The sequence below is a fragment of the Pinus tabuliformis genome, chromosome 1_1 (assembly GCF_031772625.1).
Source record: "Pinus tabuliformis cultivar Carrire ecotype Pingquan chromosome 1_1, CPIR1, whole genome shotgun sequence".
Classification (NCBI taxonomy): domain Eukaryota; kingdom Viridiplantae; phylum Streptophyta; class Pinopsida; order Pinales; family Pinaceae; genus Pinus; species Pinus tabuliformis.
In genome coordinates this window covers 715,217,387-715,289,475 of record NC_142297.1, presented here as the reverse complement: position 1 = coordinate 715,289,475, position 72,089 = coordinate 715,217,387, and the positions used below count along the sequence as shown (strand labels likewise).

Here is a 72,089-nt window from a genome sequence, read left to right as displayed (position 1 = left end):
TTCCAACCTTATGATGCATTAACGTAATATTCTATCTCCATAGCTTTTAAAAACCTATATAAAGTTATTTAGCAGCAAATTTTCCCGCAACTATAATTAATACTATTTGATGATATTTGGTACAGTATGTAGGCTTATTGTAATGTAATTGGTTATCCAAGATGGTTAGTAAAGGGACTGAAAATAAGGGATTTAGCAAATGTGCCCTTTTTTTACATAGTGTTTGTCATGACAATGGTATTAATAATTGATCTAGACAAGCTCCATTCTCAAAAATGTCATCACTTGTTGAATCATCTAATTTAATGATTTTAGCAAACATAACTATGTTGAAGAATGTAATAGCCAATGGAGATGGTAAGTGTATTCATGTGCATCAATTATAAATTTATTTATGGGAAAGAAATAATAATTTTATTATAGTTTATATAGATGGAAGTCCACCATCTTACCATTTACACCGAGGGTACGGATCAAGACCACCCAACTAGATTTTTTTATGGAGGTAAATAATTTATCCTGTTTCTTTTATATGTATTCCTTTTCCAAAGTTTTCCTTATCAATTTAATATTGATATTCTGTGTTATGGTGGCTTCTTTTTTTAATAATTGTTTATGTTGTTCATGAACTACATATTATCTTATTACATCCATCTATGTAGTTCCCATCCCATAGAAGCAGCGAATGAAATGATGGATATAATAAAGGTGTACCTAGAATCTGGAGAAAAAGTCTCATCATAGTTTTCTCCCTCTTTCTAGGAGAACCCTCTAGCCATGAATCACTCTTTGTATTTGTCAATGCACCTATCTTCAACATGCTTAATCATATAAATCCACTTGGAATTCACTACTCACTTCCCTTTAGGCCTTGCCACTATTTCTTAAACATCGTTCTTCATGATTGATTGACACTCCTCATTCATTTCTTCCTTCCATGCTTGCTGACTCGCTACTTCTTCATAAGTGGAAGCTTCTTCAGCAATGAGTTTTTTCATGAGAGCTACAATTGTTGGAGAACCTTTTAGGTTTCTTCACTTTTCTAGATGTGCCATTAGGAGTTGTAGGTCCTTCTACCTCTTCTAATGTGGATCTAATCCATGCTAGGATTTTCTTGATCTTTGGAACTATGACAAGTTGTTGAGGCCCTTATGGCCTTTTGGTACATTTTGTAGAGCTTGAGTTCTCTTCTCTTGAGGACTCATGCTTTACTTCATCCATGGAATCTACAGAGACTTCATTAGACCTCCAATATGCCACTTTCTCATTCAAGGTGACATCTCGGTTGACCTCAATTCATCACTATTATTGAATGTAAATTCAGTGAGATTTTGAAGATTCATTGTATCCAATAAATATGCCTTTATTTTCTAAAGGTTCAAACTTGTTCCTCTTATCTTTAGGAACATGAATATATAAAGGACAACCAAATATTCTCATGTGCCCAACCTCTAGCTTCCTTTTGGAGAAGGCTTCTTCAAGAGTCACACCTTCTCGAATTTTGTGAGGACTTCAATTCTGAATATAGACATTTGTTTATAACGCTTCATCCCATAAAACAATGGAAAGCCCAAATCATGTGTCATGGACTTGTTATATTCTTTAATTGATCCATTATTATGTTCTACTACACCATCTTACTGTTTATTATAGGGAACAATTAGCTCCCCCTTAATCCCAACTTGCTTGCAGAAAGAAATAAGCTCCTTTGAGGTGTATTTTCCTCCATTGTTAGATCTCAGTATCTTGATCTTTTTACCTATCAAGTTTTCCACTTCAGCTTTGAATTCCTGGAACTTGTTGAATACTTCATATTTTGTCTTCAAGAGATATATCCACGTCTTAGGAGAGTAGTCATCAATAAATGTCACATAGTACAATGAACCACCAAGCGATTTTACGGGCATCAGACCACATACATTGGAATGAACCAAGTCCAAATCTTCCTTAGATCTTTTGTCACTATTTAGAAATGGTTTCTTGATGCTTTTCCAAAGAGTACAAATTTTGCATATGCCATTATTATTTACTTGTAGTTCAAGAACTCCTGACACTATTTCACTTAATTTAGGAAATTATCTAAATTGAAGATTGCCATACCTTCAGTGCCATAACTCAATTGGATCTATTTTTTCATGTACTAATTCTTGATCTAGATGACTCATAAGTCTATATAGTCTACCATCACGAATCCCAATAACCCTAACATCATCTATACTAGAGCCCTTTGACCAAACAAGTACTTTTCCATCCACAAAAGAAACCCTATCTCCTTTATCTTCTAAACAAGAAACATAGAAAATATTATTTTTCAAGCATGGTATGTAAAGAACATTATTGAGATGAACATTGTTACTAGATTCTAGCTCTATGGATGCCTTCCCAATTCCTTTGACTGCATAGATGTTGTTTTCTCCCAATTTGACCCTTCGGGACAAATTTCTTTTTCTTTCATGCTTGAAAGATTCCTATGCTCTCCGGTCATGTGTCTTGATGCTCCACTATCAACCAGCCATGTGTCATCATCATCTGCAAAGGAACCTATCAAAACAAAAAAGTAGAATAAATATTTGTCACCCTTGTATCTCTTTGGTTTTTCATCTTCTTCAACTTTTTTTGCAGAAGCATGTTGCTTCCATTTTCTTTTCTTGTTAGTCATATTAGGACAATCTATCTTGAAATGTCCATAGTCTTAACAACCATAACATTGTATCTTAGATATTTCTATCTTCTTCTTAAAGTAAGAATATCCCTCTCCTGACTTCTTATGTTGAAGTCCAAACTTCTTCTTTCCCTTTTTCTTGAAGTGAGTTGTAAGGTCTTAAACTTCTTCATCTTGACAATCTCTACACATCAATATTGATTCTTCTTGAGCATGTGATGTCCATAATTTCTCAAATGAAGGAGCTTCTTTCCTGTTAGTATTTTGTAAATCCCTTAAGACTGAGGAAAGGGATCCCAGAAGTAACCACAAACCACTTGTAGGTTAAGGTCCAGTCCCCCTACCCTTGGAGAGTGCTCTCTCACATGATCAACTATGAATCAAAGACTAATAGAATATGGATTTTAGACTGATTATTAAGTTCAAAAGGTAGATGACATAATATTTAATGAAAATTGTTGGGAGAGAGGGCCAATGAAATATAAGATCTTAGAACATCAAGGCATGCATGAGCCATCTAGATAACAAAGGCAAGGTAGGCACATATTTCAAGTCATTTATGGATTTTAGTATAGTGAAGAATAAGGGAGACACAAAAATATTCAGTTAAATGTAACAAAGCATATAATTATGAACTCTGTTACATAACTAATTATCAACTATTTAGAAGAACCATGACAGAGAAATAAATAATTCCATCATGTATAATATCCACAATTATCCTAAGCATCTAAGGATGAATTCAAGACAACAACTTTAGAAATGAATATTATGTTAACATAAAGGAGACACAAAATTGAAACCACACACCACAAGAATCTCTAAAACTCATAGAAAATTCACTCTAAGCTTCTTATCAAAATGTTTACATACAATGCCTCCTCCTACTCTCAAAAACTCCTGTTATGTAAAAAAATTAGTTAACTTAGGTTTATTATTAAATATTAGTTAAATTAGATGAAAGGGCACGATCATAAGATCATGCCCTTTCCCCAAAGGGTGTTCCTGGCGGTATATAAGCCAGGCTCCCGCAATTGTAATCTCATCATCTGTTTATTCATCTTATTAATAAAATATTTATATATATTTTCTGTGCATCCGAAGTTTTTTTACTTCATCTGGTATCAGAGCCAACCGCTGCTACAGCTCTTGTTCGCCCCTCGTACACTCTGTTGTCTGTGCTTACTGCTAGTTTCATTCAACCCGTCCACAGTGCTTTGCACGTGCCGCAATCTGCTGCAAATTTCACCTTCTTCCGCATCGCCTCCAAATTTGTTAAAGCCTGGGGCCTTGTATGCCATACGTTTCACGCTAACGCCGGAGTCAAATTTACATCCTTGCTGGCATTGTCGAATATTCTATTCGGTCCTTCTCAAGCCGCTGTAGAAAGGCATTAAAGTTCACGAGAGGTTTAAGAGAAAAGAGGGAGGCATCGGTTTATTCCCGTCCCCATCACTTCGCCCCAGCTCCGCCATCTATTATCCACACTCTACTCACCCAAAGCGATTGCCTGTGACTACGTCGAATAAATCTCTGCGGGTCCGTGTGACTTAACCTGCGGTGATAAACACTAAATTCCAGCGTTTGTTTTATACCTGCGGTGAGTCGTACGCCGAGAGTCCAAGTTGTGGTGATAACGCTTTAAGCGCAGGTTTTCTTAGTTATCTACGGTATCCTTGTCCGACGGGAAGATTCGACCGGTCAACGGAAGTGTCCCTCCACCAGCGGACGTGACGGTGTATGTATAAAAACATATATATAACGTGCAATATATCTATATATATATATATATATATATATATATATATATATAGTATATATATAACGGTAATCAATATAATATATATAACATATATATATAATTATATTATATATTATATATAATATATATAATTTAATTAATTAAAATAATTATATATTATATATAATTTAATTAATTAAAATAATTATATAATATATATAATTTAATTAATTAAATTTATTTTAATTAATTAAAAGTTATATATATAATAATTAATAATTATAAATTATAATTATTATAATTTATAATTAAAAAAAATATTAATTAAATTAAATTATTAAATTAATTTAATTTAATTTAAATATATATATATATATATATAATAATAATAATAATAATTAATTAAATTAAATTATTAAATTAATTTAATTTAATTTAAAAATAAATAAATATATATATATATATAGTAATTAATTAAATTAAATTATTAAATTAATTTAATTTAATTATTAATAAAAAAAAAAAAGGAAGGAAAGGAAAATTATTTTAGCTGGCAAATAAATACACGCCTCCGCAAACCCGCTCAATGTCGACAATGACAATGGCGGATTTCCAGAAAAGGTTGTTGGATGCAGAGCAAAAGATAAATAACAACCATGACGAGGTCAGTAGAAGATTAAATGAAGTCGAGAGCAAGCTTGGGGAGCAAGCAGACAAAATCAAAAATCTTGAAGATACGACAAATCGAATAGAGATAAAAATGGAAAGTCAACATGTCCAAACAGGAGTAAGCTTCAAAGAAGTTTTAACAATGCTGAAAAGTCTATGTAAAAAGTCGAATTGTACACCCGAAGAGCTATTGAAAGAAGGTGAAGAGAATCAAGAACACATTTCACCAGAGTCAACTAAGTCCACAGACTCTCATGACAAGGTTGAATCCCCAAAAAAATCAATGACACACCACCAAGAAGCAAGTAACACTGCCTTCACAAACAAGCAACTTTGGGATACCCTTACTAATCAACACCCTCTTTTTGCTCAACCATTAGCCACATACCAGAAGAGGGTAAAGGTTGAGATGCCTAAATTCGATGGGAACGAAAAAAACAATGTGGCATGGATAAATAAAGCAGAAGAATACTTTGAGATATATGACATCACTGACGATGACGAAAAGCTCAGACATGCATCCATGAAAATGGAGGGAGAAGCATATAACTGGTACATGTGGTGGAAAAAGACAACGCACGTCATTAGCTGGAGGAGATTTAAAGATGCATTCTTCAAAAGATTCCAAGGTGTGAGGGAAGAAGAGTTCTTTTCAAAACTCATTAAATTAAGACAAAAAGGGAGTGTGGATGAATACACTCAAGAATGGGAGACTTTAGTAACACGAGTACCAGGGTTATCAGAATCTCGTCTAATTCAGTCATACATCTCGGGACTCAAAACCCATTTACAAGCAGAACTTGAGATGCATGATATTACATCTATAGAAGAAGCAAGACGAAAAGCAAAAACAGCCGAAAAGAAATCTGAACCAATATTTTGGTCAACAGCGGAAAAAGCTTATGCAAGACGAAGGATACCTCAGTATGTGGACTCAAATAATACAAGATATGTTCCACCACATCGTCGTGAAGATGAAAAATCTAATGTGGAAATGCAAAGGATAAAAGAGGGTAAATGTAAATGCTGTGGTGAGAAGTGGGACCCCAAACATAGATGTGCTAAAGGAAAAGAACCAAAGAACCTATATAATTGTGAAGCAACCAATGATTCAAACAGTGAAGATTATGACGTAGAAGACACAGAAGATGCCACAAAATTCTCACCAGAACTAGATGATGGAAGTATTCCACAAGTATCATTATCAGCTATGACAGGTATAGCACAACCTCAGACTTTAAAGTTAAAAGGACACATAAAGAAGAAAAACGTAGTGGTTCTCGTCGACTCTGGAAGCACACACAATTTTCTAAATGCAACCATGGCAAAGAGACTCAATATATTTTCATTTCCCTTACCAAACATGAAAGTGATGATAGCTAACGGTAAAAAGATTGAAAAGGTGGGAAAATGCCATAAGGTTAAATTGCATATTCAAGACTTCAGTTTAGAGTCTCCGTTTTTCACAGTACCATTAGGAGGAGTAGATGTAGTCTTAGGTATCCAATGGCTACGAACTTTAGGTACTTATGCCGCCAACCATCAAGTACAATTTATAAAATTCAAATGGGGAGGTCAGAAGTACAAGCTACACGGATTCCAAGCACCAGAAAATCAAGTTACATCATCATCCCAGATGATGAAGCTGAGTCGAAATGGAGCACCTGCTTATGTAGTACAATGTCACCAATTAGAGATGTTAGCTGCAAATACAACCAGAGAAGAGTCACCAAAGATACAAGATCTGATTCAGAAGCATGAAAAAGTATTTCAAGACCTACCTACGAAGATGCCGCCTAATAGGGAAATTGAGCATACAATAGAAGTCAAGGCAAGATCAGACCCTGTCAACATCAAGCCATACCGATATCCACATCACCAAAAAACGAAACTTGAGAGATTAATCCAAGACCTTTTAAAATGTGCGACCTTGATCATCTTAGAATATTTGATCAAGTGGAAGGACTTACCCGAAGAAGATGCTTTCTGGGAGAATGAATCATTCTTCAACAACATCCGTCGTTACTTATGCTTTGAGGACAAAACATTCTTTCGAGAGGAAGGCAATGTTATGTAAAAAAATTAGTTAACTTAGGTTTATTATTAAATATTAGTTAAATTAGATGAAAGGGCACGATCATAAGATCATGCCCTTTCCCCAAAGGGTGTTCCTGGCGGTATATAAGCCAGGCTCCCGCAATTGTAATCTCATCATCTATTTATTCATCTTATTAATAAAATATTTATATATATTTTCTGTGCATCCGAAGTTTTTTTACTTCAACTCCCCATTCTTTTTTATTACATTATACCTTTAAATACTATTTGGCCAAGGACAAGATACATTACATTCATCCACTAAGTGGATCAAAAAGTGTGTTTTATCGTTTTTCCTAATAGAACAAAAAGATTCAAGTCAACACAAGAACACCATCTTTATCCTCATCTGCTTGTAGCCCTCTAGAAAATCCCAAACTGTCTTCCATGGTGCCAATAATCCTGCTAACAATGGCCACAAATCCTCTAGATTCCTTGGTTCATTCATCTTCTACTTTATCGGCCTCCTTCAAGCTTATTGAGTTTCTTTGCTTGGCAAGGAGGATTTCTTTGCTATTTTTAGACAGCAGGTTCATTTTGCAAGGTGAAAGTTTCCATCATCCTTTCCATTGTTTTTATCACAATGTCCAGCTTATGGTCCGCAATGGATAAATATCCTCCTTCACTTCTTCCTTCCTTTCATCTTCCATACTGGCCTTTTTTATCAATAGATTGGTTTCCACATCAAACACATCTTTTTTCATGTCCTCCAAAATGGCAAGTTTCCTCTCTCTGAGCTAATAAGCAATCTCGGCCTCAAAACCATCTGGAAAATGAAGCCTAGGCAATCTGAGAGGAGGTTTTATATATGAAGGTATGGAAATAAAAACTCTATTAAATCTGGTTGAGAACCCTTGGAATCTCACGAGGCAGCCTCTTTAGGTTCCGATATTAATCCATAATCTGAAAAGGGTTCACTTTGACCTCCCATTTATCAATGAAAACATGGTCAAATTGTTGGATAGAAAGAATACTTCCAGCTTCCATGTTTTTATACCATGTCCTAACTTCTCCCATAAGGCTTTGAGAAAACAGCGTGTTGTAGCTCAATCTTGTACGAGATTGTAGCTGGATCCTGTACCATTAAAATGAAAAATATGTTGCAATCAAAACAAAAATTTTATCATGAAATTAATATGCACAGTAATGAGGGAGTATTTCAAGAAGGAAAGAGGAAAATCTCTGAGAATATTTGGTATGACAACATGTTCAATTATGGGAAGGGTTGAGATGTTTTACATTATATCTGGCTTTATCTAGAGTGAGTATAAAAGTTAAGGGAAATTCTACACTCACTTTTTATCTTAACACAATTTCTCTTCCATAATTTATAATTTCCACGCGATCAATAAAAATGGATTTCATCTTGAAGCAAGGATTCTTAAAGGGTTTACTCTTACAGTTTTTTTGTGGTGAAAGTAATGGAACTGGTAATGATTTTATTAGTCTACATAGCATACAATTATAATTTAGAGAGTATTTCCTATTCAGAGCAAAGCAAAATATTCTGCCATAGTTGGGGTAATTCTCAACTAAAGATCCTTGATTGTTTACGAGAAGAAGAGAGTTTGTTATAAATTCTCCTTGGGCAAGGTAAAGATGATTAATATTGATAAAAGGAGTGTTAACTTTTACGGAATGGGGTCAAGAGAGAAGCTCGCAGGGGCCATTATTTTTCATACAACATCTTGGGACAATTATGCGTGGATTTCATGAGGTATTCATTCATGAAGTAGAAAATACCAAGAGGTATACCACGCCTCATTTTTGTTGGAGATGGAATGTCACTTGCAATTTGTCTTCTTGTTTTGGTACACCCTACAGTCTCAAAGAAAGAAAGGTTTCAAGGTTCGGCCATGCCCACCTTTGGTAGAGATTCATCAATTATTTACACCATTGACTTCCAAATATTCTGACCCTATACAGACTTTTATTATTGCCTTTACTGCCAAAAACCTTTGATCACAGTTTGTTTGATGTATCAAATACTATTCTTACCAACTTGGAAGATAAGGATGGGAAATAAAAGATCGGGATACCACCAAAATTAAGCCAGTCATGTGCCAGTAAAAACAAAACCTGGGAAAATATTTATCCTTCCTGCTATTGATTCTTCTCAGTGTGAAGCTCTATGGTACCAACGAAGTTGTAGAATGTAGAATCACATATTCAGCCTGGAAAATCATGTACTAAGTGGGAATATTTCTAGCCAGATAAATCTGTTACTAAAGGACAGGTGGCGGTGACAATCATAAGTGGAGAAAATGTCAAGGGGGCATGATTTAGTGGATTATTCTCATGATAGCATCATGAGAATAGATACGATTCATTATGGAATGGGATTTCTTGTACTAAATCACTGGCTTCTAAAAGACAACAAATTAAATCCGTCATTGTGCAAACTAATTTTTTCAGGCATCTACAGGACATGAATTTCGGGCTCACATTTTGTACAAACCGCGTTGAATTTTGAAAATCTGCGATCTGGGTTTTTTTGCATAATAGCTCCAATTGATTTCAACGTGGGAATTTTCAAAAAATTAAAAGTTCTTTTAGATTTGTTCTTAGTTATTTCAACGCCCAGTTTTTGTAAAAACACCCTGATGCTGGAATTCGATTTGTATTTTGATAATGTGGATGAACTTCATTCAATTGTCTATTGCAGGAGGTCGGTTAACGAGATTATATTATTATAGGATCATGGAGACTGATTCAACCATGTCATATGATTGTAATGTTGCTGGTGAACAACCTACAACAGAAAAAACACAACGCATCATTGTTGTATGGTGCACACTTCCCAAGTCTGGAAATCAACAACGAAGAGCATGAAAATTGAGCAGTGATTCTCGCTATTTCTTTTATTATTCATAGCCACCAATGACCGAACATAAGGCATTTCTGGAATTCATCAAGAATATCACCAAAACACAGACCAGGTGCAGGTCGTGTTCTCTCCTAAATCGTAGCAAGAAATTTCGATACAGAGTATTTGAAGAGGCTCGACCTTCAGAGGCAGTTAAATGAATGAGACTTTGTTATTTCCAATCAATGGTCCAAAATCTTGTGTTCAGATCCAACAGAAACCCAAGGCACAAACTACACGAATTTAATGCCAGAGACAACCCTCGTAGAGTGGTTTGGCCTGAACAACTTGTTTGCAGATTGGCAGTCACGATTCATTATGGAAATACCTTCTTCTATTCCTGAAACCACACAAGTGGTTATGTAGGTAGTATTTGATTTTCATGAGATGTATGTGGGTTTTCTGACGTTTGCATAAACATGGCATTGGGACCTGCACCGACATTCATTCCCCAACACACCTCCACAAAACATTGACAGTCTTTGGCTCAAATGTCTTTCTACATGTTCTGAATATTGAAGAATTTGAATGCATATGGAAAAGAACTAGGATGTGTTTTGTAAAAAGATTATTATAAAATATTGTATATGTTTTATATATAACATTTATAACTTATAATTTATGTTTTCAAAATAAATAGTTTTATAATTGTTTTAAAAGAAAAAGTGTTCGATTACTAAGTCTAGGAGTCAGTTCCAAAAGGGATTCTCTATTGACATTTAGTTACTTAGGCTGAGAAGGGAGAATAAAATTGGATAAAAAACTCATTGAAGGGGTTTGGAGTCCATTCTTCATGAATAATTATTGTAAACAAGAATAGTTTTGAAGCCTGAATAATATATGTTAGTTTGATTCTAGCATTTGTGTTGCATGATTGTTTTTCTCATGTGTTCTAGCATTTATATATGTGTTTCCTCCCTTAGATAGAGTAAGAAGAAGTTGGCGCTTTAGTTTATGTTTTTAATGAATTTACTTCATTGTAATCATTAAAAATTAACCTTGAATCCCTTAATGAAGCACTCCACATCCAAGAATCTGATTCATATTCATTTTCTTCATCCATCATTATTTTTATAGAGTTGAAACACAAATTCTTAATTTCTTATGCCAAAACTTTGTCTCCTTCATTTTCAGCTTTACATCTCCACCCTGCAACTCTCATAATCTCTGGCCATTATGCTTTAGAAGGCTAGGGTTTCAAAACCAAAAATTTGGGTTACAAGCCTTCAAGGCCTGTACTTCTACCCATTAATTTTAACCTTTTTATCCAATCTCAAAATGTCTCAAGCATTGGTTCCCCTACAACGAGGAACTATCTCTTGAGGTACGACACAACTTTAATTTCACGTCCTCATAATCAACTTCATCCAAATCCATAAAATCGATAATTCTATTTACATGTTGTCATGCCATGACTTTTCCTGTAATATCAAATTTAGGCAGCCTTTGCCCATAATTTTGTGGTAATTCATGCAAAGGGGCTGACAAATGTAATGGGGCATACCGGGCAGCAGACATGACTGATGTCTGAAAGGAATTTTTACTGGGTTATGATTATCAATTGGACCTTGTTCAGGACAACTCGTACAAACAAGAGATACACTTGCAACTTCAGGAGAATGATGTACATCTCTCAAAGAAGACTCCTATGCATATTTACAGTCTACATTCAGGTTTAACAAATAAAATAAAATCCCTTTGCTATACTAAGGAAAAAATAAGAGGCAATTGATACAACAGAAAATTATATCGTGTAAAAAAATCAGGTTCGAGTACCTGAGTTTGACAAGATGTTTTTCCATCCTTCCTTGATCAAGTTTGTCCTTCTGTAAATCTGTTTTGAAGTCTTGGAGTCAAGGAAAATTTTAAGAACCCCCCCTAAATTTATAAATATAATAAATGGGCGAATCTCCATGGTATATAGGAAAAATGGAAGGCGATTTTATCAATAATATAATATGTATATATAATTTTTTGGCGAATCTCTCACCAGGCATGGCGAATATTTTACTCAATTATAAAATCTTGTAAGATCTTGGTGAATCTTTCACTAAATAATAAAACTTTGTAAAGTCCTAGTGAATCTTAGCATAGGCTACATGCTGGTTTAATTCCCCCATTTAAATAGGCTACATTCCAGGTGAATACCATGGGTCATTACCATGTGCCATTTTTATTTTTATTAATTCTAATATTAGGGTTAATAATGGTTTTTTGCATGGTATTAATAACAATCTAGTCCATGGTATTTGTCCCATAGTATTTTGGCCATAGGTTTCACCTAAATATAACCTATTTTTGAGTGTTCGTAAATATAAGGTGACTTATGGAGTAAATGTAAAAAAATGTTTTATTTGTTTACCATACCTCTCGTTTATTTATATGTTTATTAATTTACCATACCTCTTTTACAAATATGGTATTTGGCCCATAGGATTCACTTAAATAAAACCTCTTTCTTGAGCCTTCATAAATAGAACGAGGGTTATGGACTAAATATAAAAAGAGGTTTTATTTATTTACGATACGTCTAGTTTATTTATATTTTTATTTATTTACCATACCTTTTGAGTAAGTATAAGAAGACGTTTTATTTATTTACCATACCTCCACTTTACTTATATTTTTATTTGTTTACACCCTTACATGTATATAAGGTGACTTATGGAGTAAATATAAAAAATGTTTTATTTATTTACCATACATCTCATTTATTTATATTTTTATTAATTTACCATACCTCTTTTATAAATATGGTATTTGGCCCATAGGATTCACTTAAATAAAACCTATTCTTGAAAATGGGCGAATGGATTCACTTAAATAAAACCTATTCTTGGAAATGGGCGAATGGAAGGTTGTAAGTCCTAATTTCAAGGGCTAAATTTACCATTTTTACCCTCTCCCTTAAAATAAGGTGGGCTATTTGAGGTGATTTGTAAAAATGTACTATGATACAAAATATTCGCCCACTAAAAATTTAAAACCCCTTAATTTCACCAAAGGGCGAACATTCGCCCCTAAAATTATCCTTGCTTGGAGTCACCAGGTTGATTTCAGCCTTCCTGTGTCTAATTATTGTCCACCATCAACAATAAGATCTATAACTTTAACAGTCTTTCCAGGAGAAGACTAACTTTTGTTTGCTCCACAAGAGCGGAACCACTATGTTAACACTCTGTAAATCCCTCAAGGTTGAGGAAAGGGATCCCAGAGGTAACCACAAACCACTTGTAGGTTAAGGTTCAATCCTCCTAATCTTGGAGAGGGCTCTCTCACAAGATCAAATATCAATGAAAGACTGATATGATATGGATTTTAGATCGGTTATTAAGTTCAAAAGGTATATGACATAAGATTTAATGAAAATTGTTGGGAGAGAGGGCCATTGAAATATAATATCATATAACATCAAGGCATGCATGAGCCATTTAGATAACAGAGGCAAGATAGGCACATATTTCAAGTCATTTATCAATTGTAGTATAGTGAAGAATGAGGGAAACACAAAAATATTCAGTCAAATGTAACAAATCATATAATTATGAATTTTGTTACATAACTAATGACCAAATATTCAGAAGAAACATGACAGAGCAATAAATAATTTCATCATGTATAAAATCCACAATTATTCTGAGCATCCAAGGATGAATTCAAGATAATGTATTCAGAAATGAATATCAAATTAACATAAAGGAGACAAAAACTTGAAACCACACACCACGGGAATCTTTGAAACTGATAAAAAAATTTGCTTTGAGGTTTTTATTAAAATGTTTACATATAGGGCCTCCTCCTACTCTCAACGAATCCCAATTATTTGTTTTTAAATTTTATAGTTAGCCTTTAAATACCCTTTTGGCCAAGGACACAATACTTTTCATTCATCCACTAAGTGGATCAAAGGTGTGTTTTATCATTTTTCCTAACAAAACAACATGATTAGGTCAACACAAGAACACCATATTTATCCTCATCTGCTCGTAGTCCTTTGGAAAATCCCAAACTACCTGCCATGGTGCCAAACGTCCTCCATATTCCTTGGTTCATTCTTCTGCTTTATCAACCTTCTACAAACTTATCAGGTTTCTCTTCCTTCAAGATGAAAAAAGAAGAAACAATGACCCCTCTATGTTGCACTGAAACTGCGTGACAGACCCTTTGGCATGCTTTGATATATTCCTGCCTCGCACCACCTACCCACATCACTTTGCGCCCACGATATCAGGTATTTCCCCGATATTATTCTTTACAAAACGTCGATATCATATTGTTGTGATCGGCAATGTGCGATTTCCCTAGGTCCTCAGCCCTGTGCCTTTTCTTCTTTGTGATTGCGGGCCAATCCCACATCGAAGCCCTCAATCGGAAGATCTTCAGTGACATGCCTCAACCTACAATTGTCAATTTTTGTTCTAACGTAATCCTTTGCAACATGGCACCTTGTGAGTGGTGACATGTTTCACCCTATTTTTCCCTCTCATGACACCTCAAAACGCTAAATTTTCCTGCCATGTGCTAGCTTTACTGCCATGTCATTACTGACGTCATATGCCATGTGGCTTATCGGAACCAATCACTACCCAACACGTGTCCCTTATCAAATCCAATCTTACATTCTAACCCATCTCCTTGGAGGAGAGAGAAAAGGCTTGGTCCTGCTCTGATTTTTTAATAAAATCCTTTGTTAATTTTCATTTTTCCCTCCCCGATGCTTTAATACTGAAGGCACATTTGTATATCGCATATCAGAACTCTATTAAGCTTGACACTTTGAAAATTTTGATCATTGATATGCGATAGGGCTTGGACCCATCGACTGTCGATTCACCGATCGCAAATCGGCGATATGGATTTGTTGTTGTATTGTGCATTGGCCTCTAATTGCCAATATGTGATATTAGTGATAGCTTATCGCTAATGTGCCCCAACCTCTTCTGATTCTCCTTTAGAAACTTTGATATGTGAGATCCGAGATTTTAAACTTGGGCATTTTTCCTTTGTTTTCTCATTTTGAGGCGCAAACTTCAATTTGCTCTATCTTTTGATCCGAGAGTTGGTTTGAAGCACGAGATATACCGTTGGAAATCTTCTTCTGCACACTTTACCATGAAAATGCCTGCAACATGATCTGACCTAGACTTTATATGCAAACAATTTCCCAAACATTCAGACTTGCCTTGGCCACAGGACTTCAAGAACTAAATGGCTACTTGGAAAAGCAAATCTTTAGGCTATTACACCTAGTGATTCATAAGCTAAACTGACGAAAATGAATAGTAAGAGGCCAACATCACTAATTCCTATTATAAGACCCTATCATTTCCAACTACTTATTCTAGTTTCAAATGCATCCATGATCTAGGGAGACCATTGACTGTTGTAGTCACAAGCTCTTGATCAGAGATAGTTTCTCCAATAGTTGAAATTTGATCTCTGATTTACAAAATCTACAGTGTTGTCATTAGTCATCTTTGTATTTTAGAGGTCACTCTTCAAACTCATGGACTGACTAACATCCTTGATAATGTGAAGATTTATTAGGGCATCATACATCCTCTTGGAGGTGTCATGATTTACAATGTAGGGGATGAGATTATATCTAATGGGGTCTATTATTAGACTCATGGTAGTAATATGATCTTCTTTGAACTTCTCCTTTCCAAGTGCATCATTTGGTTCAATAGTCTTTCCTATCACAATATCCAACACTTTGTTCTTGGCAAGAATAAGATCTATTATGACTTTCCAAGCTCTGAAGTTTGATCCTCCCTCTAACTTGTTTTCATATTTCATGGAGGAAACCATTGGAGCCAATATGCAATAAGGAATTTAGTAAGATTCTCTCTCTAAGGTTTCTACATGAGTGATCTCAATATACCTTTCTTTCGTCACCAAAGATCTGATACCATGTTGGTTTTCTAGTGTGATTAGGATTAGCACAATATTTATGAAATTTTGATAATTAATTTTTACGTAGATATTCTTTTACTTTATTTCAGTACATCATTCAACAATTATACTTCAAAATTTCAATAGTAGAATAATGGATATCACAATGCACAAAAGAGGGACAAGATTTACCCTGAGAAAATCCATTACGAAGAAAAACCCAACAAACTTTTCAATAGATAAATTCTTCAATAAGAGACACACCTAGACCTATCATTAAACCTAGTCTTCTCCTCCAAGTCAAGACACCCAAACTGATGTTGCACTTTGTTCTACTTGCCAGATCCATAAATTTCGACCTCCCAACAACTATTCAATAGTCGAAAATTTCGGCCCCATGAAGCTCCCTAGCAACCCAAAAAAATTTCGACCCTCTAAAGCTACCACCACAGAAAGATGCAAATCATAGAGAGAGTCTTATTTCCACATGTGTGAGTTAATGGGAGAGGAGAGAGAGAAACTCAACCTTATTTCTATGTCCTTCTTCATCCTTCTCGACCTCCTTCGCTTACCCATAAGATGTATTGAATGATGAATGTGAATATGCCAAATGAGGAGCTCGAGTTTCCTTTATATAGTATTTTGTCAAGGGTAAAAAGACATGTCTCTTGGCCAAGGCTGACTTGACTTGGAGGGAAGCCGAATTGTCACTTTTTGGAGCCAAAAACCACATTTCAAATATTTTAATTTACATTTTTTAAAAGTCACACTAGGACTTTGACTCAAGATAAATTTTCTTTGACTCAATCATTTATAAAATATGCTTTTATAATGATAAATGTAATTACATCAAGTGACCAAGAGTACATTATGAAGACCAACCATAGTTACAAATTCAACAAGCTCGCTCTGCATTAGGTTCTTCTCTGTATATTGGGGAATCAATAGCATCTATAGCTATTTTAATGATGTTCAATCACAAAATATGGGTATTTGAAGTCTATATTCTAAACCCATGCAATGATAAATTGGATTTTCAAAGGAATCATAAGGAAAATTGTGATGATAAATTGGATTTTCAAAGGACTTAGTGTGAAAAATGTTGAGCAAATTTCTATAATTAGAACCACATTATAGTTAAGTACTTTGATGGGTTTAAAATCTTGTAATCCCATATTAGTAAAAACTTTTGTATCTAATGACCAACATTTCGAGGTAGCAATCTTCATTGGAGAGGGCAAAGAATATGGCAAGTTGTGTCTCATTATTTGAGAAAGAAACAAAAGCACTCAAATAGAAAAAGATTAAAAAATTTGTAGTCAAACATTTTAATTTCCTTTAAAAAAAACATATAACACGATTGGGATTGACATTTCGGCCAAAGATAATTTCGCAAGAAAAAGGTGTAGAAATTAATTAGGCTGAATTTCTATTTTATACCCTCCATATGTGTTCGATTGAATTCCAATTTGTTCGAGTCAATAATGATTCGACCCAACATGAAATCATTGCACTCAATGGAATTTTATATAAAGTTTTTAAAAGGTTGAGCCAATGAAGGTTACGTTCAGTAGTTTGAGCATTAAATGGAATTAAACAAATTTTTATATAAACCTAATTTTATATTAATGTGAATATCAAAGATGAACATGCAAAAAATGGGGTTAAATTAAATTTTATACACATTTAATATTAAGCCTTTCAAAATTTGAATTTTATATGAAACTAATTTTATATAAGCATTGAGAAAAAACAATTGCAGGTATAACTTTAAAAAATATCGAAATTCAAAATGTATATAAAAATGATTTAAATTCAAAATTCATTTTTACAAAGATATTTAAATTTGTGAAAATTATATAAAATTAGCCATATTTATTTTATAGGTAAATAAACTAAAAAATTGATATATATTAAAAATTATATTTAAATTTAAAAATATTTTAATTCAAAATTATATTGTAAAAATATTTAAATTAATGAATAAATATGATGTAGGATTAGCGATAGTTATGGAAAATTATATTTACTATATAAACCTTCCCTATCTTTTAAATGAAAAATATTATATATTTTTTTCATGGAAAGTACTATTCATGGATATTGAGAGTTGCACTAAACCAATATCATAGTTGTTAATTATAATCTATAATATAAATGTAAAATTTATAAACAATACTAAAATATAGTCAAATCCATGATTAAATCCATTTAATATGTTAAAAAATATGAATAATTTTACTAAATATGCAAGTTTAATTATGTAAACTTAAATAAAATATCAAATTTAAGATAGATGGAATTATAATTAAATTAGAATTAGAATCTTATATTAAGGAAGAATTAATTATATTGAAGGTGTTCTTTTGCGAGCTTTGGTTGGGCAGTGTCAGCTTATGGAAGTGGCTCAATTTCGTCTTCCTCTACCTAAAAAAATTTTCACCACGTGGAAATTATATTTTGAGTGTTGATACGGATCTGAGTGACTTATGTAACTGAAGAAGGATCTGTAAATAATACTATTAATCGTGGAATCTCTTACTGCTGAGTGTCTCCTTCTCCCATTACGTTGTCTCCGATAAGTAATTTGGAGTGTTAAGCCTTGGTATATATCGTCAATATCTTGGATGTGAGGGTTGTCAATGATAAGGAACTTGCCTTCACATTCCACGCTAATTATCTGTAGAGCTTCTCCTTCTCCAACGATGTATATCTCCTCGTAGGGTTGTTCCTTGATGATGATCGACCTGTACGTAGCATGACCTATCATAAACATTATGGCAAATAGGAAGGAGAAATTGATTGCTAGAGCAAAAACAACAATTATTGAAAATATATAAACCTTATTCAAATCATATTTGACGAAACAATGGGCGATGAAGAATATTTGTAGTTATATGGGATGGGATGGTATGGAGGATGATGAGTATAACTTCAATGTCTAGGGAAGAGATTATAAATGCATGGGCACAAGATGGAAAATTGGATATAAGGGGTTTTGCATGAGTGTTTTGGCAATTGGAACATGTTGTTGGCTTTGTACATGTGGAAATTGACCGCATGGTAGGTTTAGAATTTCAGAATTACGCGATGACCTTGACTAATTAACAACCCTAATATTAAATATAAGAGGTTACACTAAAAATGGAGATTAATATGATTAAATGATAATGAAACAAAATAATATTCCCTTCACAAAGAGAGGTTTTTAGATATTAGGTAGCCTAGTAAACAAGAAACGCAAACACAGAATGACGGACACTCTTTTCGGATACTATATTCTCAGTTAGTGATTTCGTGATCGTTTCCATATGTTTCAAATGCTCTTCTGCATTCTCTTTTGCCTTATGAAGCTTTATTAAAAGTTGTGCTTCAATTTCTTAACCAGATCATGCTTCCAATAGAGCAACCCATTATAAACAGAAGTGAGCATTTGGTACTCAATTACCATGGCTGTCAAGGATTTTGAGCGGCATTTGGTACTCAATTACCATGGTTGTCTACATAATTACATCCAAGACAAGATGGAGTTCTTGAACATCTCCTCGCACGGCATGATGTATCGATACACTGCCAAGATTGAGCGAAAGTTTAAATAAAAGAAGCAAGACTTTGGAACTGTGAATTCGAAGCAAGGAAAAGGGGCCCCCAAACCACAGAGAACAGTACAAATCCAAGGCGGGGTGACCTAGGACAACCCACCTAAGCCTAAAGCAAAGATAAACACCACGAAGACAAAGAAAGACATGGGAAAATGGTGTGAGTTCCATAAGAGCTGCACTCACAACACCAGTGAGTGTCGATCCAAGCCGTCATTGGTGGTCGAGCTGAAAGCTTCTGAATTAGACGCATGTTCCGACTCTGAGTCAGAACCTGACAAGGGGAATGAAAAAGGGAAACAAATCATTGACGCAGAGCTAGTGCCATTGTGGCTACTACCAAGATCTAGAAGCATGAGATTGAAGATCAAGAGGAGGGGGAATGCCTCTTCCACTCACAGATGTGGGTGAAGGGTTCTCCGCTGTAGTTCATTGTCGACAATGGGAGCCAAAAGAACCTCATTTCAGCAGAGTTCATGAAATGGCTAGGCCTTCCGACTACAGCACATCCACAGTCATACACCATCAGGTGGCTTCACCAAGGACGATATCTCCGCATCAACCAACAATGCCACCTTCCCTACATCATCAAGCCCTTCATGGATTAGGGTTTGTGTGATGTTGTTCCTCTTGAAGTTTGTCATGTATTATTAGGACAACCATCCTTTTGCAAGTAGCATGTTGTATATGAGTCTATACCTCTCTCTATGATTATTAATTTTGGAAACAAGTTGCACAGGATACCGGAGGTAGCCCCGCATACTGCCATCTCTTTGATCTTTGCAAAGTAATGTAGTAACATCATTTCACAAACCAGGATTTTTTTTCTCCCTATGATTCACCCTTAGGGCAAGAAGAAGATTGTGCCCATGACTTCTAAACAAGGCTCCTCCGCACATCAGCAGCAGATGGACAAGATCGTAGAGGAGTACAATGAAATTTTAGCCTCGCCTACGGGGGTACTTCTACGTTGTCAAATCAAGCACTCCATCAATCTAAACTCGAGCGCACCGCTACCCAATGGACAGATCTATCGATGCTCTATTATGGAGAATGATGAGATCAAGAGGTAGATTTAGGAGTTGTTTCAGAAAGGGAATATCAGGGCAAGCTCATCATCCTATGGGAGCCCGATTGTATTGGTACAAAAGAAGGATGGCACCTGGAGACTTTGTATTGACTATCGGCCGCTGAACAAGATCACTGTCCAGAATAGGTAGCCAATCCCATGGATTGATGACCTTCTAGACCAGCTAAAGGGGGGGAAATATTTCAGCAAGATATACTTGAAGTCCATGTTATCACTAGGTGCCTATCGAACCCTCTAATGTGTGGAATCATACCTTCAAATAAAATGATATATTTTCGAATGGTTGGTCATGCCTTTTGGGTTAACGAATGCCTCTGCAACCTTCATAAGCTTGATGGAAAACATCTTGCAACCCTTCACCAATGAATTTGTGTTAGTGTATTTATATGACATATTTATCTTCAACCAGAGTTGGGAAGAGCACCTCCACCATATTCAATAGGTCCTTCAAACCCTATGAAAACACAAGTTGTGTGCGAATATGGAGAAATTCACTTTTGGCATTAACCATGTTAAATATCTGGGGTACATCATTGATGAGAAGGGTGTACATGTGGACCCATCAATGATACAAGTAATTTAGGATTAGACAACCCCAACCACTCTAACAGATCTTCCCCAACTTTCTGGGTCTTGCCAATTTCTATCGCAGGTTCGTGTTGGGTTTCTCTCTTATAAATTGGCCTTTAAGTCAAGTCACCAAGGGTGGAGCGAAAGCAAAAAAAATTAGTATGAAACCAAACAAAAGTCATTTTCTGAGTTGAAGCATCGCCTCTGTTATACACCATTTCTCACATTACTAGACCTACGTCAACCATTTGAGATTGAGACAGATGCCTCCAAATATGTTATTAGTGCAATTCTTACTGAGCAGGGGCATCCAATGGCTTATCACAATGAGACACTTTCAGACACAGTTCAAAAGTATCCCACTTACGAAAAGGAAATGTATTCCATTGTGCAGGCCTATCGTCAATGGAAGCATTACATTCTAGGGAAGGAAACAATGATCCACAAAGACCGCCGACCCCTGCAGTTCATACAGACACAAGGGAAGTTGCAGAACAATCACCATCAGAAATGTTCCACATACCTTCAACAATTTCATTTGAACATTAAGTACAAGAAGGGCAGCACCAATAATGTTGGAGACTACCTCATATGACCACTAATCATGGAGCTGACCACCGTACTCAACTCCTATGGGTGCAAGAGTTCGGGGTGGCCGCATCTTTACAAGAGTGATCCAAAATTTGGCAACACATACCAGACACTCTTGGAAGGTAAGAAAGTTCCAAAATTTCACCTCCAGGATGCATTTTTATGCCACCTGGGACACATCTATGTTCCTTCAAGTGAGCGCAACAATATGATTTGGGAGGCGCACTATAGTTGGGTCGCTAGAAACTTTGGATTAGAGAAAACAATAACAGTAGTGTAGAAGTATTTTTATTGGCAAAACCTTCATCAAGATGTTGGGAAGTACATTAAATATTGCACTTCCTATGCCATTTCCAAACCAACCACCAAGAATCAAGGCATATATACTCTTATTCCTACTCCTAGTCGACCTTGGGAATCCATATCCATGGATCACATGCCAAGCCTTCCTTCTTCTAATCACGGTAACGACTATGTTTTCGGTGTCATCGATAGATTCTCTAAGATGGCCATTATGGTAGCCTGCAAGAAGAGTGTCACAATAGAGGTCACTGCTAAGCTCTTCTTTGAGCGAGTGTGGGTACACTTTGGGATCCCACAGTCCATTATCTCAGATCAGGACAGCAGATTCCTTAGTGCATTTTGGTCAAGTCTCTGGTCAGTGCTGGATACAAAACTTACTAAGTCCACATCTTTCCATCTCCAAACTCATGGTCAAATAGAGTTCATCAACAAGATGATTGTATACATTCTACATATATACAAATCGAAGAATCCATGAGTAGGGGATGAAACCCTCCCCTATGTCCACACAACTACACCCAATCTCTCAACAACTCAATGGGCCATAGTCCATTTCAAGTAGGGCCTTGGATTTTAGCCATTATGCCCCATTAACGTTGGCATACCATTTGCAGCTACTCATGTAGATTCAACTCACGTCTAGTCTGAAGTCGACAAAGCTAACATATTCATTAAGTGCATTCAACACATCTGCCAATAGTTCCATGATATATTGGATAGAGCCAATGCTATGTACAAGCAGCATCATGATCAGCATCAAGTTCCGCACAAGTTCCAGGTGGGCGACAAAGTTTGGCTACATTTGCAGAAGGAGCGCCTTGTTGAACCCCACCTCAAGCTTTGCCCACTCTAATATGGGCCATACACCATCACCAAGGTTGTAGGGGAAAATGCCTTAAATCTCATCATTCCACCATTCCTTGGTCTGCATTGAGTGTTCAATGTAAACCTCCTTCGACCATACTTTCCACCATTGCCTGACACGTCTCATATTGTAGAACAACTCACACCAATAGAGCTAAACCCAGACTACATGGCACGGGACACAACTGATCAAATCATGGATACACATATCAAGAGCACTCGTCAAAAAAGGATCTAGCCAAATTGAGTTATCAAACTGGGCTAACTCCTTCACCAAGGCAAGTGGTTCACAAGGGACCAGGTTCAACAAAAATTTCCTCACCTCATGGAGGCTCTACACGCAATGGGGACCATTGATTCCAAATATCAGAACTTTTCACGCTATATTTGCAGAGATATGATCTGAGAAAGTGGTCTTTTTGTAGACTCCTGAATTACATTCCAAACAGGTGACCTGGGGAAAATCGTCATAACTTTCTCTTTGAGCATCAGATTGAAATTTCACAAGAAGATACAGAAAGAGAACAGACTTTAGTTTCTTGTATATATTTTTCAGAGCCAAAGGTTGAAATAGTGACTCGTGGCACATCGTACAATTTCACTCTACTGAACTAGTCTATAATCAGGTCACTGTGGGAGATTTTGCATAACTCTTCCTTAGAGAATCCAATTTGGATTAGACTGGTAACATTGGAAAGAGGACACAGAGGGCTACTGTAGGTCGAAATTTCAGAACTGGACGATCCGAAAGTACAGAGATACATCAGAGGCAATATCGAGCTCCTACAAAGTGAAAAAAGTGTGTAGATTTTTTTAAATTTTTGCTTAAGCTTGGTTTGAAAATTTATTTTGAAGGAATTCAAAGGGCATAACAGAGCATTATTATCAGTAACTGATGCCCTGAGGAAAGAAAATGCAAACACCTAGTAAGCAACCTAAAATCTCTAGCATGACTCATGAAGAAGAGGAAGAAATGCTACATGATATATCAAAATTACAAGACGAAGTGCAACAAATGTCACTCTCACAAAAGCTAACAGAAGCTAAGATAAATGGCATGGAATCTAAGATAAAGGGCATGGAAGCTAATATGGATGATTTGAAGATAGATTTGAAGACAGATTTGAAGAGAGACATGGCAGATTTGAAGACAAATTTGACAAATTTTCTACAAGAAATACTTACTAATGGTGAAAAGGTAGTAAAAGAATCTTATGATGCGAACAAAAAAGATGTTAATCATGATCTCATAGACTCTAATGTGGGATCGAAGACCCACCATATTCCAAAAATCAATATGAGGAAGTTTGATGGCAAGGATCCCGCAACATGGATATTACAGATGGAGCAATTTTTCGATCTCAATAATGTGCAAAACACACAAAAGGTACGTATTGCAACTTTATATTTAGAACCAAATCAGTTTGTATGGTATCAATGGCTTTGCTCTCGTAAACAAATTATCACTTGGGCAATTTTTATGGAAGAATTGACAGCACATTATGAGGATACAAAAAGCAACACTTTTTTTAGCCAATTGATAAGTCTCAAACAAAAGGGTTCAATAATGGAGCACATTGAGGAGTTCCAAAAATTGAACATAAGGGTAAAAAATATTCCAGAGGAGCATAGGATTGATGTGTTCATAGGGAATTTAAAGGATAATATCCAACATGATGTTCGCCTTTGGGAACCTGATTCATTAGAGAAGGCATTCAGGTTAGCAAGAAAAATGGAAAGAAAAATTATGGCAACCAGGAAGCATACCACTCACAACTATAAAGATGGAAGTGTTCTTGCCCCTAGTCTTCCACAACCTATAAGGTTGACACCACAACAATTGGAAGAAAAAAGAGCAAAAGGGATTTTTTACAATTGTGATAGCAAATGCACTAAAGGTCATAAGTGTGTTGAGAAGAAATTATTCTACATAGATTTTGAAGAGGAAGAAGAAAAGGAGCAAGAAAGGTCAAAAGAAGAGGATATACTCTAGGAACAAATCCTAGATAAAGAAGAAATGAATCTGACCATATCTTGTAATGCATTGGCGGGAATTACCACTCCTCAAACCATCAAGATAGAAGGACAAATCAAGAAGAAAAAGGTAATAGTGTTGATTGATTCAGGAAGTACCCACAATTTTATTCATTGTAAGGTAGCAAAAGAATTGAATTGCTTCTTATATCCAGCACCAGAGTGTCAAGTGATGGTTGCAAATGGAGGAATAATAAATTTCTCTAGAAAGTGCCATAATATCAAGCTATCCATGGGAGAATATGTATTGACTAGACCAATGCTTTCCATTCCAATGGGAGGTGTTGATGTTGTAGTAGGAGTCCAATGGCTACAATACATGGGTACAATAGCTTTTAATTTTCAAGAAATTTTCATGAAATTTTATGTGGAAGGAAAGGAAGTTCAATTAAGGGGTATTACAGGGAAACCGGGAAAGAAAATCAACTCTAATGGTATGACAAAGCTTCTAAAAAAGGAACAAAGACGTGTAATTGCACAATTATGTTTGCTAGATGTTTCCACATTGGAATCATCTATTTCTCCAGATCTCCAAAAAGTCTTGGACAATCATTCCAAGGTGCTTGAGACTCCCAAAATTCTCCCACCTATTTGTGATCATGATCATGTTATTCATCTGATTCCAGGAAGTGTTCCTACAAACATCAGGTCGTATAGTTATCCCTATGCCCAAAAGAGTGAAATTGAACGTATGGTTGCAGAAATGCTAGAGGATGGTATAATTCAACCGAGTCAAAGTTCTTTCTTTGCTCCAGTAGTATTGGTGCACAAGAAGGATGGATCATGGTGCATGTGTCCGGATTATAGGGAGCTCAACAAGCTCACTATTAAAGATAAGTTTCTCATTCCTGAAATTGATGAATTACTGGATGAATTGCATGGATCAATTTACTTCACCAAGTCGGATCTTTGTTCAAGATATCATCAAATCAGAATGAAGATTGAAGACATTCCGAAAATAGAATTTAGAACTCATGAGGGTCATTATGAATTTTTGGACATGCCTTTTGGCCTTACCAATGCACCTTCAACATTTCAAGGTTTGATGAATTCCATTTTCAAACCATTCCTTAGAAAATTTGTGTTAGTATTTTTTGATGATATACTAATCTACAGCAAGTCTTGGAAGGATCATGTTGAACATGTTGACAGGGTGCTACAACTATTGGAGGAGAAACAATTATATGCAAAAGGATCCAAATGTTTCTTTGAAGTACAAGAGGTGGAATATCTGGGTCATATTGTATCTCATGGAGTCAAGGTAGACCCTAGCAAAATTAAAGCCATTAAGGAATGGAAAATACCCACATCCATAAAGCATTTGCGAGGATTTCTCGGGTTGACAGGGTATTATCGCAAGTTTGTTAAGAATTATGGGAGAATAGCAGCACCTCTAACAACATTATTGAAGAAAGATGCATTTTTATGGACTCCAGAAGCAACAAAGGCCTTCAAACATCTTAAAGAGGCAATGTGCCAAGCACCAGTCTTAGCTACACTGGACTTCACAAAAGCCTTTATTGTGGAATGTGATGCTTCAAGAAATGGAATTGGTGCTATTTTAATGCAAGATGAAAGACCCATTTCTTTTGAAAGTCGTCCAATCAAGGGAAAGTTTTTACACAAAGCTATTTATGAGAAGGAAATGTTGGCAATACTCCATGCACTTAAGAAATGGCAACCCTACCTAATGGGAAGACACTTCAAGGTAAAAACGGATCATGATAGCCTTAAATACTTTTTAGAACAAAGATTATCCTCTGAAGAGCAACAAAAGTGGGTCACAAAGATGTTGGGTTATGACTTTGAAATCATCTACAAAAAAGCGAAGCAAAATGTGGTGGCAGATGCACTCTCAAGAAAGGATAAGGATGTGTAAGCATTGTTGTGCACCATTTCTATTATCCAACCAGATTGGATAAATGAAGAAAGGGAGGAATGGAAGAATGACGAAGAAGTGTGGGCACTTATTCGAAAGTTACAACAAGATTCCAGTACGTCTAATACATTTAGCTGGAAAAATGATTTGTTATGGTACAAAGATCGCTTATACCTCTGTCAGAATTCCCAGCTAAAACAAAATTCTTATGTAATTGCACACTTCTCCCTTAGGAGGGCACTCAGGATTTTTAAAAACTTACCACAGGGTTAATAAGGAATTTTTTTGGGATGGCCTTAAATCGGATATTCAAAAGTTTGTAGCGGAATGTTTGGTTTGCCAACAAAATAAAGTTGAAACAATTAAGACACCGAGTCTATTACAACCTTTATCCATTCCAAGCCAACGTTGGGAGGAGGTTTTAATGGATTTTATCACAGGTTTACCCAAGTCTAAGGGAAAGAGTGTCATCATGGTGGTATTTGATAGACTTACCAAGTATGCACACTTTTGTGCATTATCACGTCCATTTAAAGCCAGTACAGTTTCTACTGCATTTATGGAAACAATTCAAAAGCTACATGGAAACCCAAAGATTATTGTAAGTGACAGAGATCCCATTTTCACTGGAAATTTTTGGACAAAATATTATCTTATCTTGGTACTCAGTTAGCTCATAGCTCATCTTATCATCCTCAATCTGATGGGAAAACTAAGATAGTAAACAAATGTTTAGAAGGATATCTTCATTGCTTTGTATCTGATAAATAGACACAATGGGTCAAATGGTTGCCTCTGGCTGAATGGTGGTATAACACTTCCTTCCATACACCAACAAAAATGACCCCATTTATGGCACTTTATGGATATCAGCCACCATCCATCACATCATATTTAAGAGAAAATTCTAAGGTTCAAGTAGTGGAACATCACATCGAACATCAACAACAAGTCCTCCAACTCTTAAAGGATAACCTCGTGTTGGCACAAAATAGAATGAAACAATACGCAGATCAACACCGCAGCGAGAGAAGTTTTGATGTAGGTGATTGGGTATTCCTATGGCTACAACCATATAAGCAAATGTCCCTCAAGTAATCTAAGAAGGATAATAAATTATCAACAAAGTATTATGGTCTATACAAGGTGTTGCAAAAGATTGGTACTATGCCATACAAATTGGAGCTTCCTGCAGCTTCTCGATTGCACCTAGTTTTCCATGTTTCATGTTTAAAGAATATTATAAGCAGCAAGATCCCAGTTCAAACAATATTGCTGGAACTTGACGAGGAAGAAAAAATTATATTGGAATCGGAAGTAGTCACAGAAACAAGAACTCGACAGCTACGAAATCGATCAATTTCAGAGTATCTTATCAAGTGGAAGAACTTATCCGCTGAAGATTCCACATGGGAGGATGAGAATTTTATACAGAAGCATCCAGAACTACTCAAGCGTTGAGGAAAACACTTTTTTGAAGGAAAGGGGTATGTTGGGTCCCTATAATACTAGTGATTACCCCATTACTATTGTAGTTGTATCCCTTATTAATATTGTTGTGCCTCTATTGTCCCCATATTGTTATCATTGTGCCCCATAGAATCCCTCTATTGTTATTTTTGTGGCTTTATATTATTATTGTTAGGTCGGCTGGGGTATATTATGACTCCTTAGACTCCTATATATAGAAAGGAGGTTTTGTCATTTGAGTCATCAAAGAATTGTTCATTTATGTAATGTAAAGGAGGTTTCCCACTCGAAGAGGGTGAATTCTAAGGCATTCATCTATCTTTTCTATCTTTTTCTTGAGCTGGTTTCATAACATGTGCAATTTTATTCTAATGAAGGAAAACATCTAATTTAAACTATCCCTGGAGTAACACTTTGTTTATGCGATCTAGAATAATTTCCAATAGTAATTGGTAATAAAAATCATTCAATTACTACGAGAAAAGAATACGTTAAAGATGATTGTTTCGTATAAGAAATTAGCCGAAACAATTATGATAAACATATCGCATAATAAGTCATTCATATACTTGACATAAAGGAATAGTTATCACTATACAAAAGTGCAAAAATGACAACTGAACATTCAGGTTTCCATATATAAACAACTGAAAATAATATATCACTTGGCACATAAGCAAAAAGTATTAAGAGATAAAAGTACCATTGATAATAGGTCCTGCTCATGAGCTTCAGCAATATAGATTTATCTTCAAATAATTCAATATCCACTAAGAGTACAAAAGTGCATTTTAGTAGGAGACATTAAACTCAGATATAAATAAATATCGTTCCACTCATTTATCAAAACCTCCTCAGAGGGTGCAAAAGTGCATGTTCTAAAGAATTGTTCTCGACAAATATCTGGATCCCTTTCTAAATGCATGAGAGGGGTTTAAATACTACTCTAATGAAAACTAAAAATAGCTATTACAAAAATAGATGAGGAGGTTCAAAACAACCATCCTCACTTTAAGCAAAAAATGAACTAATAATCAAACTAAAAATGAATCTATGCTAAATCATGTATCTATTCTTTTAAGTTTCAAATGTCCAACATGGGTTTCAGGAGCATCGGTTGGCCAACTTCAGCCTTTAATTGACCTACAAATACGGAATCAGTGAGCGCTGGTGCTATCTTCTTGGCGGAGGTTAAGAGGCACTTCAAAGTCATACACTGCCTATGCGGTTTTACCAGATATTGCCAGTAAGTGTCCCAGTTTAACTTGCTTATCTGCTTAATTGACTCTGCCTTATTTTCTGTTGTTTGCTTCCACCTTGTTTGCAACTGATGTGCCTTTGGGAGAAATACTGGAGTGGTTTCTGATATTAAATTTTCCTTATGCAAGTTTTCGTTGATGTAGTCGATGATGTTACTTGCTACTGTTGCTGCCTCCTCCATCGCATGCTCTGCTTCCTTGAGTTGTGCATCCCATTTTGCAAATAGCATGTCTTTGTGGGATTCATCAATCCTGGTTAATTTTGCTCTTTTTCGTTCCTTCGATTTCTGCCAATTCACAAAGTCAAACACTTTCTTAAAAATTAATTCATAATTAAGTCGTTTGTCTACAACTTGATTTGTAATGTAGTCGCTTTTCTCGTAATGGGAATTCCATTGCAAGATTCTTTGGCAAAGCATTTCTTCCTATTGTAGGAGCTGGTCATTGAGGGAAAGGGCTTCTGTGACGAATTCTTCAATTTTAGGGTCATCCTTATGCAGTTGTTTTGTGGCCTGTACCTGCTTTTCTTTATTTTCCATATTGTTTCGATAACTCAACTGTATTTGTTGGAAGTCATGTTTTAACTTTGCCAACTGTACTTCTGCTTCTCGGCTAATGCTGGCCTGCTATAGTTGTTGTTCCAAAAATAGGATCTTATCCTCCTTTTCTCTTAATATCGTTTGAACTTCTAATGCTTTATCAATGGTTGCAGAAGCATATGCCCCTGCAATTTGAGAGATCCTAGTAAGATTTTTTGTTGGATCGGTGGTAGGTTCTTGCCAAAGAACATCTAAAGGTTCAGCCTCTGGAGAAAGTATAGTATCTATTTTTCATTTCTTTCTTTGTCTCCTGACAACAACCTTATGTTGTGGGCTATAAAATACGTCCAGAGGGGGAATCTCCTCTATTTTCAACACAATTTTGGACGACAAAGCAACAGGAATATGCTCCGTCTCTTGAGTATTAATAACCTCTTCTATTATTATCTTTGTGACTATCTCCCCTAGGTTTATTAATGGCTCTGCATTTTGTTCCTCAGTGTTTATTAGTTCATTGAAATTCTCCCACTCCTTTTCTAGGTCCACTACAATTGGACTTGTTGGCTTTGCAAGGGGAGCGGGAGTCTGAGCCTGTTTTGGGGACAAAACCTGTTGGTCAAGCTTTTCTATAAATTGAGTTGTATCTTTAATTGCTACTTCACTTCTACTGTGATCACTTTTTGACTGCTCATGGGATTTTTCTGTTGATTCCCTCTCGGACTTTGATTTAGACTTTTCTTCTCCTGAAATTTCACTTGTACTAATACTGGGAGTGGGTTCCCTTATTGGTTCAAAACGCAATTTGTCTAATGGGACATTTGCCAATATTTGTTTTATGTAATGGTTAAACTCTTGAAGCTTTGCTTGGTCAAACTGGATTTGTGCCATATGTAGAATCTCTTTAAGGGAGCTCTTCTACTGAAAGACATCGTCGAATACATCATCTTCTTTAGTAAACACTATTATTTTGACCATCGTTGTAAAATTATTGATAGTATCCAGGGGATTATACTGCATGCCTCAAAACTTTGGTAGCTGTAGACTTAGCATATTATCAACCTCTCTAAAAGCGTGTCCCAAATCAAATAATGTGAAGGCCCCATAGACCACAGGGAATTGAGGCTAGATGGCCTTCTTCTTATCCTTGAGTTCTCTGCTCATCCCCCCAACACCACAGGTCTAGTAAGCTATCTCTCGGGCCATAAGTTTGTCAGGAACATACAAAGGAAGCACATGAGGCGAGGCAATGCTCCCAAATACCCTAATGTAGGTGAATAACTCCTCCTCAAACCACCTTCCCATAGAGAGAATGTCAATTTTAGCTTCCGGGGAGAATCTTCGAGCATCTATGTTATATAACATTCTATGAATGGGAAGCATTACTCCATGACAAATTTTATAGAAATTCGGGATGAAATTAGATTCCCATAGTTCTTTATGGTAGACTTGAATAGGTAGAGGGTTATGTACTGTCCATTTCCACCCCATGATGGGAAAATCAGAGATGAAACAAATAGCATCCATGACATAGGCAGCTAAAAAGAATGGAGGATAAAACCTCTGAGAAAAACTTCTTTTAGTTCGATAATTCAAAATAACAGAAGCTAAATTATCTGATAAAATTTGGGCCCAATCCATAATGGTGGCATTGGTGGCCGCATCTAGTAAAGGCAACCATTCTGATGAAAACTTATTTATATCCGGCTTCCCAAATAGCCTACATAACATTGCAACAACAAAACAATAGGGAGAAGCGAGGGAGCCAGTGGCGTACATACCATTTTTGCAGGGAAAATTTTAAGAACCCCCCCTAAATTTACATGTATAATAAATGGGCGAATCTCCATGCTATATAGGAAAAATGGAAGGCGATTTTATCAATAATATGATATGTATATATAATTTTTTGGCGAATCTCTCACCAGGCATAGCGAATATTTTACTCAATTATAAAATCTTGTGTTTATTGAATACACAAATGAAATCATTGCATTTCTTTAAAATATCTTTTGAAATCAAAATTACCGAAATTACATATTGATAACCTAATGGGTGTAGGATAAAATTCACCCATGCCATTCACAAAAAGCATGAGAAAAAACCTAATACTATATATAAAACCAAGAAAAATTCAAATTCATCACTTCTAGGGACCTCGTAACCACCCTGCCAATACACAAGTATGTTCCTGTTTGCAATTGGAAAAATTACCCAAATTACAATCTGTTTACTCCAGCATATGTTGGAAAGTTATAGAAGGATGACTAGTGTAATCAATTCATTCCTTTTAGCCCTGGATTTGTTTCAATTTAAAACAAAAGTATACAAATATACTTGTCCAATGTCTATGCTTTAACCATTCACCTTAAGATGTTTTTACAATATAATTTCCTAAGTTTATTTAATATCTTCATTATCATAAAAACCAACCTATATCCATCTTAACTCCACATCTACCACTCTTAGGGGGATGAAATCTATTTATCCCTCTGAGCACTTGGTAGACCCAGAATTAAGATGGATCTAAGATGATAGAATTTCCCCTTTAAATAATCTATGCTCACATGAATACCATGGTATTACCATGGGTCAATACCATGGGTTATCATAAACCTGGAGCTTAAAAATTACTATTAGTAATTTATAAAAATTAATAAAATTAATAATTGATTTTTATTTTATTTTTTATTTTAACCAAGCTAAAATGTTTAACATACATTAAATTACAACATCCATTTTAATCTTGATCAGATCAAATATTTTTCCACTCTATGCTAGTTTTCATATCACGATATTTGATACCTCTCGTAGATCCAGAGTAAAGATGAATCTATGTTGGTTTAATTCCCCCATTTAAATAGGCTACATTCCAGGTGAATACCATGGGTCAATACTATGTGCCATTTTGGTGAATACCATGGGTCAATACCATGTGCCATTTTTATTTTTATTAATACTAATATTAGGGTTAATAATGTTTTTTTGCATGGTATTAATAACAATCTAGTCCATGGTATTTGTCCCATAGTATTTTGCCCATAGGTTTCACCTAAATATAACGCATTTTTTGAGTGTTCGTAAATATAAGGTGACTTATGGAGTAAATATAAAAAAATGTTTTATTTCTTTACCATACCTCTCGTTTATTTATATTTTTATTAATTTACCATACCTCTTTTACAAATATGGTATTTGGTCCATAGGACTCACTTAAATAAAACCTCTTTCTTGAGCCTTCATAAATAAAACGAGGGTTATGGACTAATATAAAAAGAGGTTTTATTTATTTACCATGCATCTAGTTTATTTATATTTTTATTTATTTGCCATACCTTTTGAGTAAGTATAAAAATACGTTTTATTTATTTACCATACCTCCACTTTACTTATATTTTTATTTGTTTACACCCTTGCATGTATATAAGGTGACTTATGGAGTAAATATAAAAAATGTTTTATTTATTTACCATACCTCTCATTTATTTATATTTTTATTAATTTACCATACCTCTTTTATAAATATGGTATTTGGGCCTTTGGCCCATAGGATTCACTTAAATAAAACCTATTCTTGAAAATGGGCGAATGGAAGGTTGTAACTCCTAATTTCAAGGGCTAAATTTACCTTTTTTACCCTCTCACTTAAAATAAGGTGGGCTATTTGAGGTGATTTTTAAAAATGTACTATGATACAAAATATTCACCCATTAAAAATTTAAAACCCCTTAATTTCGCCAAAGGGCGAACATTCGCCCCTAAAATTTTCTATGCATTTTTTTCCTTCTTTAACAGTTCTTCCTTTGCATACCAATTCTTTGTATAGTGTGCCAAATCCTCGTTCTCTTTGGCAAATTTTTCCACAAATTGTTTGTTATAACTGGCTTGGGGTTCTGACAGGTGATACATATGCCTCAAATTACTTGGGGTAAATGACCCCATGACCTCATGGTTTTGTGTCTTGAATTCCCTGTTGGATATATCAACGTGGTCTATAATCCATTTTACCATATCTGTGTAAGGGAGTATCTTCGGCCTTGCTGCAATACGGTGCAAGAACGAGCATTCAAGCTTCGTTAGTGATGCTTCGAATGACCGATGTCCATCTTCCGTAACTGTAACCTCTATAACTCTCAGCTTTTCTTCTTCTAACTGTCGGTACATGCCTTCCCAAGTAGATATCCCTGCTTCCATGGTACAAGTGGTGTGTGTGAATAATGGAGTCATCTCTGATTTTTCAGACGCATGAGATTTTTGTTTCTTTCCCTTTACTTTCTGCATGTGGTTCTGCATTCTGCTTTGCATACTACTTCTGAAAATAGTAATCAGATAACATAGATACAATAAGGATGGTGATGAATAATGAACAACAATAAGGTGACGAGAAAGCTTTTAATTTTAAAATCATATCAAAGATATCACCTTACGTGAAATAACCCTTTAAACCAGATTTGATTTGATTTTAATAAATATCATCAATGGGCCGTTAAGTAAACATTAATTCTCATAACTCTTGCATCGAATGACGGAAAGTAATATTATTGAACTTTGAGCCCTTAGATTTGTGATAAAGCGATTTTGTGATTTGCTTCGCAATATCGCAGATCGCAATATTGCAAAACCTTTTATTTCTTAACAATCATTCATTTCATCGTGTGTCTATGAGATGCGATTTGTGAGAGCTTTATTTCATTTCACAACATCTGGGCGTTTTGTATTAAGTAGCACTGCGGTTAATGGAATCTGCGATATGCAATAAGTTCGTAAGACTTGCGATCTCGCATTCTCGCATTCTTGATTTTTTGCATTTCGAGCTTCTTAGTAAAGGATGCCCGCTGCTGCCCTTTTTTGTGATGAGATGATTAAAGATCGAGTTTATTAAAGTTTTGCTTAGTACTCAAGATTTTCCACTTACAACGGTTTTTCTAGCTTTCATGGTTTGTATAGCGCTTTTCATAAGGAGGCTTAAACAATTATAACGTTTTTCATGCGTGTGAAGCGTGAAAAGGTAGGAATTCATATTGTTGGGAGTTTTGCTTTGATATCATGTTTTATTAAAACAAAAGACAATTTTAAGTGCTAAGTTTTGATATTTTATAAGGGTCCCCATTTATTAATGTTATTGCTAACACTCATAAAAAGGGTGTTGTTGATGATCACAACAATTGGCGATTCACTTTAAAGAACCAATTATCTCTGATAATTTTTTGAATTTTCTAAAACTTCTAAAATAGAAATGGTTTTGGAAAGTCCAAACTTTATTGTAGAAATATAAGGTACAAAGTGCTATTTGCTAACAACAACATCTTACTCCATCTATCCTAATTCTGATCATCTTCTTCTTAAAGTTAGTCATTGCACTTACATCAGCCATTACTTGGTTTATAAAGATAGAAACAAAGACATCTCTATAGATCAGTTTTAGGTGTACTCATTTGTCGTAGGTAGAGCCTCTGCTGCTAGCAGGCATTCATAGCCTCGACAGGGTTACCTGTTACCCAGCAATGATCCAGTATCCTACTTAAGAAGTATGCAATTTTTAAGATAAATCCTCATTTACACTTATTGCTTTTTCTTTCCTTTTAATTCTTAAAGAACAATTTCTTGGTTTGGTGGCCAATTTTGATAGTGCCATTCACTTGATTTATAACTAACTAAACAAGCTAGCTCGTGACGAGACCCCTTGTTTTTTGATTGAAACAATCTCGAGTCATTACCCTATTCTGGTATGCAGTTTAGCAATGTCAGCTAGTTATAATCTTTATGATCATGATAAGTCGGCTGTTGATGAGACCTCTTATTCTTTAAGTTTATAGTGTATAACCGGATTTTCTTTGAAACTTGTAATTCCCTAAAGTGGGGAGGAAGTCATTGGCTCCTTAAGAGTTCTTCTAGATGACAATTATAGAGTTTTTAGAGATAGCTTTTCTATAGAGAATCTTTGTCTTATTATTGATGCTTTTCATGACTGATATAACGCAATTTCCTACTAAAGGTTGTTTTCAATCAGAACTTGTAAAGTTGAAACAAAAGACAAGTAAAATATTCATAATTATATAGCACTTGACCATATTTTTCAAAAATAAATATTAATTTTCCTAATCACTTCCATTTATACAAGCGGAAAAACAAAATTGACAAGAGACACTAACCTTTTTCGTGGAAACCAAAAGGTAAACATTTTCAACCTGTTTTATTATCAAAAAGAAAAATAAACTAAAATAATGATTTACAAAAATAGAATAAGTTATCTCCTATGGAAAGTATTTTTTAAGGATTTTTCCATTAACAAGTAAACACTCTCTTTTCCCTGCTGAGTCTTGTAACATAAAAGTTGATGGACCTATGATTTCAACAATTTGGAATGGTCCAAGCCACATCTGTTGGAATTTAGTATGTTTGCCTTTCTCTTCATGGGCTTTATCCCATTTCAATACCAAATCTCCAATTTGAAAATATTTTCTGGACACCAAGTTTGAATCAAAAGAAGCCTTTACTAATGCTTGATGATGTGCATGGGTAATTTTGGCTTGTTCTCGTTCCTCTTCTAACTTAAGGATCTGCAATTGTCTTAGTTGCAAGGATGAGGAAGGATTTTCTTTGATGAACTAAACTAAGGCTAAAGAAGGAATAGCTAGGTGAGTTGGGAGAACCACTTCTTTCCCATAAACTAAATTAAAGGGAGAAGTGCCAATGGAAGTTTTTTTAGTTATCCGATCTGCCCAAAGAGCATTCATCAAAGATTTGTGCCAATTTCTATGACTTTGATCAATAGTCCGTTTAATGATTCTGATCAAGTTTTTATTTGTTGATTCGGCCAAACCATTCCCTTGTGGGTAATAATTGGTAGAATACTTAAGTTTAAAACCTCTTTTGAGTGCAAATTCAGTCATAGCATTACCAAAAAAATATGATGCATTATCAAACATTAAAGCGGAAGGTAAGCCAAACCTGGTAATTATGAATTGATCTATGAAATCGATGATATTTTCAGAGTTGGTTGTCTTCATAGGAACCGCTTCTACCCACTTAGTAAATTAATCGGTAGTTGTAAGGATATACTTATGTTTTTTAGAAGAGTGAGGAATGATCTCACCTATTATATCTAATCCCCATTGCTCAAATGGTTGATCGATATTGACCGGTTGTAATGCTAATGATGGTTTCCTCTGTCTTTCAGCAGCAATTTGACAAATTTTACATCTTCTTACATAGCTATGTGCATCCTTAAATAACGTTGGCTAGTAGTAGCCTGCGTGCAGGATTTTGTGTGTTGTCACATCTCCTGCGTAATGTCCACCTACTGGTCCATCATGAAGTTCCTGCAATACTTTTTCAGCTTCAGATTTCTCAAGGCATCTAAGAAGAACATAATCATAATTCATCCTAAAGAGTACATCGTTTAAAATTTGATATTGCTTAGCTTTTAATCTTAGGGCTCTTTTCTTTGTATGATTCAAATGTGAAGGAGCATAGCCATTTTTTTGGGTAAAACATGATATCAACATATCTTGATTCAATATCGTTTAGGCTTACCTCATACATCTGTACCTCATGGTCAGGGGATGGTATTTATGATATATGTAATGCTCCAGCCAACATCCTGCAAAAACCTTGACCTTTTACAATATTTGCTGGCTTGATTTCAGTGTCATATTCTTGCATAGTCGTGACCCAATTTGCTCTCTTTTCACCCACGTCTTTCTGTACCAAAAGGTTTCTTACTGCTGGAAATGGCACTATTATTTTTGTATGGGTCCTGAGAAGAAAAGGTCTAAAGTGTTTGATTGCTTTGAAAATAGCATAAGCCTATTTCTCAACGTCGGAGTAATTTAGCTCAAATCCTTGCAAGTTTGAACTAAAAAAGGCAATTGGGGCTTCTACTTTATCTTGATTGGCTTGCGTGAGCATTGCATCATACGAATTCTCAGAGGCAAATGTATATAAAATGAAGGGATCAGAAAAGTTTGGAGTTGCTAGAGATGGGGCATTTATAATTGCTTGTTTAGTCGGGTTGAACGCTTCATGTTCTTCCTGACCCCATTTGAAGAGAGAGTTTTTCTTGTTCATCGCTTGGAGAGGTGACACAATTCTTGAAAAGTCGGGGACAAATCTTTTAACGAAATTGATTTGACCAAGGAAGGATCGCATTCCTTTTTTGTATGGGGTAAGGATATCTCAAAAATCTCCTTAATCCTATTTGGATCAATATGGATTCCAGATTTAGACACTATGAATCCGAGAAGCTTTCCTTCACTTAATCCAAAAAAAGACTTTTTTGGATTAAGTGAAATCCCATACTTTTGACAACGTTGAAAGATCTGCTTTAAATCTCTAAGGTGATTACTACGTTTTTCGGAATACAATTTTATGTCATCTAAGTAAATCACCACTGATTTATTCACTAATCCTTTAAATTCAATATCCATGGCCCTTTGAAATGTGGTGCCAACATTAATCAGTCTAAATGGCATCTTTTGATATGCAAAAGTGCCCCATTTGGTTCTGAACGTCATCTTCAATTGATCACTTGGATGAACTAAAATTTGGTTATATCCTGAGAAGCCATCTAAAAAGGACATTAATTCAAACCCTGCAACTCATTGTAATATCTGTTCCATGTGGGGTAATGGAAAATTGTCCTTTTGGCAGGCTTTGTCGATATTTCTGAAGTTAATACAAATCTGAATCTCTCCATTTTTCTTTCTAACTGGTACCAGGTTAGAAACCCATCTAGAATGTCGAACAGGAAAAATAATTTTTGCTTTCAATAATTTATTCAGCTCAGACTTAATCTGGCTTTCCAGATTAGGATGGATTTTCCTCAGCTTCTGCTAGACTAGTTTCTCGTCAGAGATTATCGAAATTGTATGTTGTACGATTGAAGTATCATAAGTTTTGAGGTCATCGTAATTCCAGGCAAAGACATTTTTATACTACTTCAAAAGCCGAATGAATGCTGATTTTTCCTCTGGAGTTAGACCAAAACCTAAGTTGATATTCTACGGATTTATATCAATCCCTAGATTCACTAATTCATATCTCAGAGTTGAACTCTGAAGTTTCGAATTGGTGGACCTTTTGAATTTGTCTTTCAAATCATATAGGTCTTCTAATTTGACTACAGATTTAGGTATAGAATTATTGGTGTTTTCGTGTTGTAACTTCTTGTCATGTTGGTCCTCATCAATTATCTAATTATTGTAAGAGTCTTCTGAAGTTAGAAAACTTACAATATCAGGGTCATCGTTGAAAACTCTCCATTTGGTAACATTATCCGAGATGGAGGGTCTAAACATCAATTCAATTGAGAATCTGTCTGGACTATAGTCTTCCGAGGGAAAGAGCTTGGAAGCTACATTAGCCAGGAGGTCAACACTAGCATTTTGGAGTATGGGGATGGATGAAATATTAAATGCTATAAAGTGTTCAGTCAGGTCTTGTACTAACGATTGATAATGATTTAAATGATCTTATAGACAATGTATACTATTTCGTACCTGCTTGATAACAATCTCAGAATCACCAAAGACTTGTAGATACTTGATGTCAATTCTTATTGCCTTGTATAACCCTTGCACTAGAGCTTCATATTTTGCAGTATTATTTGTGCACTCAAACTCGAGTCTACAAGTTAGCATAGTCTTCTCTCCTTCTAGACTAATTAATATACAACCTGCTCTTGCTCCATCATTAGACTTAGAACCGTCGAAAAATAATTTCCAAAACAAAGATTTATTTACAGGCCTATCTACAAAACTAATGCATTTAGAAGTATCTGTTTGAGAAAAAATTTCTACCTGAGATAAAACTGAATTTTCTAAGAAAGGTGAAGTATGAGCATTGAAATTCCCTAAGAAAGAGTCAACAAAATAATTTCCAATTATATTATTGATGTATGCTATATGTTCATTTTCTCCTTCTAACTACGTTACTATGTACTTTTGGTGTCTTTCTCGCTCAACCTTTATCTGATTTGTTTTACCATTGTAAGGGAGCCACATGTGTGACCAATCGGTTGCAAAGTAACCATGAAGCTTTTCAGACCAATCCCTGCTAAAAATTAAACCATAAAATTCAGGAATATCTGCAACAAGAATATCAATGACTTGACATACCTTTGGATTCGATGAAAGCCTTGTGGTCACTTGATTTAGTTCGCCAATGGCTTCAACTTGAGATCGGTCCAACTGCACTATGCGTACTACAAACTTTTGAGGATGGACGTTTAACTTTGCACAAACTATGCTAGGGAAAATATTAGATGAAGCACCGGAGTCTACCAAACAGTTATGAAAATTTTTATTGAAGATTTCAAAAGTAAGGAGGAATGGAGGCGTGTGGGATTTTTACCTTCCTCCAATTAAAGCAATGTCATTTGGGTCAACTTTCTTTGACATACCAGTTGGAGGTCTCCCCATTTCATGAGTAGATTGTGATATTACAGTGGCAAGTAGAGGTGCAACAGGTACTGCATGTAGTTCTTTCATAAGTAGTTTCTATTGGTGCTTCAATTTACTCAGCTCATGAAATGTAATGTTTGCCATAGTCTTATTCATGTCTTCAACAATATTATACTCCATTTCATCAGAAATGATAAGTGTTTTAGATGGAGTTGATGAATCAGATCAGATTGGGTTTGTCTGAGTCGCTTTAGGCGATGATTTCTTACTTGCGACCTTATCTTTGGAAGCTGGGCTTGGATTTGTTTGCTTAGAACTGGATTGTGGGGGATCGAGTTGATTTCTACTTCTAGTAGTGACTCGTAATGCATCTTGATCTTCTTCATCTCGAAGAATAAAGTCCCACATTCCTTATAGTTCTACAACCTCATCATCATCAGTATGTTCCTCATTCGGAACTTCCTCTTCTTCTCCTTCCGATTCTGCATTTGTTATAGCGTTGGGAGGCTTCGGATCGGTTGAAGGATTCCTTCTAAAAGGCTTATAAGGTTTCTTAGAAGAAGTCTCTGCCACTTGTTTTTTAATATCAACCATTTCGTTAGACATGGTTTTTAAAACTTTCTGTAACCCTTCCAAGTTGAATGGGTCCTTTGATTGTTTTTTCTTAGGGTCATCTTTAAAAGCAACCTTTTTAGATTTTCTTTCATCGACAACGTTTTTGTTTTCTAAAGCTAAGATGTGTTTTTCTACCACTATCGCTTCTTTCATGTTTTTAGCTAATGTTGGCTTGGCAACCCTATCTATGAAGATTGCTAGGTTTGAAGGTAAGGCAGATATGTACCATTCACTTCGAACTTCTTCGCTAGGCTTAGATGTGGTAGGAATCTTATTTAAAATTTTATTAAATCGTGAGTTGAAATCTTTGATAGGTTCTCTTGATTCAATTTTGAGATTTGAGAGGTCATTGATCAATGTCGTTGTAGATCTATCATCACCAAACTTTGTCAAGAACTGCTCTTGGAAAATATTCCAACTAGTAATGGATCTTGATGGTAACGAAAAATACTAGGATTTGGCCGCTCCTTGTAGGGTAAATGGGAAAATCCTGACAACAGTGTCTTCTTCCGTAATTCCATTTAAGTTTATTGACAACATAAATTTTTTTATGAGCTCTTCTGCCAGTATGCCTGTATCTGGGTTAAACGTTTTCAACCATTTTTCTGGATGAGCCGGCAATTGACTTAAGGGTGCAGGCATTGTGACTGCCCCTGGATTGTTCCATGGTCTCTGTGCCATTGTTGAGATATTAACAAAGGAAAGCGTATATGAAGTTACAATTGGTTGGGAAGACGATGTTGAAGTTCCAGTACCCTGTTGGACAACGATATGGAGTTGGGGAGTGGATGGTTGACTTTGCAATGGATTAGATGAAATGGATGATGATGATGAAAGAGTCTCACTATTAGACCCTTCCTGTGTCTTCCTTGCTCTTTTTCTTTTGGGCAGAGGGAATTCTGTTGGTTCAATACCAAGCTTTTCACTCTGTAATTTGGTAAGAGGATGGGAAGGAATGTATTACGAAGTCACACTACCTTGAGATAACTCAGACTTCTACGGTGATATGGAAAATCCTTGAAGTTTATGAATTAAAGACTGAACTTCAGGAGGTTCAAGAGTGGATTTATCTGAGATGTTCAGGTCTTCAGCAGTGGTTGTTGTTTTCTCAACTTCTCGCTTAGAATTTGGAGATTCAGAATGCGATGGAGAAGTCGGGGGAGATGTTGAGGGTGATTTACTCTCAGAATGGGTTTTGGATTTAGGTTTGCTCGCTAACCATAGCTCAAGCCCTCCTTCTAGTGCCAAATATTTTGAAGCCCCGAAAATAGGGTCTACAACAAGGGAGATTACCAACCAGTTCCGACCTTGAAAGCAACTCATTTTCCGTTTGGAATAGTGGCTCCGACTGGGGGCAGTGGGACTAGTTTCCCAATTTATTTATGATGGTACACTAAGGGGATGATGTTTTTCCTCTTTTGAAGGGTTTATGGGGAGAATGCTTTATTCTAAATCTAATCTAACATATGCAATTTTATTCTAATGAAGGAAGACATCTAATTTAAACTATCCCAGGAGTAACACTTTGTTTATGCGATCTAGAATAATTTCCAACAGTAATTGGTAATAAAAATCGTTCAATTACTACGAGAAAATAATACGTTAAAGATGATTGTTTCGTATAAGAAATTGGACGAAACAATTATGATAAACATATCGCATAATAATTCATTCATATACTTGACATAAAGGAATGGTTATCACCATACAAAAGTGCAAAAATGACAACTGAACATTCAGGTTTCCATATATAAACAACTATAAATAATGTATCACTTGGCACATAAACAAAAAGTATTAAGAGATAAAAGTACCATTGATAATAGGTCCTGCTCATGAACTTCAACAATATAGATTTATCTTCAAATAATTCAATATCTACTAAGAGTACAGAAGTGCATTTCAGTAGCAGACATTAAACTCAGATATAAATAAATCTCGTTCCATTCATTTATCAAAACCTCCTCAGAGGGTGAAAAAGTGCATGTTCTGAAGAATTGTTTTTGACAAATTTCTGGACCCCTCTCTAAATGCATGAGAGGGGTTTAAATACTACTCTAATGAAAACTAAAAATAGTTATTACAAAAATAGATGAGGAGGTTCAAAATGACCATCCTCACTTTAAGCAAAAAATGAACTAATAATCAAACTAAAATTGAATCTATGCTAAATCATGTATCTATTCTTTTAAGTTGCAAATGTCCAGCATGGGTTTCAGGAGCGTCGGTTGGCCGACTTCAACCTTCAATTGACCTACGAATACAGAATCGGTGAGCATTGGTGCTATCTTCTCGGCGGAGGTTATGAGGCACTTCAAAGTCATACACTGGCTATGTGGTTTTACCAGATATTGCCAGTAAGTGTCCCAGTTTAACTTGCTTATCTGCTTAATTGACTCTGCCTTCTTTTCCGTTGTTTGCTTCCACCTTGTTTGTAGCTGCTGTGCCTTTGGGAGAAATCCTGGAGTGGTTTCTGATATTAAATTTGCCTTATGTAAGTTTTCGTTGATGCAGTCGATGATGTTACTTGTTGTTGTTGCTGCCTCCTCCATCGCATGTTCTACTTCCTTGAGTTGTGCATCCCATTTTGCAAATAGCGTGTCTTTGTGGGATTCATTAGTCCTGGGTAATTATGCTCTTTTTCCTTCCTCCGATTTCTGCCAATTCACAAAGTCATAAACTTTCTTAAAAATTAATTCATAATCAAGTCTTTTGTCTACAACTTGATTTGTAATGTAGTCGCTTTTCTCACAATGGGAATTCCATTACAAGATTTTTTGGCAAAGTATTTCTTCCTGTTATAGGAGTTGGTCATTGAGGGCAAGGGCTTCTGTGACGAATTTTTCAATTTTAGGGTTGTCCTTATGCAGTTCTATTGTGGTCTGTAACTGTTTTTCGTTATTTGCCAGATTGTTTTGATAACTCAACTGCATTTGTTGGAAGTCTTGTTGTAATTTTTCCAACTGTACTTCTGCTTCTCGGCTGACGCTGGCTTGTTGTAGTTGATGTTCCAAAAATAGGATCTTATCCTCCTTTTCTCTTAGTAGTGTTTGAACTTCTGATGCTTTATCAATGGTTGCAGAAGCATACGTCCCTACAATTTGAGAGAGCTTAGTAATATTTTCTGTTAGATCGGTGGTAGAGTCTTGCCAAAGAACATCTAAAGGTTTAGCCTCTGGAGAAAGTACAATATCTATTTTTTGTTTCTTTCTTTGTCTCCTGACAACACCCTTATGTTGTGGGCTATAAAATACGTCCAGAGGGGGAATATCCTCTATTTTCAGCACAATTTGGGACGACGGAGCAACAGGAATATGCTCTGTCTCTTGACTATTAATAACCTCTTCTATTATCATCTCTTTGACTATCTCCCCTGGGTTTATTAATGGCTCTGCATTCTATTCCTCAGTGTTGATTAGTTCATTGAAATTCTCCCACTCCTTTTCTAGGTCTAATATAATTGGACTTATTGGCTTTGTGAGGGGAGTGGGAGTCTGAACCTGTTTTGGGGACAAAACCTGTTGGTCAGGCTTTTCTATAGACTGAGCTATATCTTTAATTGTTGCTTCACTTCTGTTGTGATCACTTTTTGACTTCTCATCGGATTTTTCTGCTGATTCCCTCTCGGACTTTGATTTAGACTTTTCTTCTTCTGAACTTTCACTTGTACTAATACTGGGAGTGGGTTCCCTTTTTGGTTCAAAATGAAAAATGTCCAATGGCACATTTGCCAATCTTTTTTCTCTGTAATGGTTAAACTCTTGAAGCTTTGCTTGGTCAAACTGAATTTGTGCCATATGTAGAATCTCTTTGAGAGAGCTCTTCTGCCGAAAGACATCGTCGAAGACATCATCTTCTTTAGTAAACACTTTTATTTTGACCATCGTTGTAAAATTCTTGATAGTATCCAAGGGATCATACTGCCTCCCTCGGAACTTTGGTAGCTGTAGACTTAGCATATTATCAACCTCTCTAAAAGCGTGTCCCAAATCAAATAATGTGAAGGCCCCACAAACCACAGGAAATTGAGGCCAGATGGCCTTCTTCTTATCCTTGAGTTCTCTGCTCATTCCCCCAACACCACAGGTCTGGTAAGCTATCTCTTAATCCATAAGTTTGTTGGGAACATACAAAGGAAGCACATGAGGCAAGGCAATGCTCCCAAATACCCTAATGTAGGTGAATAACTCATCCCTGAACCACCTTCCCACAGAGAGAATGTCAATTTCAGCTTCCGGGGAGAATCTTGGAGCATCTATGTTATATAACATTTTATGAATGGGAAGCATTACTCCATGACAAAGTTTATAGAAAGTCAGGATGAAATTAGATTCCCATAGTTCTTTATGGTAGACTTGAATAGGTATAGGGTTTTGTACTGTCCATTTCCACCCCATGATGGGAAAATTAGAGACGAAACAAATATCATCCATGACATAGGCAGCTAAAAAGAATGGAGGATAAAACCTCTGAGCAAAACTTCTTTTAGCTCGATAATTCAAAATAGCAAAAGATAAATTATCCGATAAAATTTGGGCCCAATCCATAATGGTGGCATTAGTGTCCGCATCCAATAAAGACACCCATTCTAATGAAAACTTATTTATATCTGGCTTCCCTAATAGCCTACATAACATCGCAGCAACAAAACAATAGGGAGAAGCGAGGGAGCCAGTGGCGTACATACCATTTTTGTCCTTCTTTAATGGTTCTTCCTTCGCGGACCAGTTCTTCGTACAGTCTGCCAAATCCTCGTTCTCTTTGGCGAATTTTTCCACAAACTATTTGTTATAACTGGCTTGGGGTTCTGGCAGGTGATACATACGCCTCAAATTACTTGGGGTAAATGACCCCATGACCTCCTGGTTCCGTGTCTTGAATTCCCTGTCGGATATATCAATGTGGTCTATAATCCATTTTACCATATCCGTGTAAGGGAGTATCTTCGGCCTTGCTACAATACGGTGCAAGAATGAGCATGCAAGCTCTGTTAGTGATGCTTCGGATGATCCACGTCCATATTTTGTAACTATAACCTCGATAACTCTCTAGTTTTCTTCTTCTAATAGTCAGTACATGCCTTCCCAAGTAGATATCCCTACTTCCCTGGTACAAGTGGTGTCTGTGAATAACGGAGTCATCTTTGATTTTTCAGATGCAGGAGCTTTTCCTTTCTTTCCCATTACTTTCTGCATGTGATTCTACATTCTGCTTTACATACTGCTCCTAAAAATAGTAAGCAAAGAACAGAGATACAATAAGGATGGTGATGAATAATGAACAACAATAAGGTGACGAGAAAGATTTTAATTTTAAACTCATATCAAAGATATCACCTTACGTGAAATAGCCCCTTAAACCAGATCTTATTTGATTTTAATAAATATCATCAATGGGTCGTTAAGTAAACATTAATGCTCATAAATCTTGCATCGAACGATGGAAAGTAATATTATTGAACTCTGAGCCATTAGATTTGTGATAAATCGATTTTGCGATTTGCTTCGCAATATCGCAGATTGCAATATCGCAAAACCTTTTATTTTTTAACAATCATTTGTTTCATCATGCGGCTGCGAGATGCAATTTGCGAGAGCTTTATCGCATTTCGCAATATCTGGGCATTTTGTATTAAGTAGCGCTGCGGTCAATGGAATCTGCAATATGCGATAAGTTCATAAGACTTGTGATCTCGTATTCTCGCATTCTCGCTTTTTTGCATTTCGAGCTTCTTAGTAAAGGATGCCCGCCGCTACCCTTTTTTGTGATGCGATGATTAAAGATCAGGTTTATTAAAGTTTTGCTTAGTACTCAAGACTTTCCGCTTACAAGGGTTTTCCTAGCTTTCGTGGTTTGTATAGCGCTTTTCATAAGGAGGCTTAAACAATTATAACGTTTTTCATGCGCATGAAGCGTGAAAAGGTAGGAATTCATATTGTTGGGAGTTTTGCTTTGATATCATGTTTTATTGAAACAAAAGACAATTTTAAGTGCTAAGTTTTGATTTTTTAGAAGGGTCCCTATTTATTAATGTTATTGCTAACACTCATAAAAAGGGGGTTGTTGATGGTCACAACAGATCCATAATAAATTAAGTAAAGTCGTTCGGTAGAAATCATATAAGAGAAATTTTTAGCCGACACGTTTCGAACCAACAAGTGTGGTTCATCATTTTATTATATTTTTATACCTGTTGAAGGCAGAGTATATTGTAATCAGTTTGAGTTAAAATGTTTTGACTCTTAATTAATCTGTAAAATTTTAAAAACCATTTTCACAAGTTCACGAAAGTTTCTGTATAATTCAATTTTTTTAAAAATTTAAAATTAATTTCTAAAATTTTTAAAAATTAAATTTCTATTTTCTAATTAACTCATGTGAAATGATTAATTTTATCTTATAAATTATGAGCAAAAACAAATGGTTTCAAAAATAAAAAGTCAAAAAAATTCTCCAACCCAACAAGGGTCATTAGTGCAGGTGTGAAATCTTAATATTTACAAAAATTTGTACTAACAATTTATCAATTTTATTAAATTGACTTTGGTTGTAGATAAAATGTTTGAATAATATTAATTCCACATGAAAATATGTATCAATTAGCCTCATTAACTCTATTGTTGCATTGTGTTTCATAGTTATCGAAATTATACTATGGACATCAAATCAACGATAAACTTGTTAAAAAGAGAATTTAATAATATCATAAATGCTTCTTCGTGCTCTTCCGGAAGTTCCAATCTGCCACAGGTCTAATGATCAACAAAGGGAAAACAGTGCTTTATCATAACGAATCAAACCCGGGTTCTGCTCAATGGATTGCGGATCGGTTCGGCATTACCCTTGCCCCTCTAAAAGATGGTTTCTCATATTTGGGCTTCCGCCTCAAAGTTAAGGGTAACCGATGCCTGGATTGGCTCTGGCTCATTGAGCGCTTCTATAACAAGATTTCCAAATGGGAACTGCGTCTTTTGTCCCTAGCTGGCAGATTCATTTTGATTCAGTCGGTGCTCTCCCAACTTGCGGTTTATTGGGGACATCTCTTCATTCTTCCCGCCTCCGTCACCAAAAAAATGCAGTCCATTGCCGCAAATTTCCTCTGGGGCGGGCGATCCTACCAAACAAAATTTCATCTTGCGAGGTTGGATCTTATCTCTAAATCGAAGAAGCTTGGGGGATGGGGCCTCTTAAACATGCGGCTCTTTGGGAGAGCGCTCATCTGCAAATCACTTCACAGGGGTATTTTTGGGAACAGCCCATGGAGCGCCCTCATCAAGCAAAGGTACCAAAAGGGCAGGAACATGGATTTCTGGTTCAGAAGGTCTTCTCTTGGCATCAAACATGGCTCCCCCATTTGGTGCAGTTTCAAAAAGATCCAATCTTTTTTCTTGAAGAATCTAAAATGGACTTTGTTCTCGGGCTCATCTGTTCTCATTGGTATTGACCCTACCTTATACAACCTTGAATCAATGATTCCTCCGGTCCTCCTCTCCTTCTTCCACTCTAGGGGTATCTTCACCTGGTCCAAACTAATAGACTCATGGTCCTCTCTGGAACCCATCTGGAAAACTGATCACCAGCTCGCCATCCCTCCTCCTCTCCGCCCCCTATGGTCCTCTTTCATAAACCATTTCTCTCATCGGGGGGTCCTCCAACTAGGCAACAGGGATGAATTAACCTGGTCCCCAAAATCCTCCATCCATCCCATCACTGTCCGATGCATCTACTCTGCCCTCTCTTCTGCTCTCCCTCCTCCCCCCGTCATCTTCCCTGTCAAGCTATGGAAAGCCCCTTGTCCTCTCAAATCCATCCTCTTTGCTTGGCTTCTCTTCCACAACAAGAATCTCTCCTGGGATGTTCTCCAGAACAAAGGCTGGCTCGGCCCTGGAAGATGCCATCTCTGCCTGGTTGCTGCGGAATCAAATTTCCACATGTTCTTTCAATGTGCTGCCTCCTCGGCAATCTGGTCAGAGCTCTCCTTGATTTTTGGTTTTCCTGTCCGTTCGTTCTCATCTGTACAGGATGCTTTCTTGTGGTGGGCCTCTCAAAGCCCCACCTGGCGCGCCCTTTTCATTCTGACATGCTGGCATATCTGGAAATGGAGGAACGGTTGTATTTTTCAGGGTTTCAGCTTGCCTCTCAACTCCATTATCTCCCTGATCTCGGGTGCTTTGCCCCAGGATTAGTGCTGCTCCTCACAGTTTTTCTATCTTGTCGGAATTTTCTGTTATATGTCTTTCATGCTCTCTCTGGTATATGTCTATCGTGCTTAATCTGACATCTATTAAGTGTCAAAGAGGTATTAAATTTCTGGTAAGTACAAATCTTTTTTCACGTTTCACTTTAAATAAAGTTTACATCTCAAAAGATTTGATCTTTTTCCACGTTTCACTTAAAATAAAGTTTGCACCTTAAAAGATTTGATATAAGTTTGCACCTCAAAAGATTTGATATTTTTTTTTTAATGTTTTTTCACGTTTCACTTTAAATAAAGTTTGCACCTCAAAAGATTTGATATATATATATATATGTGTGTGTGTGTGTTTGTGTGTGTGCGCGCGTGTGTGTATGTGTGTACACTATGTGTCATCTTTGTAAACATAAAAAGAATTCTAGGTTCATTGAGTTTGAACAATAAAGTAAAAATACTTTAACTATACTGCACTTTAATTTTCATTATTCAATTTCAACATCAAAGTTGATTAGAGATACTAATCACATATTCTTTTCATAGTCAAAACCCAGTTTGATCTCATTTTAACTTCCATGAGAGGATCTCAACATTAAAATATATAAGATTAACTTACAATGCTAATTAATAAATACCGGTTACCAAAATTCAAAAGATTTTATGCTTTCACACTTTAATTTTTATTATTCAATCTCAACATAAAAATTAATTCAAAATACTAAGCACCATATTTATTTGATAATGAAAATCTAGGTTGAACTTATTATTATTGTTGTTATCATGAATTTAAAATCATTTTTAGAAATAATTAAATTAATAGTAACCTTTATAATTAAGAAAAAACTTATAACATGATTGGATTTTTATCTCTTAATAGAACACCTTGCTATTATCTATTCTACCCCATAAGCATGTAGGTGGTCATTTTAATAAATAATTAATAAATAATTGAACATAAGTTGTGATTCATAAAATATTATTTAAATTAAAGTTACACTTGTCACATTGTTTTGTATAAAGAGATAATGTAGTGGTATTTTTTAACACAATATTTAACTAGATTTATTTTAATAATTTTTTTAATAATAATAAGATGACTAATAGTTTATTTATTTTGTAATAAACATAAATCTATTTTAAGCTTACATCCATTTAGTGCCAAATAGACAAGTTTTACTTTAAATAAAGTTTGCACTTCGAGAAATTTAATATCTATATATATATATGTGTGTCATTTTGGTAAACATAAAAATAAATAAATAAATCTGTTTTCATTGAATTTGAGCAATAAAATAAAAATACTTTAACTATAATATTTTATTTATGTCTGGCATCTTTCACTATACCTTTAACTTCCATTAAACAATCTCAACATTAAAATATATAAAATTAACTTAGAATGCTAATTAATAAATACCGCTTACCATTTAATCTCAACATCTAAATTAATTCAAAATAATAAATACCATATTTATTTGATAATAAAAATCTAACATGGACTTATTATTATTGTTAATTTAAAATCATTTTTAGTAATAATTAAATTAATAGTAACTTAACATAAGTAAATTTTTATCCTTAATAAAACATCTTATTATTATCTATTCTACCCCATAAATATATTAGTGACTATTTTAATTAATTAAATGTTGCATTTTTTTTAATATAATAATTTTATGTTATACTACGTATGTCACGATCTACCAACGTATATAAAAAAAAAATTAAATCACTTCCTGGTCCCAACTACTTTATCATTCATACATATGGTTTAATCCTATATATGTATAAAGATGTGCATTGTGTTAAATGTTCACGGGTGTTGTTGACTGTAAGTGCTCTCCCTCTTATATGGTTTATGGTCCATATGGCAACCTTAACACATTTGGTTATATTAGTGTCAACTCCCGTCATCGGTGCCAGCCCATGCACGGAGCCTCTCTTACCTTACCTACCCGCTCCAAGTGGCAGACCTACCGTGCTGAGGCCACGTGAAACTTGGGATAATGTGCTAGGGTTTACGCGCCAGTTGATGGACGGTGAGGATGGTAAAAGGAGATCCAAGGGTCCGGATTCAACTAAGGGTTTACTGATGGTTTATAAGCCGCTGAGCTATTTTTCCGCTGCCATTTGCACATTTCTCCGCATGGTGGAGTCTGTTCAGCTCGGCGGTGGCCCTTTTGCTGCAGCTACCGGCTCTGCGACACTTCCTTCAGGTAATGTTAAACCCTATACCAAGACCGCCGACTGTATTACTCTTCTGTGATTGTTTTGAGGTTATAAATAGAGTCTTCATGGTGTTCTGCGGTCATATTATTTCATGTGTATAGTGTATTGAACTAATCCCCTGCTTTCACTGTGCTAGGGACTGGTTCCACTGCGTCGAGGGTTTGCTACGATACCGTAGCCATTCAACAATGGTAGACTACCGTGGCTTCTCCAGGTATTTACCCATCGCTGTTTAAGCATGAACTGATTTTCGGGTTGAAGGGTGAAAGATATTTTGTGAGTGCTGTATGGAATCGGTTCTAAGAGATGAAGGAATCCCTTACCAAGGTTTTCCTTAATGCTTCAGGGTTATATTTCCGGCAAACCCTGGTTCGAATGTGGTCGTCCCTTCCATGCTGGTACCAGCGTTCTCAAGGTCTTTATTCCTATTTTATTAGATGTTTGGTGTCACGCCAAGTCCTGATTGTATTTACATGCTAAGGGTCACTATCTCATGGCAGGAACCCTTCGATTTACGGTCCATAGGCTGACATTCTGACTATCTCCTCATAATACTGGATTTTAAACTGATGTCTGTAATTTTATGCGAACATGGTCGCTCTGGATTTTTGTTTAATACACAGCCAATATTCATAAGGTTTCGGTTAATATAGAGTCATCTGTTCGTCCATGGAATACTATATGCTCATTAATTCACTTACAGTTCTTGGAATCTTTCCTGTGTATTTTGCTATGCGTATTGCATCGTACCACAGTCATATTTGAGCTCGAAGAAATTCACTGTTTACCAATGTTTGTTTAGGGTTTATTGAACAGTCCTGTAATATTCAAGAGTCTTGTCCCTAGGACAATGGCCGTATGGTTGTGTCTCTAATGCGGGAATTCTTTTATCCGAAAGCATCATGCTACCTTATGGATATTGGTATCGACCCATACTCTGAGCACATGCATATAGGTTATGGCATACAGTTAATAATTCCTTCTGCAATGGCATGTATTTACTGTTCAAACTTATGTAAATATTCATGGTTTCGAGCTTAACGTATTTCTTCATCAGAAAGGAAACCCCTGTTTCCAAGTTTATGCTATATTCTTTCTGTGAATATAACCTCTGTTTCCGATTATGCTTATAATATTTATATTAACGCAACCTCCGTTTCAGGTTTATGTTTACAGACCTTGTTTTGATACAACCTCTGTTCCAGGTTTATGCTGATAGACTTTGTGTTAATATAACTTCTGTTTCGAATAAATGTAAAGTGTATTCTGGGTATTGAGAGGATTAACTCCTCGGTTACCGCTTCGTTATACATTATGACAACAGGGTTATTTTAGTTTCTTATTATGGATATTTTAGAATCGCCCAGATTCATTTGTTTTCCCGGATAGTCCCCGGCTATCGTGGTGCAGAGAGTTCTTCCGCTGTTACACAACTTGATATGCACTTATTTTATGCATTTCCATTCACACAGTACTATTTCTAGAACTGCTTTAGTTTCCTATGTTTATAACATATTCACAGTTGCTATGCAGATGCGTGCATTCATTTCTATCCTGTTAATAAACATCGATTTACATATGCCTACCTCGCAATGTCTATATTTATATCAGATAATGTCTATATCAGATAGACTGTAAGCACCATTCCAGTACTTATAACATGTATCAGTTTTCCTATATTTACCTGTAATGTTTACAGTGGACAGTCTCTGTTTCCTTGCTTAATAACTAGCACTAGCATATTCTTAGCACTGATTATTGACAGTAACCTTACTTTTACTTTTATAAGCAACAGAGAATTGGTTTTCATTTCCTTCTAATTTTCTAATACATAGTTTAAGGAAAAGACTAAATCTGGTGATTAATTCGTACCTGGTTCGCCAACTACAGAAGTTAATGCTCCAGATGTTCACCTGTAGTCATATGATTGCTCTTATCCACCCAGCCATGAGATCCATTAATTCACTAGATTCTCCCCTCGAGCTGTCCTGCAGGCCTGCAGCCCTCAGCAAGACTCCAGCACCTCAGTGCCTAGGTTATCTGGTCCTCACCAGACGTAACCCTTTTCCTTTGTTTTCCTTTCACTCGGAATTTTTTTTCCTCTCCCTCTCTGTCCTAACAGAACCGGGATACTTTCCCTCCCATGACTTTTCCTGGCTGAGGGTTAGTTTTCCTTTTCAGTTTTCACAACTGTTTCTTTATCCAACTCCTCCCTTAGGAGACTGCCAGCATTTATCAAAATATCTTCCATTTATAAATAACCAAAAATAATATCTTTTAACAATATTAGTTAGTAGTTCACACTAATTTCTACCATGGTAACTTTTATCATTACAAGATTTTACGGGGTCATTACATCTTCCCCCCCTGGGATTGGACATCGTCCCGATGTCTATTCCCATTAAATAAGTCCGGGTACACTCTCCTTATAAGCTCCTCGTCTTCCCAAGTGGCCTCCTCTGGCCCGTAGTGCTGCCACAGCACTTTAATTTGGGTAATAACCCGTTTCCGCAGCCGCACTTCTCTCCGGTCGAGAATGCTCTGTGGTTCGACCAGAACCTCGCCTTCCGGTTCGACCTGCAGACAATCAATATCCTTAATCAGTCCTCCATTAAGTATATTGACACATATAATCAACGAGGTTAATTCTTACCCGAACATCTTGCCATTGGATCACATGTTTGGGATCATATACATATTTCTTTAGGACAGAGACGTGAAACACGTTGTGAATTCTAATATGGCTTGGCAAGGCAAGCTGGTAGGCCACTGGCCCCACTCTAGCCAAGATCTGAAAAGGTCCAAAGTATCGAGGGGCCAGCTTGGCGCACCCACTCCATTGCAGTGTGCTCCTTCTGGGTTGAATCCTCACAAACACATGGTCACCAACCTTATACTCTGTGAATCTTCTTTTCCTGTCCGCGAAGCTTTTCTGTCTGTCTTGTGCAGCCTTTAAGTTTGCACGCACTCTTTTCACCATATCTTCCATGTCTTTAAGCATTTCCGGCCCCAAACTCAGCTTGTCCTCAGGTCCACCCCAACTTGAGGGTGTGCGGCACTTTCGCCCATACAGGACCTCAAAGGGACTTAGCTGGGTTGAGGTGTGATACCCATTGTTGTAAGCAAATTCGACCAGATGCAAATACTCTTCCCATTGACTTGGTTTTAGCATCACATTCGCCCTCAACATGTCTTCCAATACCTGATTAACTCGCTCAGTTTGACCATCGGTCTGCGGGTGATAGGCCGTGCTAAAGTTCAACTGAGTACCCAACTCAGCAAACAATGTTCTCCAGAAGGTGGAAGTGAATTTCACATCACGGTCTGATATAATTACCTTTGGCAACCCATGCAACCGGAACACATTTTGCATAAAGAGATGAGCAATTTGTACTGCCCTGAAAGTGGACTGCACAGGTATAAAGTGCGCTGCTTTACTCAATTTATCAACCACTACCATGATAGAATCGTTGCCCTTCTTTGTTCGTGGCAACCCGGTTACGAAATCCATGGAAATGGTTTCCCATTTCCATTCCGGAATAGGCAAAGGCTGTAACAGTCCTGCTGGATGTTGATGTTCAGCCTTAATTTGCTGGCATTCCAAACACCGCGCCAAGTACTCAACTACCTGTTTCTTCATTCCTGGCCAGTAATACTCTTTCTTGAGCGCCGTGACCATCTTTTGGTACCCTGGGTGGCCAGTGTAGTGGCTGATGTGGAACTCATCTAGAATCAACCTCTTAAGGTCATTTGAATCAGGTACATACAATTTCTTATTAAAACACAGCATTCCCGCACTATCTAGTGTATAGCCTTGCTGTAATCTTTCATTAACAGATTGTTGTACTTGCTGTTTTAAGTGCTGGTATTCAGAATCATGACTTGCTGCTGCTTTTATCTGTTCAACCAGCGAACTCCGCCACTTGCTGATTGAAAGTTCATATAAACAATGAACCTTTCGACTTAATGCATCTGCCACCCGGTTTTCTTTGCCCTTTAAATGCTTTATTTCAAAGTCAAACCCACTTAGAAAATCTGCCCAACGGCCCTGTCTCGCATTCAAGGTAGGTTGGCTGAAGTAATGCGTCAAACTGTGATGATCTGTTAACAACAGAAACTTCCTCCCAAGGAGGTAATGTCGCCACATTTTCAGCGCATGAATAACAGCAGTTAATTCTAAATCGTAAGCATAGTATCTCTGCTCATGCTCTTTCAGTTTCCTTGATTCATACGCTATTACTTTTCCTTCCTGCATCAATACTCCTCCCACACCTTCCTTGCTTGCATCGGTGCACACCACGTAATCCTTATTAGGATCAGCTATCCTCAGGATGGGTGCAGTGGTGAGTAAGTGTTTCAAGCGGTCAAAGCTCTGCTGACATTCTGGTGTCCACCTAAATGCCTTCCCTTTTTTCTGCAATGAAGTAATAGGATAGGCTATCCTAGAAAAGCCTTCCACAAACCTCCGGTAATAGCCGGCTAACCCCATAAAGGATCTGATATCAGCAACGTCTTTGGGTATGGGCCACTCCATAATAGATTTTATCTTCTCAGGGTCGACTGCAATTCCTTCTTTAGTAATCACGTGGCCCAAATATTGAATTTCCTCCTTGAAGAAATCGCATTTGCTGAACTTAGCGTATAGCTGATGTTCTCGAAGAGTTTGTAACACCAACCTCAGGTGCTCCTCGTGTTCCTGCTGGGAACGAGAATATATCAAAATGTCGTCGATGAATATCAGTACAAACTTGTCCAGAAACCTGTGAAACACGTTGTTCATCATACACATAAAGGTAGCAGGTGCATTGGTCAAACCGAAAGGTAGCACTACAAATTCGTAGTGTCCATAGCGTGTCCTGAAGGCAGTTTTGGCAATGTCTTCTTCTTTAATTCGGATTTGATGATAACCAGATCGCAGATCGATCTTAGAAAACACTGTTGCTCCCTTCACTTGATCGAAGAGTTCGTCAATCCGAGGCAAGGGGTACTTGTTCTTAACCGTGAGCTTGTTCAGCTGACGATAGTCTATACACATACGGAGGGTCCCATCTTTCTTTTTGACAAATAGCACCGGAGCTCCCCACGGTGACACGCTGGGGCGAATATAATTCTTTTCCAGCAGCTCTTGTAGTTGCATTTTCAATTCTGTCAATTCAGGTACACTCATCCGGTACGGTGCTCGTGACACCGGTGCTGCTCCTGGTATCAACTCTATTGTGAAATCTATATCCCGTTTCGGGGGTAATCCTGGTACTTCTTCAGGAAATACATCCATAAATTCTTGCACTACCGGAATATTGTCCACTGCAGCTGTTTTGTTTTTCTGGTCTGCATACCCAACTTGAATAGCATAAATCTGGCACTTTTTCCTGAGGCATTTAGCCAGCTGGGAGGCAGTGATAGGCCGGATTTGTACAGGGTGTTTAATCCCTTGTAATTCTTGCTGCTGTCCTACGTCATCCTTGTAATAAATGGTTTTGGTTTTGCAGTTCACCAACGACCAATGCTTTTCCAACCAATCCATACCAATCAGAATGTCATAGGACCCCAAAGGAAGCACATTCAAGTTTGCTGTCATTGACTGTCCAGCTATGCTAAAAGGACAGTTATTTATTTTGGCCAAAACTCTTCTTTTAGCTCCTGTGGCTAGCTGTACCAGCCATGGGTTTTTGAATTTTTCGGAAGATAGTTTACAATGTTCAACTACTTTTGGACTAATATAACTTAAGGTAGCCCCTGGGTCAATAAGAACAGTTATGGAGAGATTGGAAATTTTACCTTCAAATTCTACCATGCTTGGCTGGTATTCCGCTTGACGGTCCTCCAGTGCCGCGTTAATTCTTGGCATGCTGCGCGCCACTTCTCCAACGGTCGATGCTTCTTGGATCTGAGATATCTGATCCCCTCCCTTACGCTGAGGGCAATTCTTTACATAGTGGGGGCCTCCACAACCCCAGCATTGGACTGGAGGTCTGGCCCCTCCTTCAAGGTCTGATCTGGCAGGTGGTTCACCAATTCTGCTCTCACTGGGTTTAGTCCGAAAGGTACTCTTGGCTATATTTCTGCCCATCTGTCCTTTACCAGCAATCTTGCTGCTATTACCACGACTTCCCTTGCTGTTACCAGCAATTCTGTTGCTTTTTCTATCATTCCACCTTTTATTTGAAGTGTCTCCTTTCTGCTTGTTTTGCTGATAACAAATTCTTGCCTTACGAATCGCCTCGTCCATTGTCCTGGGATTATCGAACTCAATACGTTCTCTTATATAGGCTGGTAAACTGCTTACAAACCTCTGCACCTTGGCCTTCTCCTCCTTGATATATGGTACATAGCGAAGCAAGGAGGTAAAGCGGTTGATGAACTCGTCCATGGATTGTTGTCCCAGTCGCAAATCATGGAACTCCCGTGCCTTCTCATCGTAGAAACGTTCAGTTAGATATCTCATCTTGAAGTACTTCTGGAACTTTTCCCAAGTTATGTTCTGCTCGCTTACTCCTTTTACAATTTTGATTTCCTCCCACCACAGGGTTGCCTTGCCTTGTAGCTGGAAGATGGCCAGCCGCGCCTTCAAATTTGGGTCATATTCATATAACTGGAAGTACTTGTTAATGTTAATTAACCAAGCCTCTGCAGCTTCCTCCTGCTCTCCGTCAAAATGTGGAGGCTTAATTTTCCGGAATTCTCCTTGTAACTCCATTCTCTGTCTCTTTGGCGTCTGCTGTTCCACTACATTGTCGGAATGATCTTCCTTTTCCTCTGAGAATTCAGGTGCGTAATTCCGCTCTTCAGTTGCCCTTTGCTGTTCTGCACTAGGATTGGCTAAGGGTGGGTTTTGTCTTTCTGATAGGCTCTTTAATATTCTCTCTTGTTCCACTGTCAGTCGCGCGTTGTCTTCTCGCAGACGCGCCATTTCATCTTTCAATTCTTGAACAGTTTGCAGTATTGCTAAATTGGTACTGCGCGTCTCTGCACCTAGCTGTATCCACAGTTCTGGATTTTCCCGAGGAACGCCATCTGCTCCCTGCATTCCCTCCATCTTCACTAGTGACTGTTATTGTCTTGCTGTCTCTGTTTTAGTTCCTAATTAATAGACAGAAACCAATTAGCTGAATTTAATTCTTTCTCATACATATATTATAAAATAAATCTCATGCAGCTGGAAGTACTGCTCCAGAGGCCACAGATTTGAAACCTCGGCTCTGATACCACATTGTCACGATCTACCAACGTATATAAAAAAAAAATTAAATCACTTCCTGGTCCCAACTACTTTATCATTCATACATATGGTTTAATCCTATATATGTATAAAGACGTGCATTGTGTTAAATGTTCACGGGTGTTGTTGACTGTAAGTGCTCTCCCTCTTATACGGTTTATGGTCCATATGGCAACCTTAACACATTTGGTTATATTAGTGTCAACTCCCGTCATCGGTGCCAGCCCATGCACGGAGCCTCTCTTACCTTACCTACCCGCTCCAGGTGGCAGACCTACCGTGCTGAGGCCACGTGAAACTTGGGATAATGTGCTAGGGTTTACGCGCCAGTTGATGGACGGTGAGGATGGTAAGAGGAGATCCAAGGGTCCGGATTCAACTAAGGGTTTACTGATGGTTTATAAGCCGCTGAGCTATTTTTCCGCTGCCATTTGCACATTTCTCCGCATGGTGGAGTCTGTTCAGCTCGGCGGTGGCCCTTTTGCTGCAGCTACCGGCTCTGCGACACTTCCTTCAGGTAATGTTAAACCCTATACCAAGACCGCCGACTGTATTACTCTTCTGTGATTGTTTTGAGGTTATAAATAGAGTCTTCATGGTGTTCTGCGGTCATATTATTTCATGTGTATAGTGTATTGAACTAATCCCCTGCTTTCACTGTGCCAGGGACTGGTTCCACTGCGTCGAGGGTTTGCTACGATACCATAGCCATTCAACAATGGTAGACTATCGTGGCTTCTCCAGGTATTTACCCATCGCTGTTTAAGCATGAACTGATTTTCGGGTTGAAGGGTGAAAGATATTTTGTGAGTGCTGTATGGAATCGGTTCTAAGAGATGAAGGAATCCCTTACCAAGGTTTTCCTTAATGCTTCAGGGTTATATTTCCAGCAAACCCTGGTTCGAATGTGGTCGGCCCTTCCATGCCGGTACCAGCGTTCTCAAGGTCTTTATTCCTATGTTACTAGATGTTTGGTGTCACGCCAAGTCCTGATTGTATTTACATGCTAAGGGTCACTATCTCATGGCAGGAACCCTTCGATTTACGGTCCATAGGCTGACATTCTGACTATCTCCTCATAATACTGGATTTTAAACTGATGTCTGTAATTTTATGCGAACATGGTCGCTCTGGATTTTTGTTTAATACACAGCCGATATTCATAAGGTTTCGGTTAATATAGAGTCATCTGTTCGTCCATGGAATACTATATGCTCATTAATTCACTTACAGTTCTTGGAATCTTTCCTGTGTATTTTGCTATGCGTATTGCATCGTACCACAGTCATATTTGAGCTCGAAGAAATTCACTGTTTACCAATGTTTGTTTAGGGTTTATTGAACAGTCCTGTAATATTCAAGAGTCTTGTCCCTAGGACAATGGCCGTATGGTTGTGTCTCTACTGCGGGAGTTCTTTTATCCGGAAGCATCATGCTACCTTATGGATATTGGTATCGACCCATACTCTGAGCACATGCATCTAGGTTATGGCATACAGTTAATAATTCCTTCTGCAATGGCATGTATTTACTGTTCAAACTTATGTAAATATTCATGGTTTCGAGCTTAACGTATTTCTTCATCAGAAAGGAAACCCCTGTTTCCAAGTTTATGCTATATTCTTTCTGTGAATATAACCTCTGTTTCCGATTATGCTTATAATATTTATATTAACGCAACCTCCGTTTCAGGTTTATGCTGATAGACTTTGTGTTAATATAACTTCTGTTTCGAATAAATGTAAAGTGTATTCTGGGTATTGAGAGGATTAACTCCTCGGTTACCGCTTCATTATACATTATGACAACAGGGTTATTTTAGTTTCTTATTATGGATTTTTAGAATCACCCAGATTCATTTGTTTTCCCGGATAGTCCCCGGCTATTGTGGTGCAGAGAGTTCTTCCGCTGTTACACAACTTGATATGCACTTATTTTATGCATTTCCATTCACACAGTACTATTTCTAGAACTGCTTTAGTTTCCTATGTTTATAACATATTCACAGTTGCTATGCAGATGCGTGCATTCATTTCTATCCTGTTAATAAACATCGATTTACATATGCCTACCTCGCAATGTCTATATTTATATCAGATAATGTCTATATTTATATCAGATAATGTCTATATCAGATAGACTGTAAGCACCATTCCAGTACTTATAACATGTATCAGTTTTCCTATATTTACCTGTAATGTTTACAGTGGACAGTCTCTGTTTCCTTGCTTAATAACTAGCACTAGCATATTCTTAGCACTGATTATTGACAGTAACCTTACTTTTACTTTTATAAGCAACAGAGAACTGGTTTTCATTTCCTTCTAATTTTCTAATACATAGATTAAGGAAAAGACTAAATCTGGTGATTAATTCGTACCTGGTTCGCCAGCTACAGAAGTTAATGCTCCAGATGTTCACCTGTAGTCATATGATTGCTCTTATCCACCCAGCCATGAGATCCATTAATTCACTGGATTCTCCCCCCGAGCTGTCCTGCAGGCCTGCAGCCCTCAGCAAGACTCCAGCACCTCAGTGCCTAGGTTATCTGGTCCTCACCAGACGTAACCCTTTTCCTTTGTTTTCCTTTCACTCAGAATTTTTCCTCTCCCTCTCTGTCCCAACAGAACCGGGATACTTTCCCTCCCAGGACTTTTCCTGGCTGAGGGTTAGTTTTCCTTTTCAGTTTTCATAACTGTTTCTTTATCCAACTCCTCCCTTAGGAGACTGCCAGCATTTATCAAAATATCTTCCATTTATAAATAACCAAAAATAATATCTTTTAACAATATTAGTTAGTAGTTCACACTAATTTCTACCATGGTAACTTTTATCATTACAAGATTTTACGGGGTCATTACAACGTAGATTATTTATTATTAATTATTTTTATATAAAAAAACAAATATTAACAACAAAACTATATATTACACTTATTTAAATTTATATAAATTAAAAATCATATTTATTTTATTTTATTATTTAAATAATAATAAAAAAAATCTAAACATCAGAAAGGCAGTGAGATTTAAATTTATTTACAGAGATTTTAATCAATCTCAAAGTAATTATGATTTGATACGGTGATGTTTGTAAATGATCTTTGTATTTAATGAATATTTTAAAATGGTATTTAGTTATAAAAATTATATGTTTTAAAATTGGAATAGTGTACGAAACTTTAATAAGTATTTTATTTTATTTATTAAAGGTTTTTTATTAATCTATATATTTAAATTAAAATAATATTAAAAATTGACATATAATTATGGTTATAAATAAAAAGATTTGTATTATAATATGAATAATATTTTATTACTTATATGATTATTTTTAATAAAATCACATTCTAGGGTGGGAGAGCCGAGAGGTCTAAAGTTCGAAACATGGAAGCGGCCATGCTGAATTGCAAATCCCAACAGCAACAGTACCAGGCATTTTACACCGATCCCATTCGTTCCATATCCGTGGGGCCGTTCACGGCTCGAATCCCACCCGCCACCGTCTTTCTCCCAAGAACCCATTTCCCCAAACAGCGTTCTCGCTTGTCAACGTCCAGATCATCTTCATTTCTGGGAAGCCGACTACGAGAGCAGTCATCGAAGGCGGTCCGCCGCGAGAGCAGCCGAGATCTGTGTTGCGCGCGAGCCGAGACCGTGGTGGACTCGAAGTGTGCACAGGCCGATACTGAGGTGGACTCGAAGCCGACTGTTCTGGTGGCAGAGGAGCTCGGGGAGGCAGGACAGAAGGTGCATCGGACCTTGACCAACGTGGACTGCACGAACGAACTCACGCACGAGGAGCCGTGTACCAAGATCTCTCTCTGCGATGCGCTCATTGTGAGGAGCGGCACCAAGGACATGCGCCAGGTTTTTGACACCGTGAAGTCTGAAGATAAGATTTTCTCCACCGGATCTAGCGCTAAAACCAACAGAGGCTGGCTATCCGACAAAGAACCTCCAGTGATGGAAAAGCGCAGATGGTATTTAAGGTATGAAGGAAAAACCCTTTTCATAGAATATCAGAAGGTTGTTCTGTTTATATATGATGCAGATCTGATTACCTACATACCATGGGGCTCTGCCTGGGAGCCATTGCCAAGAGACTTGTATAAGCCAGATCTGGAAACCCCATGGGATGCACAAAAAAATAAAAAAAACAGGGGAGCAAGTTCTTCTTTCCAGAAAACATTCAAACTACCGAAGCTCAGCCACAAAGAGGCCGAAAATTTCTGCCAGGGTAAAGATTGGATCCAGATCTTCATCAAACAAACAGGGGGCAGCCACTGTTGCATGCGACTTAGCAAGAATTCAACCATACAAGAGCTAAAAAACAGAATACAAAACCAATCTGGAATACCCACAAGACACCAGAACCTGATATGTGCAGGTCGTAGCTTACAGGACCATCTTACTCTACAGGAATATGGGATCTGTCAGGATACAACCATATACCTTAACCTAAGACTGCGTGGAGGCTGCAACGGATCTGGCTCAAAGACTCCAGGCTCCTTTCGTGATGCAGTAAAGGGGAAAGGAAAAATGCAGGACAAACCAATGTTACCACCAGAGCAACCTGGGCCACATATAGTAGAACAAAAACTGGAACATACAATGCTCCAAGTTACTATACCAGAGGTAACTGCACTACACTCTGACTTCACAAAACATGCTGTAATATGTAGATTTAATGGTTTCTGGCCAAAATCTGATGCTTTACAACAATGGATAAATTCCCACTGGACACCAGAATGTAATATATACCTATGTTCAAAAGGTTTTTTCATTGTAAACTTCCACACAGAGGAAGAAAGGGACAGCATCATCAATGAGGGGCCTTGGTTTTGGGGTAGTGCAGGTCTCTTTGTTACCCCTTGGTTTGCCGAATTCGACCCAAACACTATGAAAATCTCAACAACGCCTGTTTGGGTGAGGCTTCACAACCTCCCATTACATCTCTGGCATCCCATAGTAATATATGCCATTGGGAATTCCTTGGGGAAATTCCTAAAAGTTGATGAAGACAGATATAGCAGAGGGATTTATACATTTGCCAGAATTTGCGTTGAAGTGGACTTGAGTCAGGGGCTGCCTGATAAAATATCATTAAACTTTAATAACACTGAGTGGATACAGCCCCTAGACTATGAAAACACAGCATTCAGATGCCGCAGCTGCCGACAAACAGGACACCTACAAAATTCTTGCCCACTGGCCAGAAAGAATACAAAAGGAAACAAGAAACAACCAAAAAAGCCAAATGGGTGGCAGAATACAGAACCGCCGAAAGAAGAGGACATTCAGCCAGAGCATAAAGTGAATCAAGAGGAACCTGATACAAATATGGATCAGAATGGCACACATGAAGAAAAAACACCAGACCCACAAATGGAGGACCATGTTCGGCAGCAGGAAATGCCACAGCCGGAAGTTAGTGGCAACAAAAGAACCCATGGATCAGAAGGAATACTCACAGGCCATCATTGTCCCCCCTTCCGACTCACAGGGTTGGCGTAGGGTGGAGAAGAAGAAGGGCAGAAAAGTATAGGCTCTGCAAGTAATTGTAAACTTTTTTATTTTTTATATTTTACGAGTGTACTTGTCCTATTCATGGACAGCTAAATGCATATGCTCTAAGCATCTACAAAATATAATTTATTTCAATATGAATATAAATTACGACTTTTTCTACGGGAAAAAGATAATTTTTAATAAAATATTAAAATTTATTTTTTATAATTTAGTAATAAATATATTAATAAAAAGAATTATATTTTTTTTGTATTAAATTATTTTAGATTTAAAATAATATTAAAATTAGTCTCGATCTATTTTAATTTTGGATTTATCAAGTGCTCAGAAAGGTTTGCACCTAGAGAGATTTGAGGTTTGCACCAAGAGAGATTTGATCCCTAGGATGGTTTTAGTAGTGTGTGGTCATACAAAATTATTTGAACATCTCATTATTTTGATAATTTTAAGTATGTTAAATATGTCTAAGATTAAGTTGGTCAATTTAATTTTAACTTTGGTTAGTTACCTCAATTTGTTGACATGAGAGAGACTGTTAGTAACTTGAATGATGAAAAATGATGAAATAAAAAATTTAAGTGCAAAGTGACAATGTAACAATGTTTAGAAAATGTGAATAATAAGAATATAGTCAATTACAAACAAATCCATTGCGATCAATCTGAAACTATTTTCTTCTACTATTCTTATTGTCTTTTTTTTGCTCAAGCAAGAATCAAACCTTCTATTCAAATGAAGAAACTAGAGGATACATAATATACAAGTTGTCAAAGAATTGACAAACACCCAATGTTTGGGAACTGAGCTTCATGCTCAAGAACGCGGTTAAGGGCCCACAAAACCATACAACCAACAAAGCCAAAGAGCAGACCCAAAAGTAATAAAGAGACCCACAAGCCGACCTAAAGGTGAAAAAACACGTACGAAAAATTTGAGTTGTTGAACTGCATCCGTAATATCCAATGGCTAAGAGGGATATCGGGCAGCCAAAATGCACTAGGAATACCCACTTGATGAGGGTGGTATTCACAAACTACCTGGAGCCACATGTTACATGGTCAGTGGCATCGGAGGCTTTTCCAAAAACCCACTTATGGTAAAGCGGACACCCGATAACCAGGGAAATTGTAGCGAAACTGTCCTGGTCCCACCAACCCCAATCCTGATAGACCTCAACCCTAGATTTGCTACTACTTGATCTGACGGCTGGAAAGGATATTGGGTTGAAGAGAAGAGCGAGGGATACTCGCTTGATGAAGGCAGTATTATCTTTCTTCCTGGAGCCACATGTAACTCCGTTTGTGGCATCAGAGACTTTTCTGTGAAACCACTTCTGGTACAATCGGATGCCCAATAACTTTGGTAACTGCTGCAAAACCCCCTTTTCTGTAGTGAAGCGTTAGATCCACTTTCGGGTTTAGCGCACTTCCTCCTCTGCCTTCCATTCCTCTGCCAGATCCAGAACTTGGGCTGCCTGATAATTAAACCCTTGACATCCGCCATCTTAGTTTTTTGTTGGTTATTTCCCCTTGGAGTGATGATAAAGCTCCCTATCTTTGCACGCCAGAGTGCTGCAATCCTCGCGCAGTTGTCCGCCTGAACAACTCCCATAAGCAGCACTTGTTTTCTTTTGTGCAAATGACCCCTTCATTAGCTAGCCTGTCCGCCACTCTATTGGCATCTCTGCGTACATGCACAAAACTCAGAGTTCTAAGTGTTCTGAGGTGAGATTGAACTCGATGAAATACTTGCGAAAGTCTCCAGTGATTCGAAACTTTGTCTGGTGTTGTGCCAGTGCTTATCCTTTTGACCGAATTAATCATTAATTCCGAGTCTGCCCCTAGGATTGTATTATGTAAATCGTAGTTCATCAGGATTTCTAAGCCTTGCTCAATGGCCATGAGTTCTGCCATATTGTTGGTGGCCCTCCCCAAATGATTGTGAAAAATGACTTTGATATTTCCCTTGGCATCCCTAATGACTCCTCTATACCCAGCATCCCCTGGGTTCCCTTTTGAGGCTCCATCTATGTTGAGTTTCAGGAAGCCATGAGGAGGGTGTTTCCAGAAAGCCTTGCCATCTATTCTGTGCCTAGCTATATTTTTGGTACCTAGAGGCCTGTAATACTGAAGTCCCAACTATTCCAAGATGTGAGTGTCCCTATGACTAGGGGGTTTCTCTGGAGGTTGCTTCAGAAAGACATTAACTGTTTCTTTGAGCTATTTTAGGATCTGAGCCATAATGTCTTAAGTTGAACCAGATTTATCTTTGAAGATCATGTTGTTGCATTCTTTCCACACATCCCAAATAAAAAAAACTGGAATCAGTGTCCAGGTTGCATTGACTATCTCATTATCCGAGAAGTCTTTCCTCCAATTATTTAGAGTTACAGTAATGTGATCTTCACTCCTGATAGTTTGGTTGAAGATAGAGTCTACCCAATTCCATATGGAGGAGGTGAATGTGCAAAGGTTAAGTAGGTGATCCATGGTCTCCTCCTGCAACCCACATAAATGGCATTTAGAAGGACTTGCAAAACCTCTTTTTCTAAGATTTTCCCTGGTCATAATCTTTTTATGCTGAACTAGCCACATGAATAGTTTGATCTTCATCCATTGTGGGTTGCTCCAAAGGTTTTTCCAAGTCTTGTCAAGATTTGGATGGTCAAATCCAATGACTATTCTTTTGGCTTCTTTGAGGTTGAAGTTTCCCTCATTGTTTCTACCCCACCTTAGTAGGTCATTCGAGGTTGAAGATAAAATTTTCCTCTTTTCCAAAATCTCTTCAAGAACTTTAGCTTGGTCTTTCAAAGGGGTCTTTGCACTATATTCTGGCACCTTCCAAATTCTCCACTTCCCTTCCTCTCTTGATTGATCCCAAAAGTCACTTACCCTTTTTAGTCCTTTGTTAAGGGTGTCACTTTTGATTATGTCTAGACCTTCTCTACAAAGATTTTGTTCCTGCTGCTAGTCGTCCTCCCAGAACTAAGCAATATTCTTATTTTTTATCTCCCAGAAACTATGATTCTGAACTAAGGCTCTATTCCCCCAAGCCTTGTTCCAAATATGATATTCCCTGATGTGCCCTGTCATCCGAATGTAGTTCTTTTCCTGCTAATCCATTGCGCACTTTTGTTTCCATAGCTTGGTCCATGGAGTTTTAGTTTCCTTTAGCCATCTCCACCAAATTTTTTCCCCAAGACTTTGCTTAGGGTGTCCGGGTCCTGGAGATCTAAACCACCATGGGTTTTGGGTTTACAGAGCTTGTCCCACGCTACCAGGGCCAATTTATTTTTCTCTTCCTCTTGACCCCAAAGAAAGTTTCTTTGAGTATTCCTAATCTGCTGTAAAACTCCTTTTGGGACAGGAAGGGATGAGAACATGAAAACTGGAATGGTTTGTAGAACAACCTTTGTAAGAGTTAGTCTTCCTGCTAAATTCAAAGATCTGCTAGTCCAGTTATTGACTTTGTCCTTCAGTTTATTTGTAACTGACTCCCAAACTTCCTTATTCAGGGGTTTGTCAGTGAGAGGCATTCCCAGATATTTAGAGGGAAGATTCTCTCTTTGAAATCCCAAAATTCTGGTGAGATGTCTTTGGATGGAAATATCCGTATTGAAAAAGAAAACTTTTGATTTTGTGAGGCTTACCTCCGTGCAAGCAACCTTTGCAAAATCCTACAGGATTTGTTTGAAGGCTTTGGCTTCCTTGACCGTGGGTGCACCCTGCAGCATAGTATCATCCACAAATTGTTAATGAGTCAATGTGTCCCCATTCTGAGTGAGTTTTAGCCCCTTGATTCTTCCTTCCTTCTTGGTTGTATTGATCATTTTGCCGAATCCTTCCATCATGAGAATGAAGAGGAATGGGGAGAGAGGATCGCCTTGCCTAAGGCCCCTTGAAGGCCTGAAGGTTCTTGAAGGAGAGCCATTGAGAAGGATAGAGCAACTTGTTGTGGTAACCAGGGCAAGGACCCACTTTATCCAGTTGTAGTCAAAGCCATAAGCTTTAAGAATTTCCTTTATGTAGGGACAACTTAGCTTATCATATGCTTTTGTTATGTCCAGCTGTATTATCATACATGCTTGCTTATTGGTCTTGAGGGAATGAACCACTTCGTGAGCTTGGATGATATTGTTGAGAATTTGTTTGCCTTCCACAAATCCAGTCTGCTCCTATGACACAAGCGATGGAAGTAGAGGTTTGAGTCTATTAGCAATAACTTTGTAAATGATTTTGTACACCACATTTCATAATGCTTTGGGTCTAAATATTTCTGGTGTCATGGATTTTTCCTATTTAGGGATTAATTCTATGATAGATTCATTAACCACTCTAAGAACAGTTCTTGATTTTCTCGAGTCCTCCACCACATCGAGAATGTCATATTTAACGATTTCCCAGCATGTTTTGAAGAAGTCAACATTGAAACCATCCGGGCCTGGAGCTTTCCCATTGTGCATCTATTTGATTACTTCATTGACCTCTTCCTCCATTACTGGCCTATTGAGATTGTAGTTATCTTCCCTGGTCACTAATTTTGGAATATTCTTTGTGAAGCTCTTAATGAATTGAGATCTATCTGCAATGGTTTCCTCTACCATGCTTTGAAAATTTTGTACCAAAACTGATTCCATTTCCTTGTGCGTATTTAACTCTTCCCCTTGCAAATCTAAGAGTTTTGTGATCCTATTATGGGCCCTGCGTTTCATGGTGGACTTGTGAAAGAATATGGTGTTTCTCTCCCCTTCTTTTATCCATTATACTTTAGATTTCTGTCTCCAGAAGATTTCCTCTTGCTGACATTGATTGTCCCATTCTTGCTGCAGAGAGTCCACCTGTTTTCCTTTCCTTTGTGAATCCTTCCGTGATGAGAATTTGATTAGTTTCTTGTAATTTTCTCTCCACTTCTATTTTGGCTTCAAAAATGTTACCAAACACCTTCCTGTTCCATTCCTTTAGCCTTTGTTTGATATGCTTGAGTCTCTGATGTAGGAGGAACATTTTTGTGCCCTGGGTGTGCATGTCTTCCACCCACCAATTTCTAATATTAGTGATGAAGTTGGGGTGAGTGAGCCATGCATTTTTGAACCTGAAAGGTCTGTTTCTTGGGGTTCCAATAAAAGAAGCCTCCAACTGGACTGGCCAGTGGTCCGAGCCTCCAAAAGGAAGGATCCAAGCAGTCATAGTGTGACCGGAGAGAAGGAGATCCTCCGAGATTATGAATCTGTCTAATTTCGATGCAACTTGGGCAGATCCCCCTCTCCTGTTATTCCATGTGAAGGTGCCATTTATTGTTTCCATACTCACCAGTCTCATGTTGTCTAAGAAGTTCTGGAAGGCAAGTGAGTCTCGTCCCAGCATTTTGCTTCCCCCTTTTTTCTCTAAGAGGGATCTGATCATGTTGAAGTCCCCTCCCATAATCCAAGGGATAATTGAGTGTCTCTCTCTTAGCTCCTCCAGAGAGGTAAGGAGCTTTAGTTTGTCTTCTAGCAATTGAGGACCATAAACATTTGTGATCAAGTAACACTCTTTGTCCCCCAAAGGTTGTATTACCATTGAAAGGTGATTTCTGGATGCTTATGCATCTATGATCTCAAATTTTTGGGGATTCCATAGGGTGAGAATTCCTCCCACTGTATTATTTTCTTTCACTTCAAGGTACTCATAATTGTTAATCCATTTGCTGTGAAGTTCTCTGATCTTTTCTACTGAGCATTTTGTTTCTTGTATAAACACCATGTCTGGATTTTCTTCTTTTATTCTGTTACTGAGATTTCTTTGCTTTATTTTGCTGCCTAGCCCCCTAATCTTCCAGGTTGTGAGCTTCATAATGACGTGTTTGTGAAAGTGCAACTGGTAATATCTTTCATCTTACCTGAATTAATCAGGAGTTTCCCACATTTTGATAGGAGATCATTCTGCCTCCTTCTTCCTCTTTTCTTGACTGAGTTTTTGATGGAGTATCCTGATATAATTTCCATTTGTTTGGCCCCTTTATTCTCCTGACTGACATAGTTCCTTTTGACTCTTGCAGCCTTTGTTTGAGACCTTTGGAGGAATAGTTGTCGCACTCTGTCAAACTCCTCTTGTGGCAAAGAGTCAATCCCTTTGCTGGTTCCTTGTTCTAGAAACTTTTCTAATTCAAGGTTCTCCCTATCAAGAATCTCCTGTAGGTCTTGATCCTCCATTCCTCCTTTGCTTGGGGTCATCTCCTGGTCCCTTCCAAGTCCTATAGTGCTTAGTGGGTCCTCCTTTAGTTCATTATCTGCCTGTATGATGTCCATGTTGTCCTCTTTTTCTCTCTCTGTTGGGATGTTCTCCAGGTCCTTACTCTTTCCATTTTCTTCCCCCTCTTCTTCTAAAATCTCAAAACTGTTGTGACTTGGTGGTTTTTTCTCACTAGGTTTCTTTTGGTGCTTTTTCCCCCCTCCTTTCCCCCTGCCTGCCACTTTGGTGTAACCTTCAGGGTCTTTTCCGATGTTGCTTTTCAGATTGTCCTCTCTTTTGTTGAGTGGGCATTCTCTGAAGAGGTGCCCATGTTCATGACATTTGCGGCATCTAAATGGGATGTGTTCATAGTCGACCATCTGTACCCATTCCTCATATTATACTTCTAGGATGACTTCATTTGGGAGTGCTCCCGATAAGTCCATTTCTACACATATTCAGGCGAAGGATGTATATTTACCTCGTAGAGTCACCTCTGATATCTTTAAAAAAGTCCTAATTTATTACCTATAGCTTTTAACGATTCTAACATTCAGTAATCTAAAGGTAAGGAATATAATCTAATCCATACCAGGACCGATGTGAACATTTCTCGCTCCGGAACAAAGTTCATCATCCAAGGTCACATGTAGAGGCCTGCAGTAGCATAGAAGTATGGTCCTCCTTCAAACATTATGTCTTTATCCTCCAGGTTCGTGAAAACCACAATAAAAAAACCCTTGGACCCAAGATTTATAGTTATTTCTCATTTTGGTTTCCAGGTGTTTCTTATCCAAGTGTATAGTGCTTTCTCTGTGGGCCAGATACCCATAAACTTGCATATGACCACATAGGTTGCCATGTGATCTCTGTGCGCCTGCAGAGCAGGATCATTTAGGACCACCTGTGGTTTAATATTAGACTTGGGCTTGCAGGGTCCCATTGTAGCTCTACCCTCCATTCTCTGACCACTGTCTCCAGCTTTCGTTTCCTTTCGAACCTCCTCGTGGGTCCCTTCCTTTTCATGGGGTTTGCTGCCTTCTGGCTTTTGGGTACCAAATTTTTTTGTCTCATTCTCCATTGAATTTTGGAGCTTGTTCTGACTTGGTTCTCTGCCTCTGTTTGAAACCACGTTACTATAGGAGGGAGTGGAGCTCCCTCCTCCCTGCCCCTCCATAGTCACCAGCTCTCTTCTGTTCCAAACCCTAGTTGCTTTGGCACCTCACTCCCCATACCAATGGTATTATCATTATCAGGAATCAATCTCTATTATTCTTATTGTCACACCTATTAGTTATTTTCTATTATCGGGTTTGAATGCAAAGTGATTAACAATGTTGAATGATGGAAATGAGAATAATAAGAATGTAGCCAATTACAAATAGTTTACAGTTTCAGGAAATGTTAAATGATGGAAAATGGGAATAATAAGAATGTAGTCAATTACAAATAGTTTATAGTTTCAGGAAGAATAAATTTTGGGTAAGTGAACATTTTATTTAGGATGAAAATTCAACTATTGTATTTATGGTTGAATCATTGTAACACAGAAGTCAATTCACATCAT

The 72,089-nt window shown here is 37.1% G+C and overlaps 1 protein-coding gene and 1 long non-coding RNA gene across 2 annotated transcripts; both read left to right on the top strand.

Annotated features, from left to right (window-relative positions):
* The first annotated feature begins 51,408 nt into the window (after window positions 1–51,408).
* Window positions 51,409–52,259, top strand: LOC149215878 (uncharacterized). Its single transcript, XR_016250505.1, has 3 exons — window positions 51,409–51,550; window positions 51,700–51,777; window positions 51,910–52,259. It is a non-coding gene; the product is annotated as an uncharacterized LOC149215878 (long non-coding RNA).
* Window positions 52,260–58,108: 5,849 nt separating this feature from the next.
* LOC149215877 (uncharacterized) lies at window positions 58,109–60,026 on the top strand. Its single transcript, XM_089391108.1, has 3 exons — window positions 58,109–59,299; window positions 59,449–59,526; window positions 59,659–60,026. Exons 1-2 carry the CDS (start codon window positions 58,867–58,869, stop codon window positions 59,505–59,507), a joined length of 492 nt encoding a protein of 163 aa, XP_089247234.1. The 5' UTR covers window positions 58,109–58,866; the 3' UTR covers window positions 59,508–59,526; window positions 59,659–60,026.
* Window positions 60,027–72,089: the final 12,063 nt, after the last annotated feature.

Excerpts from the sequence above, each read along its gene's own strand:
- LOC149215877 (XM_089391108.1), top strand. The coding sequence starts at position 58,867 with ATGTATAAAGACGTGCATTGTGTTAAATGTTCACGGGTGTTGTTGACT. Across the intron at positions 59,300-59,448 it reads CTCTGCGACACTTCCTTCAG|GGACTGGTTCCACTGCGTCG; the intron begins GTAATGTTAAAC and ends TCACTGTGCCAG.